Consider the following 72,089-nt stretch of genomic DNA (forward strand, 5'->3'; position numbering starts at 1 on the left):
CTACTGTGAGGATAGGTCATCAATATTCTCCCTTGAAAACACCTTTAATGGAACTTCATGAGAAACTGGAATAATTTTTTTTATGCATTTGCACCTAAAACCCATAGCAACTTGCTTTATCAACTTCTACTTGCTGCACAGTATCTCAGGTCGTATTACTGATAGAGCATAGATTTTTGGTGCTTTTTTTCTAAACCAAGTTTATTATCTCTAAACCAAGAACTAGAGATGAGCGAGCATACTCGCTAAGGGCAATTACTTGAGCGAGCATTGCCCTAAGGCCTTAGTCAGACGGGCGTTTTTAGCCGCGATTTGCGCATGCGCATGCGTCCGGCGATTTTATAAAACCATTGCTTTGCAATGGTATCGGACACATGAGCGCTTTTTATGCGCTCGTCCGATAAATTATAGAACAAAAAAAATCGCAGATCGCACCTATCTGCGATCTGCGATTCCTGTTCTCTTCTCTATATGCGCTCAATGGGGCCGGTGGCAGCAGCGCCGACCCCATTGAGAACATATAGAAGACAAATCATTCTTCTCTGCCACAGCTGTAACAGCTGTGGCAGAGAAGAACGATGTTTGCCCATTGAATTCAATGGAGCGGCAATACAGCCGCTCCATTGAAAGCAATGGGCTGCCGGCGTGAATTGTCGGGAAGGGGTTAAATATATAAACCCTTCCCCGCAATTCATCCTAAAATGTGTTAAAATAAAAAAAAATTGCAGCCGGAGTCTAGCCGCGGCCGCTGTCAGTTCTCCTGAACTGCTTCTTGGCACTATTCAGCCGGCGGGGCTTTAAAATCCCCGCCTGCTGAATGATCTGCCTCTGATTGGTCAGGGCCCTGACCAATCAGAGGCAGGTTTCACTCACACACCCATTCATGAATTCATGAGTGGGTGAGTGACTGCTGCCTCTCAGCGCTGAGCCAATCAGGGGCAGGTCTGACTCACATCCATTCATGAATTCATGAATGGGTGTGAGTGAGGCATGCCTCTGATTGGCTCAGTGCTGAGCCAATCAGGGGGCAGGTCTGACTCACACCCCCTCCACACCCACTGCAGGACGGCCGCGCGGAGCTCCGGCTGCCGGGAGAAGGTGAGTATACAATTTTTTTTTATTTTAACACATTTTAGGATGCATTGCAGGGAAGGGCTTATATATTTAAGCCCTTACCGACAATTCATCCCGGGCTCGCCTGCAGCGCATTGCTTTAAATGGAGTCGGCTCTATTGCCGTCTCCATTGAATGCAATGCGCTGGACAGCTCCGGCCCGTTTCTAATGAAACGCGGCTAGGAGCAGATTTGCGGGCGATTTGCGGGCGACTTGCGCGCACCGGTCACGCGATTTGCGGATGCGCATCCGTCATGCGATCCGCAAATCGCGCAAAAAAACGCCCGTCTGACTACGGCCTTAGTGAGTACCTGCACGCTCGAGAGAAGAGGTTCGGCTGCCGGCGCGGGTGACAGATGAGTTGCGGCAGTGAGCAGGGGGGAAAAAGAGGGAGAGAGAGATCTCCCCTCCGTTCCTCCCCACTCTCCCCCGCCGCCGGCGACCGAACCTTTTCTCTTGAGCGGGCCGGTACTCGCTAAGGGCAATGCTCGCTCGAGCAATTGCCCTTAGCGAGTATGCTCGCTCATCACTACCAAGAACACAATGAAAGCTATCTGTAATACAGCCTGAGACACTGTCTGTAGAACTACAGTTGAAAGTGGGGGCTACAGTGAGAGCTACAGGCATATGTAACTCCTACTTCAGCTATATCACAGGATGCATTGCTGATAAAACCAAGAGTCTTTTCTTTAAAACAAGAACACAACCAGGCTATATCTGCAATAGGTAATGGTGGACACATCTGGAAGGCTGTATTTACACAGGCATTACAAGTTTTGCCCTAGATTCTGGTGAACAACTTGCATTGCACAACACATGGATACTTGTCCCAATAGCTGAACGATGTGTCGGACACTGTACATTACATGTTCTATTCTCATACTTGTACAAAAACGGGACACGCAGTGATTTTTTCAAACGCGGACCATCAGTCTGATTGACAAAACACTCATGTACATGAACCCATTCACGTGAATTGTGATATGTATGGAATTAGCACAGCTAAAAAAACAATCAGATGGAACTCAAGAATATTTCATGTGCAAATATCCCTATGTGTGATAAAACTATCATAAAGGTCAGTAACAAAATTAAAAAGTCAATAACAAAACATGCCGTAAAATTAATTTATGGGTAAACTTCAGGCCCCTATTTCTATGGCTAATGGAGCTTTAACGACTGACTTAATCCTATGTAGGATCTGACAACCAGAACTTGTAAGAAAATAACTTTATTTTCATTAGAACAGGTGTATTGCTGACATACATTTCCATTAATACTTGTTCATGTCTTTGGATTGCAATACCGTAATTTGTAATAACAGAATAATACACAATTTAAAACATTTTTAAAATATTCAACTTCTAAAACTAGTACATGGGAAAAAATTGGCACAGTTGCCCAGAGCACCCAGATTTCTACTTACATTTTCAAAAGGGTGTCTTAAGAAATGGGAGCTGGACTGTGACATGGGCAACTGCACCACTTTGCACATGCTCTAGTTTCTATAAACCTAACCCAACATACTTAAAACTATGTTTTCGGGTGGCTTCACACAGGCGCATGCGTAGAAATGCTCGCAATAGCGTGACTTTTTGGGTTATAAAGGTCGTGCTGTTGCGTGGAGTTTAAAAAGTATGAACACGCTTGTGTGAAGCCGCCCTTAGGCTGAGTTCTGATATGGCAGTTTCACCACAGGGGTCAGATGTACAGTGTTCCTGAATGAGGGCCTTTCAATTCCCATACATGCTTAGCAGCAGTTGCCACATATTAATGCAATGTGGGATTTTATAGCCTTTCTCCCTGTAAAGCCTCCAACCCACTGGCCATGTGTCTCAGTTGCGTTTGAGAGGCTTGGGCACAACTTGCATCCGAAACCAATATCCAAACAGCCTGAATATAGATGTGTATTTGCACGTCCTAATTCTTGTCTATAGGACATGCAATGAGGTTTTTTTTGTCCATGTGACAAAAGCAGCAGTGTACATAGTCCTATAGGCTATAATGGGTTTGTGTGCTGTTCGTCAATTAACACAGACAGCACACAGAGCCAAACAGCAGACTTCAAATCTAAAGTATTCCATTGATTTCTTAAGGGAATCCCCACCATAGTCTATACAGTGGAGTCATAATCCATCCATTAAAGAGGAAATATCTTTACGATTACAATATGTATAAAAATGATTTTTCAAAAAAAGACATTAAATAACAGAACGACGCATATACAGGACCCAGGTTCACCAATGGGTAGAAGACATTGATGTTTACTTACACATCAGTATATAGCTATCATAAATGTGCCTGTCGCATGAATAATAGAGGCATCGCTGTGTATCCCAAAAGTTGTTATAATAGAATACACAACATATAAAATCACTGCACTAAAGCGATGCCAGAGTATGCTGCCCACAGACAGATCCATGTGAGCCCCACATAAATGCCGCATGCATGTAAGCTAGCACTATTAGATGTTAGGAAATAGCTAGAGGGGTGTTTGGTGCCGGAGTTCAGCTCACTAAATGGGTATGGTCATATTATGTAGTGCTATCTTCTTTATCCCATACATTTGTTTGTTCTGCAGGGATAATTGAACTACCTGTGTCTGTTGATGTGATTGAATTCTTTTAAGGCTAACTTCACCCGGCGAGTGCGATATCGCGCTCATCAACATGGTTTTCTCGCCTGTGTGCAGTTGGCATATGGGCAGTGTGTTATAATGCTGCTATTTTGTATATATTGGGTTAATTACTGCTAGTAGATAATATATATATATACTATGTGGGGTTTACTTGGACATGTTTGTGGGCATACACTTTTAGTTGCCACTGCAGCGTACTAATCTATATTCTATACATTGCCATGAGGTGGAAAGATAAAGGAAATAAATCCCTTTGAGCGGCCTGGCTGGATGCATGCGACAAGCATGTTTAGGATAGTTTTTTACTAATGTCTAATGCATTACATTCATGCGGTGGGATCTATTCATGTGCGACACACCGTTATACCTCTTTTATGCATGCGACAGACACATTTATGATAGCCATTGGTGAACTGGGGTACTATATATGTATCATTTTGTACTTTATTTGAATGTCTTTATTGGAAAATAATTTTTATACACTTTGTAATAAAGATACTTACTCTTTAATGGATGGCGTATGACTCCATTGTGTGTTCTGGTTTCTAGTTTGATGGGAGTTGCTACAATATGTACAAGAAGGAGGTTATTGATGCACCTAGCCATGTTGTACAATCTCATGTCCTTGAGTTGTTGGCAATCATTACTTAGTCTATACAGTGCAGATGTTTCAATTTACATCCTTGATTTAAAAAAAAAAAAAAAAGAAACCTCTTCTTTATACAGAATCTGCATGCAGATTTTTTCCCATTGACTGGGCTAAAACCAGGACCTGCAACAAATTAGAACCTGCAGCAACATTTTTGGACATGGCCAAACCGTGTCATTACTATTTTTACAAAAATACAAAGTAAACATTCAGGTAAAAACTGTTGGAGTATTAAAAGTTGAAAGAAGCCAGTCATTATATGATGTCCTTTGGTTTCTCGGCCAGGAACAGGCCCCAGCGCTGATCACCCAGGCTACAGCGATGAAGCTTTTCCTTCCAGCCTTCAATAATGTAGTTGTAATCCTCTTCAGAGAAACTCTACATGGAAGAGGAAGTGACAATTACTGGACATTACCGAGTGTTGTGTCAGGCACATTACACCGCCCAGGACTTTAGGCCATTACCTCTAGAAATTCCTGCTTTATCTCTCGTGTATGTGCAAGCTCCTTTTTCAGCACTTGTACAAATTGTTCTGTCCGATCCTGAACCTGAACTCTGACAAAACCAACTTTCTGCAAGAACTGAGGAGAGAAGTGAAAGGTTACAAGTAGACGGTCTACTATGGCACATCACTGCATGAATCCAACAAAGTGTTAGAATGAGCTTTATTAATCCAAGAACGTAAAAAGAACAAAGAATCAGAGTAGTGGAAGGATTCTGTACGGGAATGATAGATCCAAAGTATGCGGACAACATCAAGCTGGTGCAGATGATGTTCCATTAGGATGTCAAGGCTCTGGACAGAATGAGGGCAGCACGATGTCCTCATTGAGGGGATGAAGGGCTGACCTGGTCGTCTCGAAAGACGATTTAGCAAAGGATTCCAGTCGTCTATCGTGCTGTTCTTTAAAAGATGACGCATCTGCCAGGGACAGGGTAGTGCGTTTGGACAGTTGTGACGCTGGAGCATTCACCGGTGGTGAAGACCACCACCTTTTTAACTATGGGAGGGGTATAGCTGGTAGGAGGAGTCCACTCTTCCTTTGCTTAGTGTCCATATCCTAGTGGCAGGAGCTATACACAAGGTCTTCACTGTGTCCCCCAATGGCACAGCTAAGAAGTTAAATTTGTCTTATAATGTATGCCAATTTCTAGCATAAATTATAATAAATCTGTAAAGCTGTCAAGGCCCCACCTTCTGCAGGCCCCACACACTTTATGAATAGCGACAAGAGCAGTGTAAAATTAAAAAAGGTTCAAATTTTTGCACCATAAAGCTAGCATAAAGCCATTTATATATTGCCCCCCTCTAGCACAAATGTATTCCAGTTGCCTGCTTTTCAGTAAACTAAAAAGAAATGTGGTTCTTCAGATGGGAAAAGTCTTTTACCTTTGAAATACTAAGATCATAGCTACCATGTACTGAAAGATGAGCACCCATAGCAGCCCTACGTGTGTTCTCGAATTACCTTGCCATACTGCTCAGGTGTATATAGAACATAACCCCTCTTCTTCACATACTCCTCAAACACTGAAGACCACGGCCGTCCACCACAACAGTAATCTGTTATTAAGAGTTTCCCTCCTGGTTTCAGCCAAGACTGTAAAAGAATGAAAAGAAGAAAAAAAACATACCACATTTAAAGGGAACCTGTCACCGCTCTAATTCATCAATAACTAACTTATGGTGCTGTTAGGCAAGGTGACAGTGGCTGGATGGTGCATTTTTATACTCACCTGCTCCCTGCGGTGCCTGCCACTGAAGTCCACACTTTGCACAGAAATCTGAATCTTTTCAGATTGCGGTGCACATGCTCCTCCATAGACTTGTATGGGTGAGTGCATGCACAAGGCACTGAAAAAAGTCAGATTTTTGTGTACCGCACGCCTTCCGCGCTGGGCACCGTGGGAACAAGGAAGCAGGGGAGTACAAAAAATACATCATTCAGATCCCTGTCACCTCGCCTAACAGCATCATAAGTTACTTTATGGTGCTTCAGGCAGGCCACCTGAGAGAAAAGACAAAATTAAATGCAACAGTCCTTAATGGGGTTGTTCAGCATTAACTCCCCTACAGTTTAGAATGAGTGTTGTTCATTCTGCAGAAGAGAGATATTACAGTTTTGGACAAACGCAAGTCGTTCTACTTCAAAGGGCTGTAGCTCCGGCTCTATCAGTGCTTTTAGTGTTGTTTAAAGGCATCTAAAAGTTTATACAGAAAATTTTAAAAAGTTATTTTTCCCTTACGCAATGCTTTAAATATTGAAAAAATAAAGATCCACTTTTGGAAAAGCTATGCATAGATGGTAAAGATAACTGCATATACTGTATCTAATCACTACCACTTTTATCTGATAATACAGTAGGAAAACTGGGAAATGGGGGAGTGACATTTCTGCCCCCCCCCCCCCCCCAAGGTCACTTAAGTTTTCATTTGGTCTTACATAGAACTTCCTGAAAAGTGCTCCTTTGTCGTTGATGTGCAGAATGGTGTCTCGGCTGTACACCACATCAAATGATGCTTCAGGGAAGATCCTTCTTGTGGCATCTCCTATTTCAAACTGCACCTGCTAAAATAAGAAAAGGTTTTATAAAACCTTAGAAGGGCATCTTCACACATAGCAGAAATGCTGCAGAAAATCTCATAGCAAATCTGCATCATTTCCGCATCACAACCCCCATCAAAATCTATATCATTGGTACAATTTTGACTGGAAATCAGGTGCATGCCTGCAGCTGATTTCATCCTCGCCTGCTATCCTCTCATCTCAAAATACTGCGTGCTGCAGTACCCAGAACGCAGTGCATATGGGCAGCTGCTAATGAGTGCCACCATCACCAATCATGTGATACTGAAGTGGCATCACAGGACTGTCTTAACACATGAAAGCCAGTGGTGGCGCTCAGCAGCAATTGCCAGTGCATACTGTGCTCTGGGTACAGCAGCACACAGTATTAGGAAGTGAGAAGAGCGTAGCGCAGGCTGAGATCAGCTGCAGATCCACAGCTGATTTTGAGTTAAAATCTGCAGCAATGGTGCAGATTTTGACAGGGTTTTTGATGAGGAAATGCTGGTAGTTAGGTCTACCAGAACACATGGTTCTATCACTGATTAAAGAGTAACTGCGCTTTTTCAAACTTTTGACATGTCAGAGGAACATGTTAAAATTTTTGATAGTGGGGGTTCTGCTGCTGAGACACCAACTGGTTGCTAAAACGAGGGGGATGCAGAGCATTGTGTCCCTTCATCTGTCTGTGCTGCCTGTTGGTTCCTCTCAGCGGCTGAACACGGATGCTTAGAGGTCTATAGAAAATATTGTAGGAGTGCAGTGTACAGATGGCTTGGAGAGGGCGATAGACAGCGATTCTGATACCTGAGAGAAAGAGAACATCTGTGAGGGTGGCAGAAACTAGATAAAAAGATCAGCTCCTACCACACACAGGGGGAAAAAAGCTGGCTGCTAGCCAGATAGAGACAGTCTGTAGGAGCAGCCATCAGAAACTTGGAGCCTAAGGTGCAGTTTGGACCAGTATGGGCCTGTCACCCATCTGAAAGAGGAGGATGCCCTTTAGATGCCCCGGGTGGGAGGTTTGTGATGGGGACTCTGTGGGTTGTGAACCATGGATATTGTATGTACCACAAGTTTTGCTATGCTTTGATGTGAAATAAAACTGGCAGGTGCCAGATTTTTAAAAAGTTCCTGTCTCTGGAGTGTTTGTACATTAAGGCCTTAGTCAGACGGGCGTTTTTTCGCGCGATTTGCGCATGCGCATGCGTCCGGCGATTTTTTAAAACCATTGCTTTGCAATGGTATCGGACACATGAGCGCTTTTTATGCGCTCGTCCGATAAATTATAGAACAGAAATCGCAGATCGCGCCTATCTGCGATCTGCGATTCCTGTTCTCTTCTCTATATGCGCTCAATGGGGCCAGCGGCAGCAGCGCCGACCCCATTGAGAACATATAGAAGACAAATCATTCTTCTCTGCCACAGCTGTAACAGCTGTGGCAGAGAAGAACGATGTTTGCCCATTGAATTCATTGGAGCTAGCAATACAGCCGGCTCCATTGAAAGCAATGGGCTGCCGGCGTGCGCGGGATGAATTTTCGGGAAGGGCTTAAATATATAACCCCTTCCCTGCAATTCATCAAGAAAAATGTTAAAATAAAAAATATATATATACTCACCTGCTCCCGGCAGCCGGAGTTCCGCACGGCCGGCCTGCAGTGGGTGTGAAGGGGGTGTGAGTCAGACCTGCCTCTGACTGGCTCAGCGCTGAGCCAATCAGGTGGCAGGTCTGACTCACACCCCCTTCACACCCACTGGAGGCCGGCTGCGCGGAACTTCGTCTGCCAGGACAAGGTGAGTATATATATATTTTTTATTTTAACACTTTTCTGGATGAATTGCAGGGAAGGGCTTATATACCGTATTTTTCGCTCTATAAGACGCACCTGATGATTAGACGCACCTAGGTTTTAGAGAAGGAAAATGGGGAAAAAATGATTTTGAACTCCCCCAGACCAGGCAGTGAGGGAGGTATTACATTAGGAATAAAGAGCAGTAGTACTGCCTCGGAACGAAGTATATACCATCAGATCAACCTGCCATTAAGGATCCAGGAAAGCTGAGTGTAAATGTAATGGTTATCTTTCTACTTGTCACCTAGCTTTCCAGGAGCCCTGAATGCCATGTTTGACTAGTTATAGCAATGCATGTTGTATACTTGCTTGAATAACTCTGGAGTTGGCATTCAGGATCCTGGAAGAGCTGGGTGACAATGTAATGAGGATTCCATTAGTTGTCACCCAACTTTCCAGGAGCTCTGCATGGTATGTCTCATTATGGTTATGTATGGAGTAGATATCTGTGCATAAATAGGCCAAAATGTATACAACATACAAGCAGCTCTCTCCCCTTCCCCCCTGCTATGTAGCCGGCAGATGTGATAGCTGTCTTTAACTACAGCTGATAGATAAGTCAGAGGGGGGGGCAGCAGTTCCTCTTACTAATCAGCTGTTTTATGGGCGCTGGGCTCTGCTATGGCACGCTGTCTGTGGGCTTCATAGCAGGAGCCGCTGGCTGCCCGACCAACTGTCGAGCTCCCTGCTGCTCCCCGCCCCCACCAATCAGCTGTTTTATGAGCGCTGGGCTCTGCTATGGAGCGATCATTATCACACTATCTGTGAGCTTCATAGCAGGAGCCGTGGCCGCCCGTAAAACAGCTGAGCTCCCTGCTACTTCCCCGCCCCCACCAATCAGCTGTTGGGCCGGCCGCTCTGCTCTCCTGCTGTGTTGGCTTTGTACGCCGGCTGCACATTCGCTCTATAGGACGCACAGACTTTTTCTCCCCATTTTGGAGGGAAAAAAAGTGCGTCTTATAGAGCGAAAAATACGGTATTTAAGCCCTTCCCGACAATTCATCCCACACTCGCCCGCAGCGCATTGCTTTCAATGGAGCCAGCTGTATTGCCGGCTCCATTGAATGCAATGCGCTGGACAGCTCCGGCCCGTTTCTAATGAAACGCGGCTAGGAGCAGATTTTCGGGCGATTTTCGGGCATCGGTCACGCGATTTGTGGATGCGCATCCGTCATGCGATCCGCAAATCGCGCGAAAAAACGCCCGTCTGACTAAGGCCTAAGTGCCCATTCCCGACGGAGAGGTCGGCGATCTAGGATGCAAGTAACCCCAATCAGCCACATATGGAGGAGGATGCAGGCAAATGGGATGGTGCACAAAGCTGCAGAGTGCAAGCGACGTGTAAAATGGAAGTCCGCTACGAGCAGTGTTGCTAATTCTCCAACCTACCCAACAGGCTTAGTTACATAACTCACCTCAGGAGCATTCTCCTTCACAGCCCTCTCCATGGCAATTTCCACCATGTTAGATGACAGATCCATCCCTAGGACTTCAACCCCATACGTCTGTCAACAGTAAAAGAAAAAAACAAGCATATGTGGCCTAAGTGTTCAGAAAAGAGCTACTATTAATAAAGTGGAACTAACCCAGAGACAAAAAACGAGATTTCTTGCACTTACCATAAAATCTCTGTCTTATCTCATTCTTTGCAGTACACAGTTGAAGATCATGGGTATAGGTACTGCCACTAGGAAGCGGACACTAAACAGAAGAGTGTCAACTCCTCCTACCAAGCTTGTTAGGTTCTGCTGGAGTTTGCTGTTCTACAGGGTTCCAGAAGCACACCTGCACAGGTGAAGGTTAATTGAGCTGGCTGGGTGTGGTTGTACTGGTCAGCCAATCCCCTGTGTTTGGGGGTAGATATATACCCCAGCCCCCTGCAAGAGGAAGCTGTATTTCCTCAGTCTTTGTGCCTGTGTTTGTGTCATGTCAGCTTGTAGCTTGCTGTGTGTGTAGTGTCTGGTCAGCTTGCAGCTTGCTGAGTGCTTGGTGTCCTGTGCTGCCTGTTTTGTGTCATGCTAGAGCAGTGACTGCAAGACACAAGGAGCTTTGATCGCGGCCTTGCAGTTTAAGTTCATTGGCCAATGTGCAAACTAATCGCTCGTCTTTATATTCAGCTTTATCATCTGCTGTGGTAAGTGAGTTTGTGCATTTGTTTGGTCGTACTTGTCCTGGTTCCGTGTACCAGCAATTCTGGGAGAGCCAGGGCCGAGGTTCAAGCGTGGGGCCGCCTTTATTGGGACGATCGCTCTGCTTGTTAGGTAGAGTCTAGTCATCTTCCCTTTAGCACAGGGTCAGTTTCCCCTTCCGCGTTTTGTATGCCAGTACTGTCATTTTCCCCAGTCTGTTGCTTAGTGCTTAGGTGCCCACACTAACAAAGCTAATCGGTTTGTATGCAAGCAGTAGCAGAAGCAGAGTAGGATGAAAACAATGATACATTAAAACAATAAACAGTAGAACACCATGCGGGTCACCAAGAATAAACACTTCAACAAAGAGCCAATTGCGTAGGTGCTGTGTTCCCAAATGAACAAGGTGAGAAAGATTTTATGGCAGTGCAAACAGTCTCATCCATGTCATTAGGGGACACAGCTGAAGACCAAGGGGCTTTCTAGAGCAGTCTGCAGGGGTGGTAATTTTAGAGAGGAAATCATGCAATCAATTATATAGCCATCTGCAGCACACACCGAGGAAGAGAGGTGTCAGCTGATGAAATTTGTGAACTTTGTAAAACTTTTGAAAAGTGTATAGAGGTCCATGTGGCGGCCTTGCAAATTTGAAGAGCAGAAGCACCGTTGCGTTCCACCCTGGAGGCGCCCACAGCTCAGGTTGAATGTGAAATGACACCCTCGGTAGCCTCAAGGTCACGTCTCGTACCATTAGGAATCACAAAAAAAGGGTCAGGACACTTGAAGGTGGATGTCTGAGACAAGTAAATTCACAGAGTATGAACTAAATCCAACCTATGGAGAGCTTGTGCCTTCGATGAGTATGAAGGACAGAAAGAGGGTAGAATAAGGTCCTCATTATTGTGGAAAGACAACACCACCTTCAGCAGGAAGGAGGGCACAGGGTGGAGGACCAACTTTTCCTGATGCAATACAGTGAATGGGGACTTGACTGACATGGCTGCAAGTTCGGAGACTTGGCGAATGGATGTGACAGCCAGCAAAAACAATATCTTGCAGGCCAAGCAGCAAGCCAGAATGTTATGCAAAGACTTGAAGGGATGTGACTGCCAGGCATCTAGGACCAGATTAAAGTCTCAAGATGGAACTGAAGAATGGTAGAGAAGGGCGGCATGCGCGACTCCATGTATGAACGTGCGAGCAGTCAATTTTGACACCAAAGGACTCCGAAAAAGAATAGACAAGGCCGATACCTGACCTTTTAAGGAAATGAGGCACAAACCCATGTCAAGACGCTCTTGGAGAAATTACAGGAGGTGGGACAGACAAAAATGCATGAGATGTAAATGTCATTGCTCGAACCAGAGGAAGAAAGCCTTCCATGCACAGTGGTAAACACGAGCGGATGTGGGTTTTCTAGCATTCATCATAGTATGGATGACAGGTTCCGTGAAACCATGGGCTCCCAGGATCACAGCTTCAACCACCATGTCATTAAACAAAGAGTGGATAAACTCGGATGTAAGTGGGGTCCCTGTAAGGAGATCTTCTCAAAGATGTAGACGCAACAGAGTACCACGTGTGTCAAGCGTGTCCGGAGCCACAAGGATCACTGAAAGGCCTTCCAGTTTGATCTTTTTGAGACGCTAAGAGATGAGTGGGACAGACAAACGTGAAATTTGACACGAGCATTGGTTATGTCATAAATAGGAAAAGCTAATGGGTCCCAACTCGATTATTCAATTGTAAGTGCAAAACAATTAGCGTCAAAATTTTACGTACATAATCTAAATCTCTCACTTCCCAAAGTCATAGAAACATGTCGCCAGTCTTCAGTGTTTGTTATTTTCTCTGAATCTCAGAATATAGGGCTGGCATTAGACTTTCCCTGTTACCCTATGGAGGAGGCCGAACAATGTGGCGTTAACCATCCTTTTGCCTGTCCTACCCTCAGAAGAACAGGAGGCATGGTCGACCGCTAACTGGACCCTGACCCACCAGCCATAGTGTTCCTCTAGAACCAGAGAACTCCCTTCTCAAAGGCAGGTGAGCACTGGGGTGCACACTGCTGGACTCTCTACCCATCCCTTTCACTAGCAAATTTCATGCCCAAACTCTCCAGTGGACAATCCTCTCTAGGTGGAACAAATCTGCTCGCTTACTCAATAGAAAGATCCATCTACATTTGACACTGTGATGCTCCCTACAGTGATGCCTAGACTTCCCTCAGGCTCACCTGGGACAATCCTTTCGGGCACTTCAGTGGCTGGTCCTCACCATGGATGCCAGTCTTCTCAGATGGGGGGATATACAACACAATCTCACAGCACAAAAAGCGTGAAAAATGGCAACTACATCCCAATGTGTTTCAAGAACTTTGCCGAGGTTGGGGTTGCCGAGACGTCGACGTCATGGCATCCTGAGTCATTGTTCACACCTGAAGTCTGCTCACCTCACAGACAGAAGGAAACCCCACTCAGAAACACATGCATGCATAGCTAAAACAGGAATTAGTTCAAGTGTCCACACACCAAGAAATGGACTACAGAGTCAGACCCCAACCAGATGTAAAAGGAAACATGTTGTCAGATATCACCACCTGACATCATACAGGATATCAGATGTCTGGAGGCCGCACCTGATAAAAGGGAAGGGAGCAGGGGCCCATAGAACATGCAGACAGTGAGATCAGGTGTCCAGACCGTCTGCTAGGAAGGTGGGGAAAGCAACTCAAGATAGCAGCATACATGACACCAAGTACTGAAAAGATGATAATGGATTAATGACCAGCACCCTCTAGTAAGAGGGGCTAGTATTTATGTGCACAAACCGATGGCGATTGGCTTGCTGGAGAACTCCACACCGTCATTCAGCCAAATCAACCACATCTGCAACAGTGTGCTCCTGGAAACCAATAGAACTACATGTCCCAGGAGTACAATGTGACAGGTAGGTCTTGCAATTATGAATGAAACCTTTTGGAAGCCCAAGCCAATCTATTTAGAATACATTTTTCCCACAGAATATAAACAGTGTTATGTAGATAAATAACTATGACAATGTGGACCTACCTTGGCCATGTAGAAGTCTCCTCCACCAATGCCACAGCCCACATCAATGACTCGCTGACCAGGGACAAGGTTTAGCATGGCAATAAACTCCTACAAGTGAAAAATTGGCGTGTTTACAGAAAAGAGAATATTTCTTGCATCTTCTTAAGAAGAATATTACGTCCTACACCCCTAACTTTCTTCCCCTGAACATGTCTTACCTTAGTTGTTTCCAGCCCTCCGGTGCTCACAAAGCCATCCCCAAATATCTTCTCATATCTGAGTATTCCTTTCCGGGAATACTGCTGATTATCAAGGAACTGCTGGAATGTTGTATAACCCTGGTGACTATTAGTGCTCCGTGGGACCTTCTGCAGCATCCAGCAAACCTGGTTCTGATTTTTCTTTACCTGTAACACATAAATAATATGGTTATGATATGGAAGCAGAACAAAGGACGTCAAAGAAAGAACTAGTGTGATTACAGCGATATAAGAGGTATAACACAAAGGATAGAGAATAATAGGCTGCTCTGCTAAGAAAGAAGAAATTCCCGTATTGACATGTGGAGTGTATTCTGATATAGGGGAATACAATGCAAGTAAAATAATGCAAAAACATTTTAATTACGTGAGGATTTATTCTTCATTCATGCTATCCAGCATTGTGGAGCTTGAATGACAGCTAAATAGTTTGAGCTAAGATTCTGGGGTATGTTCACACATGGTGAAATATACTGTGTTTTTTTTTGCTATGGATTTGGATGCAGAAAATCTGCAGCATATTACAGTAAAGGCCACGTGGGGGAGATTTCAAGAAAAACAATCTGCAGTGTAAAGTGATATGCAGTGCAGATTTTATATCTGCGACATATCAATTTATGCTGTGGATTTTCACTGCAGATTTCACTCCCAGAAATAAGCGGGTTGAAATCTGTTGCAAATCTGCACCCATCATCCGTATTTGCATAAATTGCCCAGAGGAGCTTGCATGGCCATATAAGTCTCCTCACTCACCTCTCAGGTGCCTTCTCACACCTCTTCAGGGTGCTCTCCTTGGGAGAGACAATGACATCCCCCGACCCACTCACCCCGTAGGTGTCCCCACACACTTTTTGGGTGCTCTCCTTAAGGAGAGACAACACCCCTCTTGGCCCACATCACAGGCCTCTCAAAAGCCAAGCCAGAAACCTACTGCACACAGATGAGGGGCAAACATCCTGAAACAGCTATAAGTATATGGTTTTCTGGCTTGGTATCTAATTCCCAATTATTGTTATAAAGACCTGTAAAAAGGGTCTGACATTGATTTGAAGGAATGCTGCCATCAAGTAGGTGGCGCTGCAGAGGTATTGTTCCATCTTCCTTACTTCCACAAATTACCCAGAGGGGCTTGCATGGCCGTGTAAGTCTCCTCACTCACCTCTCAGGTGTCTTCTCACACCCCTACTGGGTACTCTGCTTGGGGAGAGATGATGACATCCACTGACCCACTCACCCCCTCGGTGTCTCCACATACTTTTGGGTGCTCTCCTTAAGGAGAGATGACACCCCTCTTGACACAAATCTGCACCAAAATCTGTGGCAAATCTGTATGCAACATATGTGGGCTTTACAACAAATTTACTGCAAATTTTGCCATGTATCCGTAACAAAGTCCAATAGCAGATTTTTATTTTTTAACCCCTTCCCGCCCCAGGACGTACCGGTACCTCCTGGGAGCCTGGTACTTCCCGCAACAGGACGTACCGGTACGTCCTGGGGATAGCGCAAGATCACATATGAATGAGTCAGTCACAGCCGGCGTCCCGCTGCAACAGCGGGGGGACATCGGAGATACGCCCCCCGCTGTTAACCCCTTCCCTGCCGCGATCTAAGTAGATCGCGGCAGGGAAAGAGTTCACAGAGGGAGCGCGCTCCCTTTGTGTCTCCGGCCGGCTCTCGCGATGTCATCGCGACAGCCCGGCCTGTCACCATGGCAACAGGATGCCAGACACTGGCGGCCTGTATTGCCAATGTCTATGATCGCTGTATAAGCGATAAGGCATGGCAGAAAAGTAGCTCTGCCATGCCTTATGACAGCGATCATAGGCATAGTGCTGCAAGTCCCTCAGAGGGACTCAAATTGTGTAAAAAAAAAGAAAAGAAAAATGTAAAAAAAGAAAAAATGTAAAAAAAAATGTAAAAAAACCCTTCTTTTATGCTTTTTCTAATATTAGCATAAAAGAAGGTAAAAAAAAATTAAAACCCCACATATTGGGTATTGACGCGTCCGTAACTACGTGTACAAAAAGTTGAACATGCTTTTTATTTTGTACGGCAAAAAGCGTAACAAAAACGCTAAAAAAACAGAGGCAAAATGCTAATTTTTAGCATTTTGCCTCCCAAAAAATGCAATAAAAGTGATCAAAAAAGCCGTACATTCCCCAAAATGGAATCAACAAAAACTACAGCTCGTCTCGCAAAAAATAAGCCCTTATAGAGCTCCGTACATAGAAAAATAAAAAAGTTACAGGACTTTGAATGCAGCTATAGAGAAAAAAAAAGATTTCCAAAAAAAGGGTTTTTATTGCAAAAAAGTGTAAAAACCTAAAAAAAAATATAAGAATTTTGGTATCGTTGTAACCGTACCGACCCGCAGAAAAATTTAGTGTGTCATTTATGCTGCACGATTAACGCTGTAAAAAAAAAATCTATGGCAGAATTGATGCGTATTCTCTCCCTGTTATCATAAAAAAAATAATAAAAGTTTTACGATATAGCCTATGTACCCAAAATTGGCACCGATAAAAACTACAGCTCGCCACGCAAAAAAACCCTCTTATATGGCCGCGTCGACATAAAAAAAAAAAAGGTATGGCTTTTGAAAAATGGAGATGGAAAAATACCAAAAATCGCTTGGTCCTCAACGCCAAAATAGTCCATGTCCTTAAGGGGTTAATCTTACAATGGACGGTCTCTTCTGTAATGGTTTTAGTAAGACACGGATAGGCGATTGTCTGTCCCAATCTATTAGCTGCCTAGCTTTTCACAGACCATTCACAGTAACCAACATGCTGTATAGTCATGGGGCTCTACTCTTTGTGAAGTTTTATATATGAAGTACAGAAACCTTCAGATGCAGTTAGGATGTTGGTTAAATTGATAACTGATCTATATACTGCCTGTGTGATTGCAAGAACAGGCAGATGTTGTCTCACCTTTATATATGTTTGCACTGACTTTGACATCACAATCTCAAAACCATTGTCTCCAGACTTCGAGTAAGCTGATGTAAGCAGGTGATTATACTGGGCAGGTGTACGGTAAACCGTGGGATTACAGGTCCTTTCACAGTCTCCTGAAAGCAAACAAACATATCCATTAATGTTTGACATTTTTTGAGGGGCTCGGGAAAGAATGATCAAAGTCCACTTGAAATGAAAATTGATTATTTTAATCTGAAAGTTTCTCAACTCGTCTAGCCTAAAGTATACAATGAGATGGATCTGTGAACACTGAATACATGCTGAAAACATGGCTGAAAGTTATGTAGCATACCTCAGCAGCATAAGAAATGAAAGCTGTGCTGTGATTGGTTGCTGTGGGCAATAAAGACTGATTATCTTTCAGACAGCTTTCATAAGAGTGAAGTGCAGGGCTACTTTTCCATGCCCACCCCGTATAAAGAAAATGTTTTTATCTTTACCCTAGGCCGGGAGCACACTACCGTATTTTGGCCACTGTTTTGCGTCCGTAATATAGAAGTGCATCTTGGCAAATGATCATAGTAATCATGGCATTCCACTAGCACAGATTATTTTAGAGCCTGCAGATCGGTGTTCTTCTAGCAACAGTATTTTCTTTGCACGGATCTGGAATGGACTTTGCATTTTCTTTGCATTTATCTGCCTTCACCAACAAATTTTACAATATTAATCTACAGAATAGAAGGTTCTGGTTAAAAACACAAAAACTTAGACTATCATTGTTCTTTTCCCAAGCCCTTCAATTGGTCTCTGGAATATCACATGGACTGGAATGGTAATTTTATATCGAATTGGATTCCTTAGCACAATCCTGAAATATCTGAATGAAAGATTAATTTTAAAGGCCCTTTAAGAATTTAGGAGAAGAGGGGTGGAGTGACTCCTATTAGGGATGTGATCCTAATATTCAGAATAGTTTTTGTAGAATAGTTATTAGGGTGCTGCCCGTCCAATAACAGTCACCATAGGTAACGGGGCATAGAAATACTTAATCGCAAAATGGAGAAATAATGGACCGTGGGTGCAACCCTTGTAATATAAAGCACATAAAAGCAAAGGGATTAACCCAAATTCTTCTTTATTAATGAAATTATAGCCAGCAAAATAACGCGTTTCAGGGACGCAGCCCCTTCTACAGAAATGGCCGGAATGAAATACTGATAAAACAAATGGAAAATAGAAAGTAGGAAGAACGAGAGACATCATGGTGCTCAGGATGTGAGCGCTAATGCCATGAGCTCGGAGTGTGATGCTGCGGTCTCTGATTGTCAGCAGCATCACCTGTCTTCTGGCAGTCGTCCGCAGACAGGGAAAGGATGGGGTAGCGGGAGCAGCACAGCTGGATACCAAGGGGGGAGGGCAAGTGAGTATACTGTCTTTTAGACTTACAGATTTTTCCTTATATCCATTTCCCTAAAGACTGTTCAAAAAAGTAGTTAAAGTACAGATTACAGCGGCCTTTATTTATTGTACTCTTCACAAAGTTATTTCCATGGCAATGAATAAATAAACATTGTCCTTCCTTGTTATTTTAGTTATGCAACAGAGAGTCATTGCTGAAATGAAACCATCACAGGTAGAAATGTCATTAAGGGCTAATGCCCATGGCCAGATTTCTGCCGCATTGTACGCGGCTGAATTACGCTGCGTTGCCCCGCAGCTTTTAAGGTCTATTGAACCTAATAGCTCAATGTTCAAGCTGCGGAATTCCGCAGCACGAAATAAACAGCTGTATGTTCTAAATACCGTGGGAATACGCGCAACCGGCTTCCATTGTAGTCAATCCAGGCTGGCCATCACACTATACTTCCGCTGTAGCACAGCGGAAGTATCGCGTGAATACTCAGCCCTGCCCACCGCGTCATCTGACACTGCTGGCGCTACATGCGCTGTACTGCACATGTGCGCCAGGCATCCATGCGGGTCGCGTACAGAGGATCCGGAGTGGTAGGTATGAGGGTTTTGGGAGGCAATATGGCAGACTCCGCTGCAATATTCTGCTGGTGGAATCCGTCATGGCCGTGGGCATGAGCCCTAAAAGGGGAAGAGGTAACTTGAAAACAAACAAACCAAATCAGTATTATTATTATTATTGAGAATATGATGACGTGTGAAATCCAGAGAGATAACTATTGTGGGTGCAGAAGATGTAGTCACACCCTAGAGCCTTAGAATGCCCATAAGGTCTCTCTTCCTAATATGAAGAGACTGTACTATGAAGGAAGCCTTGGGCTTATTAACACAGGTGAGTGCGATCTGTGGCTGAGAAGCACGGCCCAATATCACTCTTGTCGACATGCGTTTTTCACAGTGATGCAAGGCGTTTTTGATTAAAAAATGCATCATAACACTTATGTGAAATTCAGATTTTCACACATGTGAAAAAAAACCTAAAGTGTTTCACATTGGCTTTAACCCCTTAGTGACGAAGCCAAATTTTTGAAATCTGTCATGTGTCACTTTGCATATCCCAGAGATTCTGACATTGTTTTTTCGCCACATATTGTACTTCATTTAGGTGGTAAAAATAGACCTTTAGAATTTGTGTATATTTATTAAAAGTGCCAATATTGGGAAAATTTTGAAAAAATTGTCATTTTTTTTCACATTTTCAACTGTAATATCTCAAATATGTGCAAACATACTGTACAAATTTTTGCTAAGATATATATTTCCATCTGTTTACTTTATTATAAATGCAAGTTTGAAAAACTTTCGTTTTTTTTTTAATATTTAGGAGACGTACAAGTTTAACATTACTTTTCAGCATTTTGATGAACACTTTGTTTTCCTACACCAAGCCAAGTTTGCAAAGGCTCATAGGTGTCAGAATTATAGATACCCCTACAAATGACCCTATTTTAAAAATTACACCCCTTAATGTATTCACTGAGGGGGGTCATGAGTACTTTGAACCCACAGTTTTTTTTCAGGAATTAATGCAATTTAGAGGAGAAGAAATAAAATTTCATATTTTTGCAAATATGTCATTTTAAAGACATATTTGTTTTCTATAGTTTACATGAAAATGAGGATTTACACCCCAAAATGGATACTCCTGTTTGTTCTGTATTCGGAAATAAACCCATTGTGGCCCTAATCTTATGTCTCTATGCACAACGGGGCCCAAAATGAAAGGAGTAGTCAGTGTCCTTCAGAACAGAAATTTTGCTTGAAGGCCTTTTAGGCCCCATAGCTCACTTGTAGGACTCTTGAGTGGCCAAAACCATAGAAAACCCCTATAAATGACCCCATTTTGAAAACTAGACCCCTTAACGAATTTATCTAGGGGTTTACTGCCCATTTCAACCCCACAGTTTTTGAATGAATTCAAGAAAAGCAGAAGTAAAAAATTGTGATTTTCCTTTTTTTTGGCAATTCTGACTATTTAAAAAGTTTTTTTTTTAACAGCACACATATGAATGAAGACTTGCATCCCAAAATGGATACCCCTGTTTCTCCAGTGTTAAGAGACATACCCATTGTGACCTTAATCTTATGTCTGGAAGCACAAAGGGGCCCAAAATGAAAGGAGCAGTAGGTGGCTTTCAAAATAGAAATTTTGCCTGAAGGCCTTTTATGCCCCATATCACACTTGTAGAGCCCTTGAGTGTCCAAAACCACAGAGAACCCTGACAAATGACACAATTTTGAAGACTAGACCCTTTAATTAATTTATCTAGGGTTGTACTGTGTATTTTGACCCCACAGTTTTTGAAGGAATTTAAGCAAAGCAGAAGGAAAAGTTGTGTTTTTTAGGCAATTCTGTCATTTTAAAAACAGCTTTTTTTGTACAGCACACACATGAATAAGGACTTGCACCCCAAAATGGATACCCCTGTTTCCCCCGTGTTCAGAGACATAGCCATTGTGGCCCCTATCTTATGTCTGGATGCACAAAGAGGCCCAAACTGAACGGAGTACTTGGTGGCTTTCAGAACAGAAATTTTGCTTGAAGGTGATTTAGGCCCCATTGCCCACTTGTAGAGTTCTTGAGCGGCCAAAACCATAAAGAACCCCCACAAATGACCCCATTTTGAAAACTAGACCCCTTAATGAATTCATCTAGGGGTCTACTGAGAATTTTTACCCAACAATTTTTGAATAAATCTAAGCAAAGAAGTAGGAAAAAACTGCGAGTTTAATTTTGTTTGGCAATTGTGTCAATTTAAAAACTGTTTTCTTTATATAGCACACATATGAATGAAAATTTTTACCCCAAAATGGGTACCCCTGTGGGTGCCGTATTCAGAAACCTACCCATTGTGGGCCCAATCTGCTTACAGGACACATGGCTAGGCCTATAATGGAAGGAACACTTGTTGGATTTCAGGGTACAACTGAATTAATTCTAGGCCCCATTGCCCAATTGTAGAGCCATTGAGCAGCCAAAACGATAAAGAACGAGTTCATCTAGGGGATTACTGCATATTTTGACCCCACAGTATTTGAATGAATCTAAGGAAAGCAGAAGGAAAAAAAATTACGATTTTCATTTTTTGGGGGAATTGCGTCAATTTAAAAACAGGTTTTTTTTTGTATAGCGTACATAGGAATGAAGACGTTCACCCCAAAATGGATACCCCCCTTTGTTCCGTGTTCAGAAACATACCTTTTGTGGCCCTAATCTACTTACAGGACACATGACTAGGCCTATAATGGAGGGAACACTCGTTGGATTGCAGGGCACAACTGAATAAATTCCAGGCCCCATAGAACACTTGTGCGGAAAAAAAAATTGACTCCTTAAAAATAATTCCCCACACACACACCTCCGCGCCCTTTTTGGCCTTCCCCCAATCTTAGATAAAAGCAATAATGTAAACCGTGTGTTTTTTTTCGAAGACAGGGGTAATTACGGGGGCCTGGCTGGGATGGGTACATGGGGCAATAAAATCTGGTATTCCCCCTCCTCTTATCCTTTTTGGGGGGGTATTTCTTGACCCAGTGACAGGGACGGGGTGTAAAAAGTGGTGTTCTGTGAGTCTTCGTAATCTTGCGGAGGTGCGGCGGTCTCACACAGAAGGCGCTCAACAAGCTGCTCCTGGAACTGCAAAAAGGCGAGCGTTCCCGGGGCTTCTTGTAAATTAAGTATTACAGGCAGCGATCTGAATAACGCTGGGCTCACACGGCTGTATGTGGAATTCGCTTGCGGAGGCCCACTGCGGATCCCAGCTGTGAGCCTGGCCGTGGCGCGTAATGTACTGCGTATAACTGCCTACTCACGCAGGCAGTCATGTACAGTACACCTTTTTTTGTTTGTATTTCCCGCACCATCGCTTAGCGATGACACGGATCCCTGCAGTCCGTACACAACGTAGTTGCGTATGGGCTGCGGGTATATCTGTGGCCATGGAGCACAATAGGCTCTATGCTGCGGATATCCGCAGTAAAATAGAACATGCTGTGTTCTGTTTTCTGTGAGTGGAATACACAATTCCAACCCGCTAATGTGAGCGGAACTGTGTAATCCAATGCGATTGATTTGCATATTACCGCGGATCAGATGCATACGGGATCTGTAATTCCTATCCGATCATGGGAGACCGACCTAAGGTAGATTGCTTTTTTTTTATCACGTGACCGGGGACCACTCAGTGCTCCAGGCTCTGGTCGCCGGGAGGAAGGAGATGTTAAGTTTCCTAGGCTCCCCGCCTCCTGCACATGGGTCCAGCATTTTGCCAGCGGTCGCATGCGCAGAATTTCTGGAAGGTCAACGGAGGAGGAACACCTCAAATACGGAGGCTTCCAGTAAAAAGTTTCATCTCCTCTCACTGATCGCATCGGTGAAGGGAGATGAAACGTAAACTTTTTTTTTACTTTTACGTGATCGCCATTATCCATTGGATAACGGCGAACACGTGACCAGGAACCGCTCAACGCGGCCGCCCGTGAAAGCTCCAGGCTCTCGGCTAAATTTGTAGCCAAAAGCAGGAAGATTTTAAATTACCCTGGCAATCCATGGCTTTTGCGCATGCCGTTGTGGCGACGCAGAAGCTGTGGTAAGGTCCGCGGATAAATCCGGGGCCCTTAGGTACGTAATTTCATCCTCCCTCACAGATATAATCCGCAAGGGGAGATGAAACGTTAGCTTTTTAAACTTTTTTTTTACTTTTTCAAACTTTTTTTTTTTTTACACTTTTTTTAACTTTAAATAATCACTGTTATCCATTGGATAACAGTGATCATCTCTCTAGTGACATCTCTATGCTCCTGATTACACATAGCAGCCAGGAGCAGAGGGATTTCGAATTTCCCAGGGCCTAAGCCCCTCTGTGTGTGTGCCCGATGATTGACGTCGGGCGCGCATGCGCAGAAGGGGACTTCAGGTCCTGGGAGACCAGAACATCGCTGAGGACCTGGGGTGAGTATTTTCACCACCCCTCATGGATCCGATCCATGAGGGGAGGTAAAACTAACTTTTTAAAGACTTTTTAAAAACTTTTTCGCGATCGCCGCTATCCATTGGATAGCGGCGATCATGGACCCAGGCACTGCTCACCGCAGTCCCTGGTGACATCTCCTGGTTCCTGGCTACCCTCAGGAGTTGGAGCCAGGAGATTTTAAATTTACCGGGGCTCCCGTTCTTCTGCGCATGCGCGTGATGGCATTCGCCTGGCGCGCATGTGTAGAACAGCAGCTCCGGGACCCAGAGGACCCCTTCACTGTGGGACACCACAGGCAAAGCGGGTGAGTAATTTCAGCTGCCCTGATGGATCCGATCCATCAGGGCAGCTGAATCTTTAACTTTTTAAAAACTTTATTGCAATTGGCGCTATCCATTGGATAGTGCCGATCGCATTGCCAGGGGGTACTGTCTGCAGCCCAGGATGACAGGATGACAGCTCCATACTGTCGGCTACCTGCGGGCACCGACAGCATGGAGCTGTCACGTGCTCAGCAAAGAGGGCTTTAATCCAAAGAGAATGCATGTTTTTACGTACTCTAGGATTAAAGCCCACTTAGATAGGACGTAAAAAGGCAATGTGGCCGTCACTAAGGGGTTAATGCAAAACATCGCACTACACTCGCGGTGCACATCATACAGCATTCAAGTGCTTATGTATTTGAATTTTTTGCATGTATTTTTAATCAAATCTATCTGTACAATTCCCATTTAGAATGTGCTTCATGATCGACAGTACCATTCAGTATACATCAAATTTGCCAACGACACAAAGCCAGGAGGGATAGCTAACACTAGGGAAGAGAGGGAGAGTATTTAAAGAGATCTAGAAAAGCTTGCACAGTGGGTGGCGACTAACAGAATAGTATTGAACAAAAAGAAATGCAGAGTCCTACATCTGGGCAAGAAAAATGAAAAAAAGCACATACAGAATGGGAGGAATTGGGCTAAACAGCAACACATGTAAAAGAGACTTGGGTATACTAATACATCATAGACTGAACATGAGTCAACAATGTGATGCAGCAGCCAAAAAGGCACACACAATTCTGGGATGTATTAAGAGAAGTATAGAGTCTAGATCATGTGAGGTAATTATCCCCCTTTACTCTTCCTTAGTCAGACCTCAACTGGAATATTGTGTCCAGTTCTGGGCACCACACTTTAAAAAAGACAGACAAACTGGAGCAAGTTCTGAGAAGAGTTACCAAGATGGTGAGTGGTCTACAAATCATGTCCTATGAGGAACGGTTAAAGGATCTGGGAATGTTTAAACTTGCAAAAAAGAAGGCTGAGAGGAGACTTAATAGCTGTCTACAAATATCTGACGGGTTGTCACAGTGCAGATGGATCAGCCCTATTCTCATTTGCACAAGGAAAGACTAGATGCAATGGGATGAAACTGAAAGGGAGGAGACACAGATTAGATATTAGAAAAAACTTTCTGACACTGAGGGTGATCAATGAGTGGAACAGGTTACCACGGGAGGTGGTGAGTTCTCCTTCAATGGAAGTATTCAAACAAAGGCTGGACAAAGATCTGTCTGGCAGTGTACCAAAATCTGCTAGTGTTCTTCCCTGGCTCTCTCCCTGAACATTTCCTAAGGGCTTCTAGATCTTCCTTGCACAAACACTCACAATAATCACTCCACATGGTACAAACAGGAAATACATGATACCCACTGCGGATTCTGCACCAATAGCCGTCCATAGACATGCTGTGTTAAGGAATTCTCCCCTGTCCACGAGCGGAAATCACCTGCGGTTTTCCGCTCGCAGGGGAGAATCGTAGCATGTTCTATTTCGTGCGGAATGCTTCCATTGTAGTCCATGGAAGCCGTTCGTCCCGCAATACTTACACTGTGAGAACAGCTAAAGTATCGTGGAAATACGCGTCACCCCGCAATGCGGCGGATCCGGAGAGGTAAGTATGAGGTCTCTGGGGGGCACTGTGTCGGATTCCGCTACGATATTTCGCAGGTGATAAGGGTGGGCATGGAGGCTCTGGTACCCTGTTGGGTCGCCTCTAGCTTGGATGCAAGATATGATACGGGGGGGGGGGGCATGGAGGCTCTAGTACATTGTTGTACCGCCTCTAGCTTGGATACAAGATGTGATACGGGTGGGCATTGAGGCATACAGGTTCTGTTTGGTATCCTGCAGCATATTGCTCCACATTTGCTATATCTGAGCCTCTAGATCGTGTAAACTCGTAGGCTTTTGAAGTTAGCGTCTAAGATGGTCCCATACATGTTCTGTTGGTGATAAACCTGGTGACTGGGCAGCCACGGAAGTGTGACAATGTTGTGAGGACATTCCTGTGACCCCCGCTTGTGTGTGCGGCTGAGCATTATCCTGCTGCCTCTTGGAAGCCGCCATGAGTGGAAAACATGTGGCTACAGGATGTCCTGAACATATCGCTGAGCTGTCATTATCCCTCGTATCACCACTAGGGGTGACCAACTGTCGTATTCGATGGCCCCCCCAGACCATCACACCAGCAGGGAGCAGTGTGCCACTCCACAACAGAGGCAGGATTGAGGTGCTCCCCCCGAAGTCTACAGACATGAACACTGCTGTCGTAAGCGCCCAAATAAACCTGGATTCGTCGCTAAAGACAACCCAGTTCCACTCCGTAGTGTCCAGTTTCATCATTCAAAACACCACTGCTGACACTTTGGGAGCGGGCTAATGGCACGCCGACACTTGGGGGGCGGGTTAATGGCATGCCGACACTTGGGGGCAGGTTAATGGCACGCCGACACTTGGGGGCAGGTTAATGGCACGCCGACACTTGGAGGGCGGGTTAATGGCACGCCGACACTTGGGGGCGGGTTATATATATATATATATTAGCAGTATCAGACGGCTGTTGGAGCAACTGCGCTTAGCGCTACAGAGAAAAGTTACACCTGAACAAGGTTTTTCGTCGCCTGTTCAAACTTTGCACCAGAGAGCAGGCATTGGGAAAAATAAAAATGCATTCACTACGTGCGAGAAGGATAGGGAAGGTCCTATCTTTTCTCAGTCTAGTATTAATTGCAGAGAATACTGCTAGTGAAAACAAAACCACTGAAATCCTATTGAAATCAGTGGCTTCGTTTTGTCCTAATATACGGCCGTGATAATCATGACTACATAAGGGAAGAAAATTACATTTGCCTGAAACCGCCCATATACACACAAACACATAGATAGAGAGATACAGATAGGGATAAAGAGAGATCGATAGATGATACGATAAATGGATAGATAGATACAGATAGACAGATAGTTTTATAAATATATAGATACAGATAGATAGAGATATATAGATAGAGATATACAGATAAATAGATAGATGATACGATAAATGGATAGATAGATTTAAAAATATTTAGATACAGATAGATAGAGATATATAGAGATATACAGATAGATAGATACAGAGAGATACTAAGATATAGTTATAAATAGATAGATATAAATAGATACAGATAGATAGATAAAGATAGATAGATAGATAGATAAATAGGGGAAGATAGATACATACATACAGAGAAATAGATAGCTACAAAGAGAAAGATGCAGATAGATATAAGTAGATCGATAGATGTAGATAAATAGAGATATAAATAGACATGTATAAATAGATAAAGAGGAATAGATGTAGATAGATAAAGATAGATAGATGGATATAAATAGATAGATTATATAAATAGATGGGTAGATACAGAGAGATACAGAGGCATAAATAGATAGAGGTAAATAGATATATAAATAGATACAGAGGGATAGATAGATGTAGATAGATAGATAGATATAAAAAGATAGATTATATAAATAGATGGATAGATATAGATAGATACAGAGAGATAGATATAAATACATACAGAAGCATAGATAGATAGAAATAGATAGATATAGATATAAATAGATATAGAGGGATAGATGTAGATAGATAGAAGAAGATAGAGGTAGATAGAATATATAAATAGATATAGATGCAGAGAGATAGATATAAATAGATACAGAGGTATAGATAGATATGGATAGATACAGAGAGAGAGAGAGAGATAAATAGATAGATTATATAAATAGATGGGTAGATAGAAATAGATGCATAGAGATAGATATAAATAGATAAAGAGGCATAGATAGATAGATATGGATAGATACAGAGAGAGAGAGAGAGAGAGATAAATAGATGGGCAGATAGATTTAGATACATAGAGATAGATATAAATAGATACAGAGGCATAGATAGATATAGATAAAGATAGATAGATAGATATAAACAGATATATTATATAAATAGATGGGTAGATAGAGATAGATACAGAGAGATAGATAAATATAAATAGACAGATTATATAAATAGATGGGTAGGTAGTAGAGATGAGCGAACACGTTCGGCTCCGCCCCTTTTTCGCCCGAACACCGAACTTTGCGAACACTTCAGTGTTCGGGCGAAAAAGTTCGGGGGCCGCCGTGGCAGCGCGGGGGGGTGCGGCGGGGAGTGGGGGGGAGAGGGAGAGAGAGAGGGCTCCCCCCTGTTCCCCGCTACTGCCGCCGCGCATCTCCCCGCCCCCGGCGGCACCCGGACACTTACGCGCGAACACTGCAGTGTTCGGCAAAGCCGGTGTCCGGGTGCGGATGTGTCCGTAACGGACACGTTCGCTCATCCCTAGTAGGTAGTCATAGACACACAGAGATATACATATATATAGATAAATAGATAGCAGATATAGATAGATACAGAGAGATAAATAGAAAAAGACAAACAGATACAGGAGGGATAGAAAGATGTAGATAGATAGCTAGATAGATAGATAGATAGATAGATAGATATAAATAGATAGAGGTAGATAGATAGATCTAAATAGATTGATTATATAAATAGATACAAAAATAGAGAGATAGATAGATATAAATAGATAAAGAGGGATAGAGAGATAGATAGATATAAATAGATACGGAGGGATAGATATAGATAGATAAATATAAATAGATAGATATAGATAGACATAAATAGACAGATTATATAAATAGATGGGTAGATAGAGATAGATATAAATAGATGCAGAGGGATAGATAGGTAGATATAAATAAATAGATTATATAAATAGATGGGTAGACAAAGCTAGATACAGAGAGAGAGAGACACACAAAAAGATGCTGATGCATAGATAGATGTAGATAGCTATAGATAGATATATAGAGAAAAAGATGCAAAGAGAAAGATGTAGATAGATATAAATAGATACAGAGAGATAGATAAATAGATAAAAAATATATAGATAGAGAGATAGATATAAATAGATGTAGATATAGCTATAGGTAGATAGATAGATGGAAAAAGATAGATAGATAGAAAAATACAGGTTGATAGATAGATAGAAAAATAGATTACTAGATATAGATTTAGATAGATACAAAGAGAAATAGATGTAGATAGATATAGATAGATAAATAGATAGATCTAGCTACAGGTAGATAGATAGATGGAAAAAGATAGATAGATAGATAGAGGTTGATAGATAGATATAAATAGATAGAAAAATAGATTAATAGATACAAAGAGAAATAGATGTAGATAGATAGATATAAGTAGAAAAATATAGATAGATAAATTCAGAAAGATAGATAGATACAGATAGTTAGAAATAGTTAGACAATAGATAGATACAGATAGATAGATATAAATAGAAAGAAATATAGCTATAGAGAGATAGATAGAAATAGATAGATTATATAAATAGATGGGTAGGTAGCCAGAGATAGATGCTGAAAGATAGATATAAATAGATACAGAGGCTTACATAGATATAGATAAATAGAAAGCTAGATATGGATAGATACAGAGAGATAGATAGATAGATAGAGATAGATAGATAAATAGATACAGGAAGGATAGATAGATGTAGATAGATAAATAGATAGATATAAATAGATAGCTTATTTAAATAGATGGGTAGATGGAAAGAAATAGATACAGATAGATATAAATAGATATAGAGGCATAGATAGATAGAGATAGATTGAGAGATAGATATAAATAGACAGATATAAATAGATGCAGAGGGATAGATGTAGATATATAAATATAAATAGATAGATTATATAAATAGATGGGTAGATAGATACAGAGAGATAGATAGATATAAATAGATGCAGATAGATAGAGAGATAGATGGGTAAACCGATAGAGATAGATACAGAGAGAGAGAGAGAGAAAGAAAAAGATGCAGATGCATAGATAGATGTAGATAGATATTGATATATAGATAGATACAGAGAAATAGACGCAAAGAGAGAAAGATGTAGATATATATATATATAGAGAGAGAAAGATAGATATAAATAGATATAGAGAGATAGCTAGATACATTCAGAGAGATAGTTAGAAATAAATAGACATAGATAGATATAGATAGATGCACACACACACACATTATATAACATATATATATATATATATATATATATATACACATACACACACACATACACATTTGAGCAGGCATAACAATGTTCATATGTATATATATATATATATATACACGTGCGCACAAAAACACCGCCTATTAGAACCACTGGTTCCCTATGGTGTGTTCACATGTCCGTGCTTTACAGGCGTGCAAATACACGTACCTGCAAAACAGAGGACATGCGTGCATCATAAATCCGTGATGTGCGTCAATATACCACACCAATCAGTGATCAGTGCCAAGGGGACTCCCTGCGGGGAGTAAAGAATCCCCTGCTACAACTGTCACAGCTGTGGCAGAGGATTGCAATGTTCTTCCATTGCTTTCAATGGGATCGGCACGTCTGCAGTCCCATTGAAAGCAATGGGCTTCTGGCAAGCCCTGTAGGGATTTTCGGGGAAGGGCTTAAAATCATCCCTAGAATGTGTTAAAGATGAAAGAAAATTATACTCACCTCTCCTCAGCTGTCGGGGCTCAGGCGCGTCTAGCCTGTCTTCTCCCTGCACTGCTCTAAAGCTCTTTCAGCAGGCGGGGATTTAAAATCCCTGTCTGCTGAGAGGGCTGTATCTGATTGGCTAAAGCTCAGCCAATCACGAGCAGCTCTAAGCCATTCATTGAATGACAGCTGAGTGCTGCCTGTGATTGGTCACAGCACTCAGCCAATCACAAGAAGCACCTGGCCATTTATAGAATTCAAGAGAATTCTTTACTCCCCGCAGGGATAAAGAAATCTTCTGCCACAGTTGTCACAGCTCTGGCATGGGATTCTTTACTTCCCGCAAGGAGTCCCCTTGTCATTGAACACTGTGACATGGATAATTTTCAGGGAAGGGTTATATTTCAAGCTCTTCCCTGAAAAATCAATGCAAGGGTTGCCGGCATCCTATTGCTTTCAATGGTACCGCTGGCTGCAGCCGCGGCCCCATTGAAATCACTGCTGAACAGAGCAGCATTCACGCGTGTTTGTGCACGTACGTGGGTGCGCGGCTTTGTGCGCAGCTGTGTACGGCACACGCAAGATTTTTTTTTGTACACACATATTTTATATACGCACACACACACACACACACACATTTAGGCGGGTAGCAGGACAAGCTTTGTTTTGTCTATTGGCTAATAGAAATGTATTCTGCCTGACAACAATGTCAGGGATACATTTCTATTGGGCGCTGTGATGGCTAGATCTCGGTCTAGCCCGTGTGCGCTCCTGATGAACTCGCTCGTGCCAAAGTCTCGCACATGCGCGCTCGCTCTGAAGTCTCACGCATGCGCAATATTGCAGGCTGCTACTAGTGACAAAGCATACATTGACCAGCAGAAAGCAGAAGGTAGCACATGTATGCTACCTCACCGGATCAAGAAAAATCACGTGACCCAAGTGGGAAGAGGATCCAGAAGATCGGGTAGGAGAAGAGGAAGCAGGCTGCCTGGGGAGCCATATGGAGGGAAGTATACCATTTTTTATTTTTAATGACAGAAGCCCTTTAAAGGGGTTGTCCCGCGCCGAAACGGTTTTTTTTTTCAATAGCCCCCCCGTTCGGCGCGAAACAAACCCGTTGCATGTGTTGAAAAAAAAAACGGATAGTACTTACCCGAATCCCCGCGCTCCGGTGACTTCTTACTTACCTTGCGAAGATGGCCGCCGGGATCTTCACCCTCGGTGGACCGCAGGTCTTCTGTGCGGTCCATTGCCGATTCCAGCTTCCTGATTGGCTGGAATCGGCACACGTGACGGGGCGGAGCTACGAGGAGCAGCTGTCCAGCACGAGCAGCCCCATTCAACATGGAGAAGACCGGACTGCGCAAGCGCGTCTAATCGGGCGATTAGACGCTGAAAATTAGACGGCACCATGGAGACGAGGACGCTAGCAACGGAACAGGTAAGTGAATAACTTCTGTATGGCTCATAATTAATGCACAATGTACATTACAAAGTGCATTAATATGGCCATACAGAAGTGTATACCCCAACTTTGTTTCGCGGGACAACCCCTTTAAGGATCCGACAATTTTTTTCTATTTTCATCGCTGCATTCCTAAAACCGTAACTTTTTTTGCTTTTATTATGGCATAGCTTTGTGAATGTATTTTTTTGCAGGACAAGGTATATGTTTCAATGACACCATTTTGGGAAAATGAATGGGGAGCATATAGAAAAAACTGAAATTCTGACATTGTTGGCACTTGATCTTGCAATCTTCTGAATAGCTTCTATAATATGCTGTAATACCTCTGTATTGCACTGTATAGTATATCAGTGTTACACTGAGAGGCAGTCTACCGTATTAGGTTCTACTTTGGCAGGGCATATGAGACCTAGTGGCCATGGCAACTCACTAATAACTCATGATCAATATAGGAGTTGCTGATGAGATTACAGGGGAAGCTTGTTGCCTCTATAAAACCATTTAGGTGCCTCAGCCAATATTGACTACAGCATCTAAGAAGTTAAACAGCTGGCATTGTAGTTATTGCCGATCCTGACCATTAGAGCAGGGTGACATATATAATAAGGTTAACTCCAGCAAGTGATGGGGTGGTCATAGCTCTTTTGCCTGTACCATCACTGTGCCATAACGAGCCACTCACTAGGGTATATTACTGCTCAGAGCAAGAAGGGTTTAATTATCCCTGTTCTGTGACATCAATGTGTGTATTATCCTGGTATTAGGATGTTGTACTGAACAGCTCTGCGCAGTGACATCACTGCACACATTCATTAGCTGTGGCAGGGGGTTATTCGCCTGGCATCTCTCACTTGTGGATCGCCCACCTCTCAGACTAGAATGGGCACCACATATGTATAAAAGGCTCCAGGAGACTTCACTTTCTTTAAATCTGGCGCCTGCCCGTCTTTATTTCATAGCACAGCAATATAGGAGCACAGCATACAACACAGTTCAGATGTAATGTCCTGGGTACACAACCCACAGGGTCCCTGTCACTAACCCCCACCTGGGGCATCTAGAGGGTGCCCTCCTCTTTCAGACTGAGTGACAGGTCCCACACTGGTCCGCTCCTGACCTCAGGCTCTGAGTCCCTAACCCGGCTCTTCTGACCGCCTCTCTTCTGGCTAGCAGCCACCTTTCTTTCCCCTGGGTCTGGCGGGAACTGGCTCTTTTGTATTGCTTCCTGTCACACCCACAGCAGCCAGAATGCCTTACTAACACCCTCTGCAAGCCATTCTGATACTGCACTCCCACATATCACAATGTTTATTATGTGTATTAGACTTGACACTGGTTATTATCCATACTGTGACATGAATGTGTTTGTGACATCATCTTGTGTATTATCCTTGCCTGTTACAGACGTAGCATTGGGGCCAAGAAACTGCAAGCTATGTGCCTCTGATATTCTGGCAAATAAGCATCAAGAAAGTTGGGTAGAAATAGTTTGACTGTACTGCAGATAACTGGGAAATGATAACTTAAAATGCTAATTATAGTTTAGGAGATTAACAACCCTATCTAGTTGGCGATTTAAGTAATCACTTCCTTTCTGTAAGCATGGGCAGTCAAGGTCTGTATGACACCTAGTTATCTGTGGCTAGCTTGAAGCAGGATACAGGTGACAATAGTACTCAACAGTAACGAATCCTAAAACATTACTGTACTTACCTGATGGATAAAAGCAAGACTCTCTGAAGAAGAGATAGCTACCAGGTCTAAGCCATCCCAACATCTTTTGAGTCAAAGCTACTATTTCTTCATCAGTCAGGTACATGAAGAGCCAATTTGAGAAGATGAAGTCATAACTGAGGAGAATGAGAATAGGTTTATCACATGATTCTTGAATGTTCATCAGTTACATGATGCTGTGTTAGTCTCATGTCACAACTCACCGATCATTGGGTAGGTCCAGAAGAGTGACATCAGCTTGCAGAAAAGTAATGTTTCTTCGATAACCATTTTTTTCACGATTTTTGGCAATGAAGTTCTGCATGAAGTCCACCGCAGTAACTTGGCTTGCCAACTCGGCCAGGTGTCCTGTATAACGACTGGGCCAAATATTAGGGTAAATGAAAAGCTTTGCATAGGAAATTAATTTTCTCACCAGCCAATAATGGGAAATGGCAGCCATCACTCAGAACTAAAGAAAGGCTATCCTACATTCACTATTTAAATGACAGACACTAAAGGGGGCTACACGCATTAGATGAACATTGTCCAAACTCATTAATTTTGGCTGACCACAAATGGAGGCCTCCCAAATTTCTTGGAAGAAAGAAGAATTGCATGGCTGAATTTTAACATGCCTAATCCTTTCGTTCCCAAGACAGATAAGCTGTCACTAGAGGTGTTTGGCAGAGGTTAATTTCCCTCAATCCACTGAGCATACATGCACCCTTGAATATATATGTGTCCAAACAACTATGTATGTGTATGGCCAGACTAATAGTTCTTTTACATGGGACAAGCTGTCAGGCAAATGATGCCCAACAGCTCATCCAAGTGATGCTTGCTCCTGTGCTTTTACATAGGAGCAAGTATCGCTAGCATTGCTTAAAGCGCTGCCGGCATGGTGATGGAGTGGCCGGAGAGTGTTCTCTCCTCACCCGCCTCCATTCACAGTAAGCAGACAGTCATTGAATAGTCATTGAACAAGTGAACAACTGCTGTTTATACTGAACGACACGTTGTTCAGTTTTCTGTATGCAGATTCTCGTTCAGCCGCTGCATGCGTGTTAGGTTGTGCTGCTGGGACCTGTTATTTTACAGGTTTCCGGCAGCACAGCTTCACAGGTGTGGGATAATTGAGCTCGCTGAGTGTGGATTCTCCAGTCAGCCAATCCCCACTGGTCTGCTGTAATATATACCAGCCCCTCTGCTATAGGATGCCAGTTTTCCTACACCCTGGCGTTTGGCTTTCAGGCATGATGTGTTGGGTATGTCTGTGCGGGTGGCCGGACATGTGTGTGAACAGTCATGTATTCTATTGGGTCTGTGCTGGTGGCCAGATATGTCGTATGTCCAGAACAGTCTTGTTCTGTGTTGCATGCAATCCCTGGTGTGTGGGTGTGAACAGTGTCCCATCCTGCTTTGGATTGTTTACCATCAGTGGGCGAGTTAGGTCCCTAGATTCCAGCGAGGGGCCGTGCCTATTGGGACGATTGCCCCACTTGCAGGCAGGACTCCTGGGGAAAGTGGTCTTGTGAGTGTAGAGTTCCGGAAGACGAGGACCCTTGAAGTGGGCTCGTGGGCTTAAGCATCTTGGCCAAAATACAAACTAATACCTCGTACATGCTAAAGTTATTCCATCTGGCTATGTGTGCAAGTATGCTGGCGAGTGTTTTGAGCATTTGTCAGTCATGATTTACGTCTGTTTGCGAGTTCCGTTTGTAGTGCTTATAGTGCGTGGTTTGCATGAAGATTTTGGGTTCCAGGGTGTCCTGGTGGACGTAACAATGCATTTACATGGGATGATTATCATTTAGATTTCCATGGGAACGTGGGAATCTGAACGCTTCTCAAAGATCGTCCCATGTAAAAGGGCCATTACACTGAAAACGGTTTGTGCCTCTTACCCTATCCCAGCCCCAAGCTCCAAGACATTTAATCCATCCAAGCATGGCAGCAACAAGACAATCTCCTCTGTCTCTTCTTTGGATAGGAGATGAGCACCTGAGTCAAGCATCATCTCTTCTAGGCTTGCATTTCGTGAATGCTCTTCCCAAAACTTAGTCATTGTTTGCCTCATCTCTACAAGGAAAGAAGATGTGAAATGTTAGTGTGCTTTATATGACTGAAATGGGGCATCACAAACAGAAGCTGAGTGAGGATGGGGTGAATAGAATGTATCAGTCACCAAATACTCATATACCTGCACTGTACACATTAGATGGGAACTGCTCTCCAAAACACTGATATTCTTTAAGGCCTCATGTGCACTAGAAAAATACAATCCGCGCAGAATCTGCCGCAGATTTCTGCGGCGGATTCCACGCGGATTTGCTTTAAATGGTATTTTTTTGCATGCAGATATCCTCACACATTGCTATCAATGTGATAGCAATGTTGGCGATCCTCGGCAAAATGGATCATGCCGCGTTTTTTCTGCCGCGCGTGAAAAATGCAATTCTTTTAAAATGCCATCCGCGGGTGCAAAAATCAATTTAATGGACCGCGGATGGCCAATCATTCCTTATGGGCAAAATCCGCTGCGGATTCCGCAATTCCATTTAGCTAGTGGACATGAGGCCTAAGGGGTTCACCATGGTATGGTATAATAACTCATTTATTTTGAATAAACTCTCTGCTTACTTTACTATAAAAACTTTGCTGCAGCCATGGCTTGGCCCATGTATTTGTATAGCACAAGATCTATTGCACAAAGCTGCCAAATGCTCTGATATGCTCCATTCAAAGTTAGGGCAGAGGAGGGTTAAGAACAAGTATAGGCTGAGCCACCTATGTAAAGTGCACATGTGACCAAGGGGCGAGGCTGTAATAAAGTCAGACAATTTTTTAATAAAAATTAATCAGTTATTTTTTTAGAGATGAGCGAGCATACTCGCTAAGGACAAATACTCGAGCGAGTATTGTCCTTTTCGAGTACCTGCCCGCTCATGAGAAAAGATTTGGGTGCCGGCGGGGGAGAGCAGGGGGTAACGGGGGGAGATCTCTGTCTCACACCCCCCCTCCCCCGCGCTCTCTCCTGCTTACTCCGGCAACACACCGCTCACCCCCACCGGCAGCCGAATCTTTTCTCACGAACAGACAGGTACTTGAAAAGGACACTACTCGCTTGAGTATTTGTCCTTAGCGATTATGCTCACTCATCTCTAAAAAAAATAACTTATTGATTTTTATTAAAAAATTGTCTGACTTTATAACAGCTGAGACCTCACCCCCTGCTGACCATGGTCACATGTGCACTTTACATAGGTGGCTCAGCCCATACATGATCTCAACCTCCAATTTTTTTATTAAACTGGTTTTTAAATGACTGGGAATGTCTTCCACAGCAATGTGTTTGAAGGGTGAAGAACTGAACCAGATTTGTGCAACTTGTGCAACTTGTGCAAGACCTTGAGACAAGCAGGTTGCAGAATCTGATGACGAGTTAGACATCAGTTAAAAGGAGTCTATGGTTTCCTCACACTTTCCAAAAACATAGATTTACATTTTAGAGTCCAGTGTGGGATTCCGCATCAAATCCAGCCCATAGCATGCAATGTAAAAACGCAATTTCTTGCCCATGAGCGGAAATCGATTGAGAATTTCTGCTCGTGGAGAAGAAATCGCAGCATGCTGCAATTTTGTGCGGGCTACGCACTGATGGCTTCCATTGAAGTCAATGGAAGCTGTCCGTCCCCCAGCCATTCTGCAGTCATGATTGCAGAATGGTCGCAGGAGCAGTGTAATCGCCTAGCGACGGCGCAACATCCTCTGTACTGCGCATGTGTGCTGGAGCACAGGCGGGCACACCGGCATCACAGAGAAGACACTGGATGGCATCTTCTTCTCTGTGCTGTGAATGTACTTGCCTGCGCTCCGGCACGCATGCTATGGACAGGAGGTACGCATGGCTCACCGGGTCGAACTCGGGGTCCAACCCACCCGTGGACAGAAGCCCTTTGCGAGTCTGCATATTGGCAGACATCTGTACTAGTGCATTATGTCACCACCGGAAACAATGGGTGGACACATGGGCTGTCTGGGATGAGTGACAGGGAATGCCCACATAGCACCTCAGCTGTGATCAGCACTCCCTGGGCGCTATGGTGGGCGGCCCTCACAAGGACTGACAGCCTGTGTTTTGCCCCCTCACTTGGAAAGTTCCTTCCTGTGTCGCCAGATTGCTCTGCCCTTAGCGGCCTCTGGACCCCCATCACCGTCAGGGAGCATACATAAGCTTGCTCTGTGCACCCGGCGGAGAGCTCCATCAATGTTGGCCTGTGGGTCTTTGCGGCATAAGTGGGGTAAGAGTCATGCCAGAAAAGTTTTATGTGCAGCCGGCGGGGAGCTTCCTCCTCCCTGGAGGAGGAAGCGACATGCGGCATCAGTCAAGTTATCCGTGCAGCCGGTGCTAAAGTTTAATGTCCCCAGTTGTCAGTAAGATCCCCGCAGCTACATCTGCACATGTGCTGCTATTTCAGCATCCACTGATGGGGGAAAGTGGTCACTGTACTGTGTGTCTACCACAGGAGCTTATGGGGGTGTGCCCTGGGAGTTTCCCGTCACTGAGCCTGGCAAACCCATGTCTCCACCTATAGTTCCAGTGGAAACATATTGCACTAGTACCGACATCTGCTAATGTGACATTGTTGTGGCAGCAAACTCCCGCCACATCACATCTTAAGGGTGTCAATTGTTTGCAGCTTATTGCTCTAAACACGACCCTTCAGTAAACTCCACAAGAAGAAATCAAGTGGGTGTCAGGTCTGGCTATGTTGGCATCCACAGATTTTTAAAAGTTAATTGGTTACCAAAATAACTTTCAATTTTCCTCATTATTGCATTAGAGCTGCAGCACGTTGCACCATTTTGTTGAAAGTAACACTCCGTTAATTAGTGTCAAACTATTCCAACAACTGGTGAATAGGAGGACTTTGTCGGTACACTTCCTTCACCAAACTTATTCTGAAATACCCTTTGACATTGTTTAATATATTGATTGCCATACTAGAAAGAAAAAAAATTCTTGGGCCCACAGTGTTTTATTACAAAAATTGAGTAAGAACTTCAAAAACCAAATGATCCTTTCTAATTGAATGAAAAATTTGCTATTTTGTGTTCTGTTCATGAGTTCTATGCAACTCATGTGATACTAGCATACATTTTTACACTGCATGCCACGCGAGTTGTCTGCGACTCACGACATACTGAATTAGTTTCTGAGAATTGAGTATTTTGTCATTCTACAGGTATATAGTTGTGACTGGAGTGGGCCTTGGGTGTTCCTGGATGCCAACCTCTGAATCATAAGTGTGCAACAATGTCATGTTGCCACATACTATAGTATCGATTTTGTTCAAAGATCCGCAAGGCAAACATTCAAGGTGAGCAATTTATTGTAACCATAAGAACTTCAACAAGTACCAAATCAGGACCCAAACTACAGGGTAAGTGCACATAACATGTATGTTACAGCGTGGCAGCGTGAGGTGCCTGCATACCACATGACTCCCAAGGTAAAGAGATGTGGGCTCAAAACTGGCATGAGTTAAATCCAACTGTGAGTGAGGAGGGGTTACATCAAGAAGGTGAGTGAGGAGACGTATAAGGCCATCCATGGTCCTCTGGGTAATATACATGGCAGGTCATGTGTTAAATGAACCTCTTCACCAGTATTCACAAACAATAAACACATGCTGTTCAAGTGAGTACATGCTTGTGACACACTGCTTGTTGGCGGTTGCATGTCAAAATCACGGGTACAGTCTGCTTCGCTGATAGGTGTTAAAGTTCAATAGACATGGGGGGGAGATTTATGAAAGTGTCTAAAGCAAGAACTGTCTCTGTTGCCTATAGAAACAAATCCAAGTGTAGTCTTCATTCCTCAAAGTGCTCTTGAAAAATAAAAGCTGCTCTCTGATTGGTTGCTATGGGCAGCAAAGATAGGATTTCTTTCAGACAGTTTTCACAATTGTTCATAAAATCATCCAGATCTATTTTTGTAGAGAACCAGACAAAAATGACAAAGTTGTTGAGGAATGTTTGGGTTTCCTAGCGAGAGAATCATCCCTGTACAACCTTCTGATAGATGCCGCACTTTACCAGCTTAGAACCACAATGGCATAATTATTCCATCTAATTTGGCAGAGACCCGTATAATGAATTTACAGTCAGGACACAACACAACTGGCAGTAAAAAGAGGCACAGCTGCTGCCCGCCGCCAGCAAACATTCCAGGAACTCATGAGAGCGAAGATAAGAGCCCAAGATAACCAGAGACTGCATCGTAAGGACTTTTATTATCTCTCCTGAGTGTTGCCAAGGAAAAGAATGGCCACTCCAGCTTCCAGCCAGATGTTGGCTGGCACTGCCAGCAACCAGCAGACGTTTCCAGTGGTTTGCTTCAGCTGCAGGAACCTGGCATGAATGGCATGCCACAAACAAGTGAACTGATATAAGCACTTAAGACAAGTGGTCTGCACCTTGCACTTTTCCAGTTGTTGAGAAACTAGATATCCGTGTTTGCCCTGAAAAGAACTGCTGGGAGTTGTAGTTTTCAAACACTAAGGCTACATTCACACAAGCGAGCCTGCCCAATATCGTGCTTGCCAACATGCGTTTTACCCGTGGATGCGAGGCATTTTTAATGCTGCTGTGAAATTCCAATCCTCACAAGCGAAAGAGGATCCTAAGTGTTTACCATTGATTTCAAGGGGAAATATCACATCGCACTCACGTTATGAGAAAAGCGAAAAAATAGCACATGCAGCAGGTTTTTTTTCCATGCAGCATTGCAGACATCAGCGGTCACAGACTCTGCATTGCACCGCTGGAACAGAGCTGCAGGCGGGGTGAGTAGAATTCCTTTAAAGGAGTTTTCCAAGCAGTGCCCGCCAGGATACCCTAGGGTCTGAGCTGGGGTCCCACGATTTCAATGAGAGCTCCGCCTGCAATTACACGCGACGGCCACTACACGGGTCAAAGCAGTGCTTCTACTCCAAGCCTGGTGTATCCCGGCGGCCACTGCCTGGATAACCCCTTTAAGGTTCAATGTACAGCTTATGGGCCACATAAAATGAGGCAGCGGGCCACTTTTGTTTGACCTGAGTGCCCTAGAGAGAAGCCTATTGGAAAACATCAGAGAAAACTGCCATACCCAGAGCATAATGCGATTTTGAAAAATGTCACAGACCAAAAAAACACAACCAGCAGTTTAAAAAAATCACCATGAATAAAAAAAAAACTACACTGTTTGCAGTGTGGTTCATAAATCCCTACTGACCTACAGCTAACGTCTGGACGGGGCTTTTTTTTTGCCACAAAAATAAGCAGCATTAAAACCACAAAAACGTGTGGCTCCGGTCTGAGGTTTGCTGTGATATAGAATGATGTTAAGCTGCACAAGATCCGTGAACATACGCTAAAGTTATACGTCTGAAGAAAGCGTGGTGGTCACCTAGGTATTGAGGTCAAGGAATAACTACCCATCCCTGCACCTCTAGGGAATAAGTTCAGTACACAGCTGGGGGGCTGAGGACACCCTATTTTCTTACAGGATATAGACGCAGTATAGTATACATAGTATCTAAACCAAACTCAAAGCATGCCATAAGATGAAAGGATCACACTACGTCTTCATCACCACCCATCACCTCTTCTTAACAATACACATCGTAATCTTTATTAACACAAATCTTCCGACGCAACAAACCATGTAAATATAAACCTACTAAAAAATAACGCTTAATAGAAGGTAGGGGCAGAAGACAGGTGAAGGACAAAACTATCACAGCACATCCAGTAGGAGCCGATACTCAAAAAGCCGCCATTACAAATTCCGCTGGCCAGCAATATATAGTAATCGCCAATGTAAAAATAGAGTAAATGGTTTACTTACTGAGACTATGAGGGTCTTCAAACGGGCACATATTATTCATATACTCATGATATATCTCTTGATCTCTAAGAGAGTAATCCATACACTTGTCCAGTATAGGGTACATAGGCATGAGAGGTGTTAAGAGGAAGCTATCCTTACACGCAACCTAGACTTACCCTACCGGACAACAGATCGCCCTGGGAAGAGCATCCTTGTTTAACTGAGGGCTCTCCACTAGAGATGAGCGAGCATATACTCGTTAAGGGACAATACTCCAGTACCTGCCTGCTCATCAGAAAAGATTCGGGTGCCGGTGGCGGTGAGCGGTGGGTTGCGGGAGTAAGCAGGGGGGAGAGAGAGAGATGTCCCCGCCGTTCCCCCCTGCTGGCACCCGAGTCTTTTCTGACAAGCAGGCAGGTACTCGAAAAGGATGATACTTACTCGAGTATTGTCCCTTAACGAGTATTTGCTCGCTCATCTCTACTCTCCACTATAATGCCCTTATTCTAACAGCAGCATCCTCTAGTAGGAAGTAAAACAATCATATATATATATATATATATGTCCAAACGTGTTTCCCCCTAAAAAATAAAGAGCCCCACCCTATAGTCAATAATCCTGATAGAGATGTCCCAACCTTCTATGCACTCCCCAAGATACATAAGAGACTTCATCCTTTAAAGGGGAGACCCATTACATCTGGGGTGGATTCCAACATTCAAAAGCCTAGTGTTTATAATGATAACGTCTTACGGGAATTTGTATGGACATAACCCTCCTATGTGTGCGACTCCTTGGATCTTTTACAGAAACTAGGCGTCCCAGTTAGTGGAGTGTATTTAGGTCTTAGATTTATTAATATGTCTGCTCTTGTTGTGTCAGAAAACTTCCGTTAATGAAGATTAAGGCTGCCTGTCCACGGGTGATCTGTCACTGCGTTATCAGCGGCGATAATCCAGGCTGCGGGTAACGCTTTCCATAGGCTAACTATGGAAAGGGCAGCCCAACGTCCACGAGCAGAGAATCTCCGCGGTGAGCCTATCTATTAGATAGGCTCACCACGAAGACCAGTCAGTGCTCCCCCCTCCTCCCCCGCGGCGGAATATCGCTAGCAAAATTCTGTCAAAATTCTGTCAAAATGAAAAAAAAACGTAGCACTAACACAGCGTTAAAAAAACACACGTGTGTGAAAGCCCTAAAGGGAATCTGTAACCTGTTTCTAGCCCTATAAGCTAAGCTAATGAGCTAAAAGTAAGTGACCCATTGAGTCCGGGGATTTAAGTGTTAAACCTACCTCTCCTGAAGTTTTGCAAGTCAGGGATTGCCCAGTTTTGGGTAGCGCGTTCCAGAGCACTGGTGCTGTTCTGGAGAAGTCTTTGAGGCGGGAATGAGAGGTTCAACTTAAAGGGGCACTCAGTCTGATTTTGTTAATGGAGCAGAGGGCGTGGGCTGGATGATGGATTGAGATGAGGAAGGCAATGTAGGGCGGGGCGGTGCTATGGAGAGCTTTATGGATGATGGTAGTAAATTTAAATTGAGTTCTGTATTTAATGAGCAGGCAATGCAATGACCGGCACAGGGCAGAGGCGTCCGAGTAGCGGCTGGACAGGAAGATGAGCCTGGCTGCCGCATTCAGGATGGATTGGAGAGGGTAGAGTCTGGTGCAGGGGAGGCTGATCAGCAGCTAGTTGCAATAATCGATCCGGGAGTGGATGAGGGCAACAGTAAGCGTTTTTTAGCGTGTCCACAGTGAGAAAAGGTGGGTTCGTGCGATGTTCTTGAGATGCAGGTCGCATGTCCGGGCCAGAGATTAGATGTAGGGGGTAAAGGAGAGATCAGAGTCGAATATAACCCCATGGCAGCGGGCATGTTGTCTAGGAGTTATGGTGGTGCCACACACTGAGATGTCAGGATGAGGTCGGTTAGTAGAGGGTAGAAACGCCAGTAGGTCAGTTTTTGAGAGGATTAGTTTTAGGTAGAGAGAGGACATAGTGTTAGAGACAGCGGACAGACAGTTGGTGATGTTTTGGAGTAAAGGTGCAGAGATGTCACGGGAAGAGGTGTATAGCTGGATGTCGTCAGCGTAGAGATGGTATTGGAGGCCAAATATCCTAATGGTTTGGCCAGTAGGGGCTGTGTAGATTAAAGAAAGGAGGGGGCCGAGGACTGAGCCCTGGGGGACCCCAACAGCAAGGGGAAGAAGGGGGGGAGGTAGAGCCAGCAAAGGAGACGCTAAATGAGTGGTCAGATAGGTAGGAGAACCAGGAGAGAGCAGTGTCCTTTAAGCCGATGCAGCGAAGCATACTGAGGAGAAGTTTGTGGTTAACAGTGTCAAATGCTGCAGAGAGGTCGAGGAGGATCAGTAGGGAGTAATCGCCCCTCGATTTGGCCATCAGGAGGTCATTTGACACCTATGTAAGGGTTTCTGTCGAGCGTAGGGGCAGAAGCCGGACTGTAGGGGGTTGAGAAGAGAGTTTTCTGATAGATAGCTTATAAGGCGGGAGTAACCAAGGCGTTCTAGTAGTTTGGAGATGAAGGGGAGATTTGAGATGGGTCAGTAGTTGGCAGCAAAGGTCGAGTCAAGAGTAGGTTTCTTTAGCAGTGGGGATATGATGGCGTGTTTGAAAGAGGAAGTGAAGAATATACATAGTATATAGCAGTGTATAAATTCTAAATAGTATATGGACACAGTAGAGTATGGGCTCATGCCCACGGCCGTGACGGACTCCACCAGCGGAATATCGCAGCGGAGTCCATCACACCGTCCCCCCAAGGACCCCATACTCACCTCCCGGATCCACTGTGCGCGTCCCGCCTGACACACCGACCCGCATGCGTAGTACAGGGCATGACGCGGCCGGCAGTGGGGTCGCGTATTCACGTGATACTTCCGCTGTGCTGACAGCGGAAGTATAGCGTGATGGCCGGCTTCCATTGACTGAAGTGCTGAAACTTTTCTCTTCTATATAGCAATACAGTATGTAAAGAATACATAGTATACAGACATAGTATACCATAGTATAGAATATATGGCATATGGACCCACTATATTATATAGCAGTGTAGCAGGAAAAGTATATATAGTATATGGTCCCAGTAAAGTATATAGCAGTAGAGTATGTATAGCAGTAGTATATAGTGTGTGAATACACTGTAGTATATAGTAGGGCAATATGTATGGTGTATATAGAAGGATATGTAAAGTATATATTTTATATGGACACAGTATAGTATATAGCTGTATAGTATGTAAAGCATATAGCAGTGAAAAATGTACAGTGCATAGAGTATATAGAAGTATGCGTAAAGTATATATATTATATGGATACAGTATAGTTTTACATACATTGTATAGCGTATATATAGCAGTACGGTACGAATTGTATATAGAGTATAGAACTATACAGTTTACTTAGTATAGAGGAGTACAGTATATATAGACTATAGGAGAACAGTATGTATAGTATATACAGGTACAATATGTATAATTGTATAGCAGTACAGTATATATAGAGTATAGGAGTTGAGTATGTATACTACCATACATAGTTGTACAGTGTTGTATATAATAGTACAGCATGTATAGTATATAGCAGCACAGTATGTAGGCATATAGATAATATATAGTAGTATGGTATGTATAGTGTATACAGTATTGAGCATCACAGTATGCATAGTATATAGCAGTACAGTGTATATATAGAGCACAGTATGTATACTATATGGGTGTATAGCATATACATAGTATATAACAGTATGTATAGTGTATATATAGTATATAACAGTACATATAGTATATAGCAGTACAATATGTAAATTATATATATTTAATAGCTTACAGTATGTATATTGTATATATAGTATATAACAGTACATATATGTATACAGTATATAGCTGTACGGTGTATATATATATGTTATAGCAGGACTGTATATACAGTATATATAATCGTTGCCTACTAAACACTATTCTGTGGAGAGTTTATATCCCCTGCTACTCTTTTACACGGCAGTAGAACACTTTCCTTCTGCGATGACAGAAGTTTCTAGAACAACTTGTACATAGAAGGACGGAGTGCAGAAAGTCTTGTAACCATCATGGATTAGGCAGAGAGGAGCCGGACCCCATCCTGTACACAAACCCCACGGCCCCAGGACTCACCATTAGCCATGGCTGCAGCTAGAGTATGACGTCACAGGATAAGTCACAAATCACTGGTCCCTATAGCAGGCTATTGCGCCCCCTCTCCAGTAATGCAGCCTCTCTGAGTATTTATTAGCACTGTCTAGCTCCTTCTAGAAGCTCTCTATGACGTAATAAGAGTGCAGCTCCCTCTATCACTGTGCGTCTGGCCACTGTAGTGCAGCTGAAGCTCCTGCTGTATCTATTTACCCTGCAGCCGCCGGACCTCTTGAGTACAACTCCTAGAACACGGCTAATATTCGCTATTTGTAAGAGCGGCGCGCACCGCCTCTGGTGTGAGAGCGACATGCATTACGTCACGGCAGCTCATCGGCACGGAACGCCCATCCGAGCGCTGATTGGTTAACTGGCGCTAACAATCCAAAGAGTCAACGGCTGGGCGTGGCTATGTAGATGAGCCGCTACTGGAGGGTCATTCAGTTTAACGGGAGAGATGGCAGAGAGTTGTGTGGGGCGCTTCAGTGAGGGCAGTTAGATGGCTGAGCACTGTACTCCTGCCATTACTCTCAGCCTCTTGTGCTGGGGAGCAACTGGACACCACAAAGTAGAGGCCCTTCACAGATATGTGAAAACTGGTTGTTGCCCATAGCAACCAATCACAGTGCAGCTTTCATTTCTTATAGGGATCTTGAAAAATAAAAGCTGTTCTGTGGTTGGCTGTCGTGGACAGCAAAAGTTTACCTATTAGGCCAGCTATCCATCCCGAAGGGAGAAAGAGAAGTCAGATGGAACCTTAAACAGTCTACAAACATTTGCCCTTGTATGTCCCTCCGGCTGAACTGCAAAACTTGTACTGGGACACAAAAATGTACACAAAAAGTCCAACCTGCTTTTGTCTTGAGCCTTTGCTAGATTCATCACCTGGGGCGTAGGCATTTTTGATGAATTTGGCGCATGTTGAACAGAGGAAACATGTCGTTCGCATGGTGCATTAGTATTAGTAAGGCCAAGGCTACCCATTGGATGTGTCGCATGCAGCATCACATCAATGGTGCCCTGCTGCCCCCAAAGACAACTGCGACGCAAGGAAACCCAACTCCGTTCAATTTGGGTTACAAGTCGCATGTGGCTTTTCGAACCAAAGACATCAATGTAAGTCATGTGACTGCGAATGTCCTGCAGTTTGGCAGTTTCTAGGGCTACACGGTTCCGTTTCACGTGAAGTAACATGTCTGATCATTGTCAGTGATCGCCGATGACACGATAATGGCAGAAAATTCAACTCAGTTGGGTTTTGATCGCAGGCTGCCAGTTGCATGAGACTTTTCACCATAGAGATCAATGTATGCTGCGTGCGACTGCCACCTTCCTACAATTTTGTTGTGATTTGGCTGTTTTTTTAACAGTTCTGAGCGACGTCATGCAACAGCAAATCACAGGCAGGTCACACAACTATTTCTGTTGCTCAACTTTCATGCAACTTGCTATTGTGCAACGTGTCGTCTTGTAGCCTAAGGCCTCCATCACACAGGCGTTCAGCAAAGCGCCGCGATTTTACTTTAGCTTTCGGCCGCAGTGAGCTGCGGAGACAGCTGGGTTTAGCATACCTCATTACTGACGTAAAAATAGAACAGACTCCGCTCAAAACTCACGGCGCTGTGAAGTGCCGCAATCGAGCGACTGTCTGAGAGGCTCCATTGAAAACAATGGGAGCGGTATACTGCGATTAGCACGGTCCTGAAAACGCCATGTTAGTCACGTAAAAAAGCATGTGTGTGAGGGAGACCTAAGGCTAGCCATGATATCGCACTTTCCACTATGTGAAAGCCCTGTGGATGTGAGGCGTTTTTATGTGAAAACAGCCTTGCATCATCACTACAGGAATCCCTTCATCCCCGTAGGGAATCCCCTCATCCCTGCAGGGATTCCCCCAGCCACAGCTCAAGGGATTTCCCCAGCCACTGCTGTTACAGCTGCGGCAGAGGATTGAAAACAATGGGCGATATCAAAAAGATATAACATGCTGCCATTTTATTTCAACACAATTACGTGAGCGAAAACATCGCAGATTACGTGAGAAGGAAACCACTGGAAATCATTGTTTTATAATTCTGCGTTTTACTCACTTTTGCATCGGGTGAACCCACCCTAAACCTCTCCCATTCTGTAGTTTTCAGTATGCTTCATGATTTGTCATTGGAAACTGAGAAAAAATATCCTTTTATACCGATGCAAGAGCGGAGAAAATGGGAGAATACAGGCGAAAAATGGGGTGAAAACAGCCAAACAGAGTAAGGACACCGTTTATAACGTTTTTTATGTACACTAAGAACACTTTTTTTAACGTTTTGCTTTTGTGGCCGCATTCCAAGAGCCAAAGCATTTTTATTTTCCCAAAGACAGAGCTCTATGAGGCTTGTTTTATGTGGGATGAACTCTAGTCTTCATTTATCCAATTTTTGGGAAAATAACCTTTTGATTACTTTTACTAGAGGCAGAAGTAACAAAATCTGCAATTCTGGCACGTTTTTTATTTTTATTTTAACAGCATTGACAGTGCTGTATAAGGGCTTATTCACATGAGCGTATATTGGCCGCTGTTTTCTAGGCTGGCCGATATACGCTACCATCTGATGCATTGGATTCCAATGTATCAGATTACACAGGCGTATTACACAGGCGCTTATACATCTGGCAGGAAAGATAGTCCTGGAACTATCTTCCTGGCCCGACTACGGCTACTGCCATAGACTCCTATGGGAGTCAATTACAGTAGCGTAACTGCTAAACTTCGTCCCCCCCCTTCTTCTCTCCGCCCCTTGCCACTTTTTACAATGGGAGGGGGCGGGATGGGGCAGACCTAAACTCCGCCCCATCCCGCCCTCTCCCATTGCAAACAGCTCAGCACATTAGCTCCTGCCTCGCCTCCTCTCCTTGCAGAAAGCCAGTGAGGGGGAGGGAAGGGGAAGACAGCTCAGCACATCTAAGCTGTCTCCCCCTGCCCAAAGGCATATACGCCGAGCCTGTGCATCAGATGGTAGCATATATCGTCCGGCCGTGAAAACACTGTCTGATATACGCTCGTGTGAATAAGCCCTAAATAATATGTTAAATTGATTCTGCAGGCCAGTACGATTGCACCAATACCAAATTTATATAGGATTTGTGTTTTTTGCAACTTTTTCACCCTATTTAAAAATTTATATATTTTTTATTTCTGCATTTAAATGTCCCTAACATTTTTATTTTTTTTTGTCAATGGTGTTATGTGAAGTTTTTATTGGGGGGGGGGGGGTGAGTTGTACTTTTTGATGGTACCATTTGTTGATCTATGCAACATTTTGATCACTTTCTATTCTCTTTTTTGTAAGGCGAGATAGGCAAAATTAACTATGTTTGCCATGCTTTTTTGTATTTTTTTTTAATGCTGTGCGGTGGGCAGGTTATATAATGAGTAGAGATGAGCGAGCACCAAAATGCTCGGGTGCTCGTTACTCGAGACGAACTTTTCGCGATGCTCGAGGGTTCGTTTCGAGTAACGAACCCCATTGAAGTCAATGGGCGACCCGAGCATTTTTGTATATTGCCGATGCTCGCAAAGGTTTTCATTTGTGAAAATCTGGGCAATTCAAGAAAGTGATGGGAACGACACAGCAACGGATAGGGCAGGCGAGGGGCTACATGTTGGGCTGCATCTCAAGTTCCCAGGTCCCACTATTAAGCCACAATAGCGGCAAGAGTGGGCCCCCCCCCCCAACAACTTTTACTTCTGAAAAGCCCTCATTAGCAATGGATACCTTAGCTAAGCACCACACTACCTCCAACAAAGCACAATCACTGCCTGCATGACACTCCGCTGCCACTTCTCCTGGGTTACATGCTGCCCAACACACCCCCCCCCCCCCCCCGCACGACCCAGTGTCCACAGCGCACACCAAACTGTCCCTGCGCAGCCTTCAGCTGCCCTCATGCCACGCCACACTCATGTCTATTTATAAGTGCGTCTGCCACAGGAAAAGCAGGCACACACTGCAGAGGGTTGGCACGGCTAGGCAGCGACCCTCTTTAAAAGGGGCGGGGCGATAGTCCACAATGCTGTACAGAAGCAATGAGAAATCCAATCCTGTGCCACCTCCATCTGGAGCTGGACACGTGGGCATAGCAATGGGGAACCTATGTGCCACATACTATTCATTCTGTCAAGGTGTCTGCATGCCCCAGTCAGACCGCGTTTTTTTATAAATAGTAACAGGCAGGTACAACTGGGAATCCCCAACTCCACAATGGGAATTCCGTGTGCGCCCACAGCATGGGTGGCTCCCTGAAACCCACCGGCTGTACATACAGTAAATGTATCCCTTTGCAGTGCCCTGGACAGCAGAGCTAACGTCAGATGAAATGCAGGTGGGCTTCGGCCCACACTGCATGCCCCAGTCAGACTGGGGTTCTTTAGAAGTAGACACAGATGCATTTACAACTCCCTGTGGACCCACAGCATGGGTGGCTCCCTGGAACCCACCGGCGGTACATAAAAATATCCCATTGCAGTGCCCAACACAGCTGATGTAATGTCGTGCTTAATGCAGGTGGGCTTCGGCCCACACTGCATGCCCCAGTCAGACTGGGGTTCTTTAGAAGTGGACACAGATGCATTTACAACTCTGTGTGGACCCACAGCATGGGTGGGTGCCAGGAAGCCACCGGCGGTACATAAATATATCCCATTGCATTGCCCATCACAGCTGATGTTGCGTCAGCTGTAATGCAGGTGGGCAAAAAATTAATTGGATTACACTGTAGGCGAGGGCCCACAAAAATTGGTGTACCAACAGTACTAATGTACCTGAGAAAAATTGCCCATGCCCAACCGAGAGGGCAGGTGAAACCCATTAATCGCTTTGGTTAATGTGGCTTAATTGGTAACTAGGCCAGAAGGCAGCCCAGTTAAAATAAAAATTGGTTGAGGTGAAAGTTTCAACGCTTTAATGAGCATTGAAACGTATAAAAATTGTTTAGAAAAATTATATGACTGAGCCTTGTGGGCCTAAGAAAAATTGCCCGTTCGGCGTGATTACGTGAGGTTTCAGGAGGAGGAGCAGGAGGAGGAGGGGGAACATTATACACAGATTGATGAAGCAAAAAGGTCCCCGTTTTGGATGGTGATAGAGAACGATGCTTCCATCCGCGGGTGCAGCCTACGTATTGTTTATGTATCGCTGCTGTCCGCTGGTGGAGAAGAGAAGTCTGGGGAAATCCAGCCTTTGTTCATCTTGATGAGTGTTAGCCTGTCGCCAATGTCGGTTGACAGGCGGGTACGCTTATCCGTGATGATTCCCCCAGCCACACTAAACACACTCTCTGACAAGACGCTAGCCGCAGGACAAGCAAGCACCTCCAGGGCATACAGCGCTAGTTCAGGCCACGTGTCCAGCTTCAACACCCAGTAGTTGTAGGGGGCAGAGGCGTCACCGAGGACAGTCGTGCGATCGGCTACGCACTCCCTCACCATCCTTTTACAGTGCTCCCGCCAACTCAGCCTTGACTGGGGACCGGTGACACAGTCTTGCTGGGGAGCCATAAAGCTGTCAAAGGCCTTAGAGAGTGTTCCCCTGCCTGCGCTGTACATGCTGCCTGATCTCTGCGCCTCCCCTGCTACCTGGGCCGCGGAAATGCGCCTTCGGCCACTAGCGCTGTCGGATGGGAAGTTTACCATCAGTTTGTCCACCAGCGCCCTGTGGTATAGCATCATTCTCGAACCCCTTTCCTCTTCGGGAATGAGAGTGGAAAGGCTCTCCTTATACCGTGGGTCGAGCAGTGTGTACACCCAGTAATCCGTAGTGGCCAGAATGCGTGTAACGCGAGGGTCACGAGAAAGGCATCCTAACATGAAGTCAGCCATGTGTGCCGGGGTACCTGTACGCAACACATGGCTGTCCTCACTAGGAAGATCACTTTCAGGATCCTCCTCCTCCTCCTCCTCTGGCCATACACGCTGAAAGGATGACAGGCAAGCTGCATCTGTACCCTCAGCAGTGGGCCAAGCTGTCTCTTTCCCCTCCTCCTCATGCTCCTCCCCCTCCTCCTTCTCCTCCTCCTCCTCTGGCCATACACGCTGAAAAGATGACAGGCAAGCAGCATCTGTCCCCTCAGCAGTGGGCCAAGCTGTCTCTTCCCCCTCCTCCTCATGTTCCTCCCCCTCCTCCTCAACGCGCTGAGATATAGACATGAGGTTGCTCTGACTATCCAGCGACATACTGTCTTCCCCCGCCTCCGTTTCTGATTCCAAAGCGTCTGCCTTTATGCTTTGCAGGGAACTTCTCAAGAGGCATAGCAGAGGAATGGTGACGCTAATGATTGCAGCATCCCCGCTCACCATCTGGGTAGACTCCTCAAAGTTTCCAAGGACCTGGCAGATGGCTGCCAACCAGGCCCACTCTTCTGTAAAGAATTGAGGAGGCTGACTCCCACTGCGCCGCCCATGTTGGAGTTGGTATTCCACAATAGCTCTATGCTGCTCATAGAGTCTGGCCAACATGTGGAGCGTAGAGTTCCACTGTGTGGGCACGTCGCACAGCAGTCGGTGCACTGGCAGATTAAACCGATGTTGCAGTGTCCGCAGGGTGGCAGCGTGCGTGTGGGATTTGCGGAAATGTGCGCAGAGCTGGCGCACCTTTCCGAGCAGGTATTACAAGTGGGGGTAGCTTTTCAGAAAGCGCTGAACCACCAAATTAAAGACATGGGCCAGGCATGGCACGTGCGTGAGGCTGCCGAGCTGCAGAGCCGCCACCAGGTTACGGCCGTTGTCACACACGACCATGCCCGGTTGGAGGCTCAGCGGCGCAAGCCAGCGGTCGGTCTGCTCTGTCAGACCCTGCAGCAGTTCGTGGGCTGTGTGCCTCTTCTCTCCTAAGCTGAGTAGTTTCAGCACGGCCTGCTGATGCTTGCCCACCGCTGTGCTGCCACGCCGCGTGACACCGACTGCTGGCGACGTGCTGCTGCTGCTGACACATCTTGATTGCGAGACAGAGGTTGCGTAGGAGGAGGGTGGTTTAGTGGAGGAAGCATACACCCCCGCAGATACCACCACCGAGCTGGGGCACGCAATTCGGGGGGTGGGTAGGACGTGAGCAGTCCCAGGCTCTGACTCTGTCCCAGCCTCCACTAAATTCACCCAATGTGCCGTTAGGGAGATATAGTGGCCCTGCCCGCCTGTGCTTGTCCACGTGTCTGTTGTTAAGTGGACCTTGGCAGTAACCGCGTTGGTGAGGGCGCGTACAATGTTGCGGGAGACGTGGTCGTGCAGGCCTGAGACGGCACATCGGGAAAAGTAGTGGCGACTGGGAACCGAGTAGCGCGGGGCCGCCGCCGCCATCATGCTTTTGAAAGCCTCCGTTTCCACAAGCCTATACGGCAGCATCTCTAGGCTGATCAATTTTGCAATGTGCACGTTTAACGCTTAAGCGTGCGGGTGCGTGGCGTCGTACTTGCGCTTGCGCTCAAACAGTGGCGCTAGCGACGTCTGGACGCTACGCTGAGAGACATTGCTGGATGGGGCCGAGGACAGCGGAGGTGAGGGTGTGGGTGCAGGCCAGGAGACGGTACTGCCTGTGTCCTCAGAGGGGGGTTGGATCTCAGTGGCAGGTTGGGGCACAGGGGGAGAGGCAGTGGTGCAAACCGGAGGCGGTGAACGGGCATCGTCCCACCTTGTGGGGTGCTTGGCCATCATATGCCTGCGCATGCTGGTGGTGGTGCCTCCCCAGCTGATCTTGGCGCGACAAAGGTTGCACACCACTGTTCGTCGGTCGTCAGGCGTCTCTGTGAAAAACTGCCACACCGTAGAGCACCTTGACCTCTGCAGGGTGGCATGGCGCGAGGGGGCGCTTTGGGAACCAGTTGGTGGATTATTAGGTCTGGCCCTGCCTCTACCCCTGGCCACCGCACTGGCTCGGCCTGTGCCCACACCCTGACTTGGGCCTCCGCGTCCTCGCCCGCGTCCACGTCCTATAGGCCTACCCCTACCCCTCAGCATGGTGTATTACCAGTAGTGCAGAAACAGAACGCTGTAATTAAATGTGCCGCTTATTGGCCTGTGGTTGGAGGCTGACTTCGCTTACGGAACGCCAGGAAATAATTTGGCGCAAGCCTGCTGTAACACTTAGCTGGCTGCGTATGATTTTGTAGAACTACTACACCCAGCACACACAGACCCAGAACACTGAGCACAGTGACAGGCAGGCCAAATAGATTTTTTGCCCAATATTTTTTAGAAAAGGCACACTGCGTACATTCAATCAATAATATATGTCTTCTGTCCCTGCCTCCACACTTCTGTCCCTGGAGTGTGTCACAGAACTGCAGAGTGTTGCACTGTTATTAACTGCAACACAGCGGTGATTTCAGAGACAGGAAATAATTTGGCGCAAGCCTGCTGTAACACTTAGCTGGCTGCGTATGATTTTGTAGAACTTCTACACCCAGCACACACAGACCCAGAACACTGAGCACAGTGACAGGCAGGCCAAATAAATTTTTTTCCAATATTTTTTAGAAAAGGCCCACGGCCTATATTCAATCAATAATATATGTCTTCTGTCCCTGGAGTGTGTCACAGAACTGCAGTGTTGCACTGTTAACTGCAACACAGCGGTGATTTCAGAGCCCAGACAGAGCCAGGAAATAATTTGGCGCAAGCCTGCTGTAACACTTAGCTGGCTGCGTATGATTTTGTAGAACTACTACACCCAGCACACACAGACCCAGAACACTGAGCACAGTGACAGGCAGGCCAAATAGATTTTTTGCCCAATATTTTTTAGAAAAGGCCCACTGCGTATATTCAATCAATAATATATGTCTTCTGTCCCTGCCTCCACACTTCTGTCCCTGGAGTATTACTGCAGGGCGCAATGCTCTGCACGGCCGATATACCAAAAAAAAAAAAATGTGCAACACTGCAAAAAGCAGCCTCCACACTACTGCACACGGTTAGATGTGGCCCTAAGAAGGACCGTTGGGGTTCTTGAAGCCTACACTAACTCCTAACACTCTCCCTACAGCAGCTCCAACACGATACCACTGTCCCTCAGCTATGTCACAACGCATCTGAGGCGAGCCGCGGGAGGGGCCGATTTTTATACTCGGGTGACACCTGATCTCGCCAGCCACTCACTGCAGGGGGGTGGTATAGGGCTTGAACGTCGCAGGGGGAAGTTGTAATGCCTTCCCTGTCTTTCAATTGGCCAGAAAAGCGCGCTAACGTCTCAGAGATGAAAGTGAAAGTAACCCGAACATCGCGTGGTGCTCGTTACGAGTAACGAGCATCTCGAACACGCTAATACTCGAACGAGTATCAAGCTCGGACGAGTACATTCGCTCATCTCTAATAATGAGCTATTTTTTTCCCTGGGTCATTACGAAGGCAGCGATATCACATGTGTGATTTGTTTTATTTTTTTTTTACATAGTAAAGGTTTTCCCCTTTCCTGGTGGGGTTTTGACATATTTATTTCTATTAGTTTTTTAACTATTTTTTTAATCCTTTTTATTTTTGTACACTAGGGGACTTGAATGTCAACCTATTTTATCATTCTTCTAAGACACTACTATTCTTCCGTATAGTAGTGCATTAGAAAGCCTATAAGGTCAGCCAGAGGCTGGATTCACACGGCTGTACGCATTCTTAGATTCGCCCGCCGGCGACGTAAAAACGTGTAAATGGGAGCACAAATTTAACGTCTGTGTGCCCGTTCAGATGGCACGGGCCCGACACATATACGCCGAGGCCGCAATGCCTTCCCTCCCCCTCGCCGGCTCTCTGCCTCTCTCCTTCCCTCTGGCTGTTTGCAATGGGAGGGGGGGGGAGCTTAGTCCCTTGTCCACAGCCAGCAATGGGAGGGGGCGGCGCTAAGCTCCACTACGTTCCGCCCCTTCCCATTGAAAACAGCCAGAGCGGAGGAGAGAGGAGGAGAGAAAAGCAGCATGACTGCTAAACTCCCACCTAACCTTCTCCGGCCACTGTTATAGGCTCACATAGGAGTCTATGCAGCGGCCAACGTATTCTGATCGGGAAGATAGTTCCAGGACTCTTCCCTGTCCAGCGTGAAAGCTCCTGGTGCTGTCTTTGGGAATATACACATGGAATATGCTGGTGTAATCTGATGCATTGGAATCCAATGCATCAGATGGTAGTGTATATTGGCCGGCTGTGAAAATGGCTGCTGATATACGCTCGTGTGAATAAGCCCAAAGGCTGAGCATCATAGATCACTGTAGCTAGCAGACCCACAGGCTATATTGAAGCCTCCAAGTGCCATAGCAACCGATCAGGACCCCATGGCATGTAAAGGGTAAAAGAGTGACCCGGCACCCAGTCAAAACCGCGCACGTGCGGACCATCTCCCATCGGTTTCGACTGGGTGCCGGACACGGGTAAGGGCAAAGACCCTGATGAGCAATAGGTACGACCCCTTTTGTGACGTACATTTCTGACATCAGCGGCACACGTGCAGTACAGCTCTGTAGCCTCGTGAGGGCATGGGCGCAGCCCTCATTGGCTGATGACTCGCGTCTGCGCAGTGGGGTGGTTTGGACGCTGCAGACAGCAGTGTTTTGTGAAGGATATGAACTACCCCACCTTTCCTCGGGTGCTACTTTGTATATGCTCTTATCATTTTTATTAACATCAGCTGAGCTGCCTACTCCTGGCCCAATGGTTACCACTTGTGGGTGGGTACATTGTTGTGTCTATGTCTGCTATTGGCTATGTGTATTTTACTTGTGGGTATATATCACTGTGTTGTCTGTATCTTCACTTATGCTTGATAAAGATCCGATATAGGATCGAAACGTCGCAATGACTTTTTATTGAGGAATAAAGATGTATTTTTCTTAACCCCTTAGTGACCAAGCCTGTTTGCGCCTTAAAGGAGATGTCTCGAGGCAGGAGTGGATTTTTTTTTTTGCCCAGTCCCCCTAATTAAACATACATTACTAAGCCCCCTTGTAAATGACTTTTCTAGCTGGTTTGTACTTACCGTTCCAGCGTTTCAGCAACTTATAAAAATTTTCCCAAGATGGCCACCGGCTCTTTTCCCTTCGCTTGCTGCAGCCCGACGTGCGCGCTCCCGAGACGCTACCAGCTGTGTCTCCCTGACAACCAGACGCCCCGCAGCCGCCGACCGGACTCCTGGAGTGAACACGGCCGACCAGTCACTCACCGCCAGGCAGCAGGTAACCGGCGCAGCCCCCCCCCCCCCGGCACAGCGGCAGCCCCCCCGGCACAGTGACAGACAGCCCCCCCCGGCACAGCGGCAGCCCCCCCATCGCAGCGACAGCCCCCCCCCCGGCACAGCGACAGCCCCCCCCATCGCAGCAACAGCCCCCCCATCACAGCGGCAGCCCCCCCATCACAGCGGCAGCCCCCCCCGGCGCAGCGGCAGCCCCCCCGGCGCAGCCCGCCCCCGACGCAGCGGCAGCCCCCCCGGCCCATCACTTACCAGGACGGCGGGACAGCTGGACGGCGGGACAGCTGGGCGGCTTCTCCGGACAGCTCGGCAGCTCTGCACCTTCCTCTAACAGAGGATGGTACAGAATGGCCGCTCCAGCGCGCTCCCGAGCAGTGACAGCTCGTCTGCGCATGCGCAGAATAGCTGTAGCGGGGAGCACACTGAAGCGGCTCGTGCTGAAAGGAGAAGAACGGACTGCGCAAGCGCGTCTAAAAAAGCAAGCTGCCAGCGAATTTAGACGGAACCATGGAGACGAGGACGCTAGCAATGGAGCAGGTAAGTGAATAACTTCTGTATGGCTCATATTTAATGCACGATGTATATTACAAAGTGCATTAATATGGCCATACAGAAGTGTATACCCCCACTTGATTTCGCGAGACAACCCCTTTAATGACCAGGCCAAATTTTGCAAATCTGACACGTGTCACTTTAGCATGGAAAAACACCAGAAAGGTTTTGCATATCCAAGCGATTCTGACACTGTTTTTTCGCCACATGTTGTACTTCATTTAGGTGGAAAAAAAAGACAGATAGAATTTGTGTTTATTTATTAAAAGCGCCAAAATTGGGAAAAATTTTTAAAAATCATCATTTTTTCACATTTCCAACTGCAATATCTCAAATATGTGCAAACATAATATAGAAATTTTTGCTAACATATATATTTCCATCCATTTACTTTATTTTGGGTGCACATTGGAAAAACTTTCGTTTTTTTTTAACCATTTAGGAGACGTACAAATTTAACATTACTTTTCAGCATTTTAAGGAACACTTTGTTTTCCTACACCAATCCAAGATTGGAAAGGCTCATAGGAGTCAAAATGATAGATACCCCCACAAGTGACCGCATTTTAAAAACTACACCCTTTAACGTATTCACTGAGGGGTGTCATGAGTATTTTAACCCCACAGGTTTTTTTTCAGAAGTCAATGCAATTTAGAAGAGAAAAACTAAAATTTCATATTTTTGCAAATATGTCATTTTAAAGACAGGACTTTTTTCTATAGTACACATGAAAATTAGGATTTGCACCCCAGAATGGATACCCCTGTTTGTCCCGTGCTCAGAAACATACCCATTGTGGCCCTAATCTTACGTCTGGATGCACGATGGGGCCCAAAATGAAAGGAGCAACCGGTGGCTTTCGGAACAGAAATTTTGCTTGAAGGAGATTTAGGCCCTATTGCACACTTGTAGAGCCATTGAATGACTAAAACGATGGAGAACGCCCACAAGTGACCCCATTTTGAAAAGTAGACCCCTTAACGAATTTATCTAGGGGTACGATTACTTTTTTGACTTCACAGTTTTTAAATGAATCTAAGCCAAGCCGAAGGGAAAAAAATACGATTTTCATTTTTTTGGTAATTCTGTCATTTCAAAAGCAGTTTTTTTTGTACCGCACATATATGAATGAAGACTTGCACCCCACAATGGATACCCCTGTTTGTCCTGTGCTCAGAAACATACCCATTGTGGCCCTAGTATTACGTCTATATGCACAATGGGGCCCAAAATGAAAGGGGCAACCGGTGGCTTTCGGAACAGAAATTTTGCTTGATGGAGATTTAGTCCCCATTGCCCACTTGTAGAGCCATTGAGTGACCAAAACGATGGAGAACCCCCACAAGTGACCCCATTTTGAAAAGTAGACCCCCTAAGGAATTTATCTAGGGGTATGATGACTTTTTTGACTTCACAGTTTTTGAATGAATCTAAGCCAAGCAGAAGGAAAAAATTATGATTTTCATTTTTTTGGCAATTGTGTCAATTTAAAAACAGTTTTTTTTGTACAGTGTACATAGGAATGAAGACGTTCACCCCAAAATGGATCCCCCCATTTGTCCCGTGTTCAGAAACATACCCATTGTGGCCCTAATCTACTTACAGGACACATGGCTAGGCCCATAATGGAGGAAATGCCCGCTGGATTTCAGGGCGAACTGAATAAATTCCAGGCCCCATTGCCCACTTATACAGAAAAAAAATTGACTTCCTAAAAATAATCCCTCCCCCCTCCCCCCCCCCCCCCGCCATCCCCATTTTTTTGGCATTCCCTAAATATTAGATAAAGGTAATAATATAAACTGCGTTTTATGTCCGAAGACAGGGGTAATTACGGAGGCTATCCGGGTGTCCCCCCCCCCCCTCCTCTCATGTGTTTTGGGGGGTATTTCATAACCTCAGTGGCGGGTATAGGGTGTAGAAAGTGGCACTCTGTGAGGCTCTGTAATTTTGCTGAGGTGCGGCGGTCTCACAGAGAAGGCGCTCAACAAGCTGCTCCTGGAACTGCAGGAAGGCGAGCGTTCCCGGGGCTTCTTGTAAATTACGGATTACAGGTAGCGGTCTGAATAACGCCGGGCTCACGTAGCCAGAGGCGGAATCTGATTGCGGAGGCCCGCAGCGGATCCCAGCTGTAAGCCTGGCTGTGTCCCTGCATACGGCCGCATAATGTACTGCGCATAACTGTCTATTCACACAGGCGGTCATGTGCAGTATACCGTTGTTTGTTTTTATTTCCCGCGCCGTCGCTTAGAGATGACCCGGGTACCCGCAGCCCGTACACAATGTGTTTGCATATGGGCTGCCGGTATAGAGCACAATGGGCTCTAGGTTGCGGATATCCGCAGTAAAATATAACATGCCGTGTTCTGTTTCTGCGAGTGGATTACGTAATTCCGACCCGCTAATTGGTGGAAATTGTGTAATCCAATGCATGCGATTGATCCGTGGATTACCGCTGATCAAGCGCATGCAGAACCCGTAATTCCTCTCCGGTCATGCATGACCGGCCTAATGTTAGATCGCTACTTTATCACGTGACCGGGGACCGCTCAGCGAGGCCTCCGGTCACTGCTCCAAGTACTCAGCGACCGTTGGTCGCTGGGAGCAAGGAGATTTAACATTTCCTGGGCTCCCCGGTTCCTGCGAATGTGTCCGGCATTTTGCCGGCGGGCACATGTGCAGCAGCCGGAAGGGTCCATGGAGGATAATCGCATCTGGATTCAAATGCGGAAGCCTCCGAGAAGATGTTTCATCTCCCCCCACCGATCGCATCAGTGAGGGGAGATGAAACTGCCACTTTTTAAAGAACTTTTACGTGATCGCCATTATGCATTGGATAACGACGATCACGTAACCAGTAACCGCATACCGCGGCTCCCCGTGACATCTCCAGGCTCTTGGCTACCTTTGGTAGCCAGCAGCAGGGAGATTTTAAATTTCTTGGGCAATCTTTCACTTTTGCGCATGCGTCCGCCATCATGCTGACGGGCGCATGCGCCGAAGCTGGCTAAGGTCCACGGATCAACATCCCACCAGGGAACAAATCCGGGACCTTGGGTACGTAATTTCATCCCCCCTTATGGATATGATCCGTAAGGGGAGATGAAACTAACTTTTTTAACTTTTAACTTTTTTTTTTTTTTTTACTTTATACGATCACCGTTATCTGATGGATAACGGTTTATCATATGACTGGAAACCGCATACAGCGGTCCCCAGTCATATGTCCCTGCACTCGGCTATCTGTGACAGCCGGGTGCAGGGAGATTTTGAATTTGCCGGGCTCGCCGGCTTCTGCGCATGCGCGCCACATCGGTACATCGCAGAAGCCAGCGGGGGGTCCCGACACTGGCCGGAGGACATCGGCGGACCTGAGGTGAGTATTTTCACCTTCCCTCGTGGATCCGATCCATGAGGGGAGGTGAAACTTTTCTTTTTTTACACTCTTTTTCACTTTTCCGCGATCGTCGTTATCCATTGTATAACGGCGATCGCGGAAAAGCTCCCGGCTACCTACAGGAGCCGGGAGCCAGGAGATTTTAAATTTCCCGCGCCGCCGGGCCTTCTGCGCATGCGGCTGACGTAATGCCGCCTGGCGCGCAAACGCAGAAGGACGGCTACGGCGCCCGGAGCATCAGGACACCGGGGAGCCGTGCCGCGGACGTCGGTGAGTAATTTCAGCTGCTCCGATGGATCCGATCCATCGGAGCAGCTGAATCTTTAACTTTTATTGCAGTTTTATTTACTTTTTTGCGATCGGCGCTATCCATTGCATAGCGCCGATCGCAATGCCGGTGGGGGGTCTCTGCAGCCCGGGATGACAGCTCCATGCTGTCAGCTACCTGCGAACACCGACAGCATGGAGCTGTCACGTCCACAGCCCGAGGGGCTTTATTCTCTGCAGGACACATGTTTTTACGTCCTCGGAGAATAAAGCCCACTTCGGGAGGACGTAAAAACACTATGGGCTGGTCGTTAAGGGGTTAAGAAAACCCCGAAGTGCTGATCTGACTACACATTTATGGACTTCTCATTTCTTGATCCTTAGGTCCGGATCCTTTATTGGGATCGTGCACTGAAAGCCTGAGTGTGCTTTGTTAAAGTGCTTGGGCGTGCTGCTACTCACATATCTTTCCTCTGGTCGAAGGTCTCTTCAGTCCCCACTATTAGAGTAAATGTCCGGCTGCCGTCCGACAGCTGAGCACCCTCTCCCCCCAATACCACGCGCTGGACTTCTAATGTTGCGCCGTCTTTCGACTTTCTTATCTTTGGACTTTTTAAAGCCTCCCTCACACAGTCGTTTTTGTACAGCGTTTAGCGCCGCATTTTCAGCCCTGTGCTAAACTCTGTACAACGCTCTCATTCTTTTTAATGGGGCTGCTCACACAAGCGTCAAAACGCTGCGCTTTGACAGTGATGCATGTTCTATCTTTGGCCGTTTTCAGCCCTGCATCGCCCTTTGAATTGAATGGGCAGTGTTGGCAGCTCTGCTAAAAACACGGCACAGCTTGGTGCCGTGCTTTGGGCAGCACGAAACTCAGCGCTAGCTGCACTACCAAAATAAAAAAAGTTATACTCACCTAGCTGGCGCTGCCTGGTCCCTGCGGCTGCTTTCCGAGACTACAGGCACTTGTCAGAGAATGTTTGGCTAGTGATGGGGTTTGAAGACCCCACCTCCAGCAGGAGATTGCTGATTGGCTAATCCAGCACCAATCACAGCCAGCCCTGGATGCCCCAATCACAGCCATTCAGTGAATGAATGACTTGCGGCTCAGCCAATCAGAGCAATCTCTTGCTGGAGGCGTGGTCTTGAAACCCAGTTACCAGCAAGAGATGCTCTGCAGGCACAGACAAGTGCCTGGAAGCCTGCAGGGATGGCGCCTAATAGGTGAGTATTTGATTTTTTTTCAGATTTCTGGGTTGCGTTATCAGATGTGCTGAAATCGCAGTAAACACGCTGTTAAAAAAAAACGCTTTTACTGCAAACGCCTATGTGAGAGAGGCCTAAGGGTGGTTTCACATCTGCAGCAAGGATTCCGCTTTCCTGCTCTCTACGGATCTGCGACAGAACCTACATCGCAGACTCAGATGTGAAATCGGCCAAATTTAATTATTAAGGTTCATTTTGGCCTTTATTTAAAGTAGGAGGGTGGCAAATCTTGCATATATTGGTTACGGTGTATTCACCTGGGCGAATTCCGTCCGAATGCCATATGGACAGAACTCGCACTTAAAAATAACACATTGATTTCAATGTGTTTATTTACATGAGTGCTTTTTCTGTAGTGATATTGAAAAATCCCTGCATGTACTATTTTTGGGTGATTCCTTGCAAGGAATCGCTCATTATTTCCTATTGCATCTTTAACCCCTTAATGCTGCAGGACGTACAATTGCAACCTGCAGCTCCAAGGTATGTATGAAGGGGGATTGCGGGTCGATCTCTATTCTGACTCAATAACATGGCTGTAAGCGTATCGGCTGAAGTAACTTCTCTTGTAGTTATGAACCAGTACTCACAGAAGATATATGTTGTCACACAGCATCCAACTCGACTGCAGAGGCATGTGAGAAGATTCCAGGGTTTATTCAGGTAGAAATCTTGTATAATGCACATTCAGCAGTAGGTAAAAAGAGTGATGGTTAGCCAGAGCACAGAGTAGAGACCTAAGACATAGGCTATAGACAGGAAACTCCCTAGCAGGAGGAAAGGGAGGGGTTATGCAACACAGGGGGGTACAGAGAACCAGGAGGGACAAACTAAAGAAGGCAAGCACTTACAGATACAGTACAGGTTATACATGTCAATGAATAGAGTCAGGTAGATGAGACATGACACTCCCCGTCTGAAATCTTTAGATTTCACTGAATACTGTTTTGACGTAATGTCCTTCAAAGTCCAGAAATTCTTGTTTAACCTAAAAAACAAGTAAACGAATGCAACAGCAATAATAAATGAACAAATCAACTGTTGTGGCAAAGGTAATCCACAGGTGGACTTCTTCAGTTTCTCTCGGTTGCAGTCTGCGGTGATATGCTCCCCGCCATGAGCTGTGTAGGATAATCAAGCTTCCTTAGCTGACTTCCTTCCTTGGAAGAAGAAGTACTAGTTCACTGATTGGACGGAAGAAAACTCTTACAGTGCCTCCTTTTGTCACTTTGACTTCCACTTTTCGAATTTTCCCATCGTCGTTAGGGATGACCTTGGTGACGAGACCCATGGGCCATTCGTTCCGGTGAACCTCTTTGTCTTTCAGAAGAACAAGATCACCAACCTGGAGATTGGGTTTTGGAGTCTGCCACTTCTGACGACTATGAAGGGTGTGTAGATACTCCATCTTCCAACGGTGCCAGAACACATTGGAGAGATGTTGAACTTGTTTCCACTGACGTCTGTAAATGTCACTACAGTCAAAGTTGCCTGGAGGAATAGTAGCAGTCCCAATTTTCTGGGTGAGGAGCGTGGCTGGAGTAAGAATAAATGGAGAATCAGGGTCTGAAGATACCGGGACTAGTGGTCTTGCGTTGATGATAGCAGAAACCTCAGCAAAAAGGGTGACCAATGTTTCATGAGTGAGTATCGACGACTTGTGATCCATTAACATTGAATCAAGTATTCTTCTTGTAACGCCAATCATGCGCTCCCAAGCTCCTCCCATATGAGATGAATGCGGAGGGTTAAATACCCAGGTACATCCATTGTTGAGCAAGAAGTTGCCTAGTTGTAGTTCCTTGCAGGCTCCTACGAAGTTAGTCCCACAGTCGGACCTCAGCTGTTTGACTGGTCCACGAATGGAGAAGAATCTTCTAAGAGCATTGATGAAACAGGAAGAATCCATAGACTCAATCACTTCAATATGTACTGCACGAATGCTAAGACAGGTGAACAGCACAGCCCATCTTTTGCTATTTGCGGCGCCACCACGCGTCCTTCGTGTGACTACGGACCACGGACCAAAGACATCCACACCAACGTAAGTAAAAGGGGGATCGGTACTCAACCGATCTGCTCGTAGGTTCGCCATTTGCTGTTGTTGTTGTCTTCCCCTTAGCTTGTGACACTTGACACATTTATGGAGTACGGAGGAAATGCTTCTCTTCATTCCTACGATCCATAAACCGGCTGACCTGATGGCACCTTCAGTGAACTGTCTGCCTTGGTGATGCACTTGATCATGGTGGTGTCGGATTAGCAAGGTAGCGATATAATGTCCACCTGGTATGATGATGGGGTTCTGTTCTTTATTGCATAGATCGGATTTCTCTATCCGACCACCCACTCTGAGCAATTTGTGGTGGTCAACTACTGGGTTGAGTTTATAGAGTGCGCTGCTCTTGGGCGGACTGATGCCCTTCGAGATATTGTCTATCTCTGAGTGATACACCTCTTGCTGTGTACACTGGATGATGATTTGTTGGGCAAGTTCAAATTCTGTGACTGTAGGGTGTGCTTTACACATATGCCAACCACTACACTTTGACAATGCGTTCTTTGCAAAACACTGAGCAATGTGAATTAGTCTGCCAATAGCTTGCACGAGAGATCTCCATGTCGAGAAACGTTCAAAGCGATGTGACTTCAGCTTCACCTTAGAAGTTACAGAAGTGTAAAGTGTAGAACTTAGGGCTCTGATTTCCTTGTCAGACGCAGGGTCCACCAGATCATAGATGGCATTGGTAGGTAACAAACAAGGATCTTCGTATAGAAAACTTGGAGGTGAAGACCATATGTGGTCTAGCAGATCTGATGTTGGTGCGGCTCTTGTTCCCCGGTCGGCTGGATTAAGTTCTGTAGGGATGTAATGCCACTGGTTAGGGGTGGAGAAACTTCTGATCCTTTCTACTCGGTGTCCTACATACACGTAGAATTGTTTTGTTTGGTTGTGTATATAACCGAGAACAACCTTACTGTCTGTATAAAAGGTGAATGAATCAAATGCGACGTCCATTTCATCCCTTATCACTTCGGCGATCTCTACTGCTAGCACGGCTGCACAGAGTTCAAGTCTTGGTATGGAATGCGCAGGTTTTGGGGTTAGTTTGGCCTTACCTAGTACGAATCCACAGTGTAGCTCATTGTTGGCTCCTGAGATCTCCAGATAGGCCACTGCGGCTATGGCTTCCATTGATGCATCAGAGAAGATGTGTATTTCCCTTTTGACAGCAGCTGAAAGAGAACTGGGAGCATAACAACGCGGTACTTGGAGTTGTTCTAATACTTTCAAGGACCTTTTCCATTTTTCCCACCTTTGTTGTTTCTCAACAGGTAAGGGAGCATCCCAATCCATATTCTCAGTAGTAAGCTGTCTCAGAAGTATCTTGCCCTGAATAGTGATGGGGGCTATGAATCCGAGAGGATCATAAAAACTGTTCACGACCGATAAAACTCCACGCTTGGTGAAAGGTTTGTTGCAAGCTAATACTTGAAATATAAATGTATCTTGTTCGATATTCCAGAGCAATCCTAGGCTGCGTTGTATAGGAAGAACCTCAGAGCTGAGGTCCAGGTCCCGCAAGTTGATTGCATGATCGTCAGATGGAAAGGCCTTCATTACTTCCTTGCTGTTGGAGGTAATCTTGTGAAGCCTAAGGTTTGCGGCAGACAGCATTTCCTTGGTTCTGGTGAGGAGATCAATCACCTCTGCGCTTGTGGGTAAGGATTTAAGTCTGTCGTCTACGTAGAAGTTCTTCTCGACGAATTGCCGAGCATCCGATCCGTGCTCCTTCTCACCTTCTTGGGCTGTCCTCCTCAGTCCATAGATTGCTACAGCAGGTGATGGACTGTTGCCAAAGACATGTACCTTCATCCGGTAATCTATGACCTCTTTGCTGACATCATTGTCCTTGTGCCATAGGAACCTGAGATAGTTTCTGTCATCTTCCTTAACGATGAAGCAATGGAACATCTGCTGGATGTCAGCCATAACCGCAACGGGTTCTTGTCTGAAGCGAATTAGAACGCCCATGAGGCTGTTGTTTAGGTTAGGGCCTGTGAGGAGAAGGTTGTTGAGAGAGACACCTTCATGCTGAGCACTGGAATCAAACACAACTCTGATTTGTTCAGGCTTGCGGGGGTGATACACGCCAAAGGACGGAAGGTACCAGCATTCTTCTCCTTCCCTTACCGGTGGCGCAGGTTCTGCATGGTCTCTATCGAATACCTTCGGCATGAAGTCTACTAAATGTTTTTTCATTACTGGTTTTCTCTCAAGAGTGCGTTTCAGAGAGGAGAATCTAGTGGTAGCTTGCTGCCTATTGTTAGGTAGCTTTACTCTTGGAGAACGGAAGGGTAAGGGAGCTACCCAGCTATTGGAGTCATCTTGGGTGAATTCCCTTTCCATGACCTTGAGAAATTCAATGTCTTCTCTAGCAGGTGCCAACTTGTTATCGTCACTTGTTGTATTGAACACTGTTGATCCAAGACTGTCATCCCAGAGGAAAGTGTTTGTACTGTCTTGTTGGTCGTGGTGCCACTTACTGTTAGTCAGTTTCTCCTTCACCCGATAATGGTGTGGGCATGGATGAAAATAAGTACCGCGACCATTTGGCAAGATGTGTGTTTTAAATGAGGAAATCTTGGTTGGCTTTTTCATCTTGTCTATACAGACATTGCCTATGATGACCCATCCTAAGTCAAGGCGCTGGGCAAATGGTGCATCATGAGGTCCATTAATTTGCTGACGTATTTTGTGCACCCTAAGAATGTCTCTACCCAGCAGAAGTAGGATCTCTGCGCTCTTGTCAAGGGCTGGTATTTCGTTAGCTATAGCCCTTAGGTGGGGATGATGGAAAGCGGCCTCTGGTGTAGGGATCTCTCCCCTATTGGATGGTATCTGATTACATTCAACAAGTGTGGGCAAGGGTATCTCAAGGTTGCCCTTAAGAGAGGCTACTACAAGTCCGCTGGCTCTTCTCCCCGAGACCTCTGTCACTCCACTACATGTACCCAAGGTGTATGGGTAAACATCTCCCTTTATGTTAAACAAATCAAAGAGTTCTGACCTTGCAAGTGATCGGTTGCTCTGGTCATCGAGGATGGTGTACACCTTCATAGTCCTTTCTGGTTGACCCTGGGGGTACACATCGACTAGGCATATCCTTGCACAGGACTGGTCACAAATGCCTTCTCCACAGACTTCTGTGCATGAAGAAGATACAGCGGTAGGACTTTCTGCTTGATCTGTGTTCTCCCCGCCGTACGTTGGTGGGGTAGGGAAACTTGTAGCTGGTGCGGTTCTAGGTTGAGATGGGTGAAGAGCTTGTACATGATCTTCACGACCACACTCAATGCATTTGATGGCATTTTTACAGTCTTTAGCGATGTGTTCAGTAGAAGCGCAACATCTGAAACATACCCCAAACTTCTTTAGAAGCTCCTTGCGTTCCTGGAGTGGTTTCTTCCTGAAGCCGATGCACTTCTTGAGGGGATGAGGCTTCTTATGTAAGGGACACAGGCGGTTAGGGTTTTCAACCTTTTCATCTTGATTGCTCTTGTAACTGACTCCCTGTGAAGCTGACAAAGTAGAGGGAAAAATATCAGTCTTTTTTACTGACACTGGACCTCTGCGGCCTTTGTAGTCGATGCGTGGGTTGTCAGACTTGAATGGATGTGGACCGGGATTGGATTCCTCATAGGAGAAGCTTGGATCGTTCTTGGATTCTGCAATGTTTTTGATGAACTCACAGAAGTAGGAAAATGGAGGAAAGGAGACTTGATTTTCTCTCTTATATCTTGACCCCAGAGCAGTCCACTTCTCTTGAAGGTTGTATGGCAGCTTTGACACGATTGGGTTTACTCCACGAGCAGTGTCCAGGTAACTGAGGCCAGGTAGGTGAGTGTCTCCCTTGGCCAGCTGTAGCTCTAGCAGTAAGTCACAGAGCTCTTGGAATTTCTGATTGTCTTTACCAGATATCCTTGGAAAGGCTTGCAGACGTTTGAACAGAGCATTTTCTATTGCTTCAGGACTACCATAGGTTCTCTCCAGCCTCTCCCAAGCGGCTGCAAGGCCTGCTGCTGGATTTTCAATGTGGACAGATCTGAGTCTCTTTACTCGTTCTGTAGACTGTGGGCCAAGCCACCGGATCAGTAGATCTAGTTCTTCCGAAGCAGTAATGCCGAGATCGCGAGTTGCAGTTCTGAAGGCACATTTCCAGCCTCTGTAATTCTCAGGCTGGTCGTCGAACCTTATCAGTCCTGTCTTGGTGAGCTCACGACGTACCATGTATTTTGCAAACTCTGACATGTCGGTTTTCTCTGACTTCAGGTGTGAAATTGGTTGAGTGGTGCTAATCACATCGTTTGTGGTGTTTTGCATGAGAGACGTAGGTACATATGGGGCTGCCAGGGTATTCAGCCTGGGAGCTGGTTTGAAGTCCATAGGTTTGGTGACATGTGGATATGGAACCATGTAATTGCTAGAGGTTTGGAGAACCGCTGGTATTTTGAATTGTCCATGAATACCGGTATATTGAGCTTGCTGGGGTGCAGAGCCTTGGTGCTCCATATAGGATGGAAGGTTGGTGTGAGGAACGAGCGGAGTTCTGTGCTGACTTTGCATGCCTGGTGCTGTGGAAGGATGTGCGGCCTGCCGCTCTGGAGAGACGTCTGTTTTGTCTGGAATGTTTGCGGCAGGTGGGGAATTGAAGCATTGGCTTAGTACATAGTCTCTTGTACGCTTGAGAGGTTCCTCTGCATCCATTCCGCTGAAGTCAATGCTGTCTCTTTCGCTCTGACTCGTGGCTTGTTCTAAAACTCTTAACCTTGCTACGGCTGTAGCATGTTCGCATTGTTTCTCCAGAGCCTCTATTTCCGCCTTTCTATGTGCAGCTTCCACTTCTGCTTTTCTATGTGCAGCTTCCACTTCCGCTTCTGCTTCCTTATGCGCAGCTTCCACTTCCGCTTTCTTCTGCGCAAAGACGGCCTGTATCTTAGTCGCTTCCGCTTCTACGCGTGCTTTTAGAAGCTGCTCACTGAGGGTGGAATGCTTTGAAGATCGTGACCTAGATGTACGCTTGGAGTGCCTGGTAGAGTCAGAAATGTGAGATGACACCTTCTGAAGTTGCGCAATTCTCACTTCTGTCTTAGACTTAATGTCGCGTACTAAGCTGTCTCTTCCTACACTGAGATGTTGGAAGCTTTGCAATTCCTCTATGGAATCCTCTGTGTTTAATTTTCTCAAAGCATTTTCGTACTCCTGGACCTTTATATTATAATGTTCATACGTTGCACGAAGCTGTTGCAGGGCTCCCTCTAGTGGTGACACATGGAGTGAAGACAGACTTTGCTGAATGTTGGAGACATGACTTAGTAATGTTTCCCACAGTTTTAAAATGTTAGAGGAAAGTTCCTGCTTGAGACTTTCAAGGTTCTCTCTAACTTTCCAGGTTGGCTTAGTAGAGCGCCTGTCTCTCTCACTAGACTGCAGACTAGGGTCCATGCTAGCTTGTGCCTCAGAGTGTCCTTCAGCCATGATGCAGCACACCGGATGGAGGTAACACTGAGGAGAGTTATAGCTTGGTGGGAGGTTATGAGCTGCAGCTGTGGTTGTATGTGGAGCTGCTGGAGGAGTCTTTACTGCGGTGTCTGGCTGTATTTATACACTCTTTTTACTATTCTGACTCAATAACATGGCTGTAAGCGTATCGGCTGAAGTAACTTCTCTTGTAGTTATGAACCAGTACTCACAGAAGATATATGTTGTCACACAGCATCCAACTCGACTGCAGAGGCATGTGAGAAGATTCCAGGGTTTATTCAGGTAGAAATCTTGTATAATGCACATTCAGCAGTAGGTAAAAAGAGTGATGGTTAGCCAGAGCACAGAGTAGAGACCTAAGACATAGGCTATAGACAGGAAACTCCCTAGCAGGAGGAAAGGGAGGGGTTATGCAACACAGGGGGGTACAGAGAACCAGGAGGGACAAACTAAAGAAGGCAAGCACTTACAGATACAGTACAGGTTATACATGTCAATGAATAGAGTCAGGTAGATGAGACATGACAATCCCGCTCCATACAATGCGGGTGCTGGCTGTTTTTTACAGCTGACACCCTCCACAACAGCTCCGATAAGCCACGGTGCTTAGAGCTGTTAACCTTCAGTCAATTCTGAGAGCAGCATTTAAATGCCCCGAACGATGTTCAACCCACCCCCGTGATGAGATTGCAGGTTGCGGTGCAGTTTTCATGGCAGCCGGGGGCCTTCTGAAGTGCCCTAGGGCTGCCATTGCAGAGTGCCTATCAAGCCATGTCTGCGGCGTGGCTTGATAGATCACAGTTAGAGATGAGCGAACGTACTCGTCCGAGCTTGATACTCGTTCGAGTATTAGCGTGTTCGAGATGCTCGTTACTCGTGACGAGTACCACGCGATGTTCGAGTTACTTTCACTTTCATCTCTGAGACGTTAGCGTGCTTTTCTGGCCAATAGAAAGACAGGGAAGGCATTACAACTTCCCCCTGCGACGTTCAAGCCCTATACCACCCCCTGCAGTGAGTGGCTGGCGAGATCAGGTGTCACCCGAGTATAAAAATCGTCCCCTCCCGCGGCTCGCCACAGATGCATTCTGACATAGTTCAGGGAAAGTGCTGCTGGTGCCGGAGCTGCTATAGGGAGAGTGTTAGGAGTATTTTAGGCTTCAAGAACCCCTACGGTCCTTCTTAGGGCCACATCTAACTGTGTGCAGTAGTGTGGAGGCTGCTTTTTGCAGTGTTGCACTTTTTTTTTTTTTTTGTATATCGGCCGTGCAGAGCATTGTGCCCGGCAGTAATTATACATAGTCCAGGGCCAGTAGTGGTGGTGAGGCAGGGACAGAAGACATATTTATTGAATATAGGCAGTGGGCCTTTCCAAAAACATTTGTGAAAAAAAATCTATTTGGGCTGCCTGTGACTGTCCTCAGTGTACTGGGTCTGTGCTGGGGGTAGTTGTCCTCCTAATTCATACGCAGCCAGCTAAGTGTTACAGCAGGCTTGCGCAAAATTACTTCCTGGCTCTGTGTTGGCTGTTACATCACCGCTGTATTCCAGTCCACAGTGCAACAGTCTGCAGTTATTTTACATTCTCCAGGGCCAGTAGTGGTGATGCAGAGAGAGAAGACATATACAGTGTATATAGGCAGTGGGCCTTTCCAAAAACATTTGGGAAAAAAAATCTATTTGGGCTGCCTGTGACTGTCCTCAGTGTACTGGGTCTGTGCTGGGGGTAGTTGTCCTAATTCATACGCAGCCAGCTAAGTGTTACAGCAGGCTTGCGCAAAATTATTTCCTGGCTCTGTTGTGCGTTCCGTAAGCGAAGTCAGCCTCCAACCACAGGCAAATAAGTGGCACATTTAATTACAGCGTTGTGTTTCTGCACTACTGGTAATACAGCATGCTGAGGGGTAGAGGTAGGCCTAGAGGACGTGGACGCGGGCGAGGACGCGGAGGCCCAAGTCAGGGTGTGGGCACAGGCCGAGCCAGTGCGGTGGCCAGGGGTAGAGGCAGGGCCAGATCGAATAATCCACCAACTGTTTCCCAAAGCGCC

General features: G+C 45.5%; 1 protein-coding gene across 3 annotated transcripts; it reads right to left on the bottom strand.

Annotated features, from left to right (window-relative positions):
* Positions 1-2,170: 2,170 nt before the first annotated feature.
* LOC136581636 (uncharacterized) lies at positions 2,171-46,090 on the bottom strand. Of its 3 annotated transcripts, none has more exons than XM_066582255.1 (12): positions 46,020-46,090; positions 35,655-35,829; positions 33,972-34,127; positions 33,748-33,884; positions 17,204-17,343; positions 14,226-14,414; positions 14,026-14,115; positions 10,241-10,330; positions 6,846-6,971; positions 5,871-6,002; positions 4,866-4,982; positions 2,171-4,779 (listed from the first exon to the last, which is right to left on the bottom strand). In XM_066582255.1, the coding sequence occupies exons 2-12, from the start codon at positions 35,825-35,827 to the stop codon at positions 4,657-4,659; spliced, it is 1,473 nt and encodes a 490-aa protein (XP_066438352.1). In that variant the 5' UTR covers positions 35,828-35,829; positions 46,020-46,090; the 3' UTR covers positions 2,171-4,656. The 3 variants fall into 3 exon arrangements, with proteins under 3 accessions (XP_066438352.1, XP_066438351.1, XP_066438350.1); XM_066582254.1 differs by lacking the exon at positions 46,020-46,090 and adding an exon at positions 45,789-46,009 and having other exon boundaries at positions 6,846-6,968; XM_066582253.1 differs by lacking the exon at positions 46,020-46,090 and adding an exon at positions 45,789-46,009.
* Between the last annotated feature and the right edge of the window lie 25,999 nt (positions 46,091-72,089).

The sequence above is a fragment of the Eleutherodactylus coqui genome, chromosome 11 (genome assembly GCF_035609145.1).
Source record: "Eleutherodactylus coqui strain aEleCoq1 chromosome 11, aEleCoq1.hap1, whole genome shotgun sequence".
NCBI classification, from domain to species: domain Eukaryota; kingdom Metazoa; phylum Chordata; class Amphibia; order Anura; family Eleutherodactylidae; genus Eleutherodactylus; species Eleutherodactylus coqui.

Excerpts from the sequence above, each read along its gene's own strand:
- LOC136581636 (XM_066582253.1), bottom strand. Across the intron at positions 4,983-5,870 it reads CACCTGAGCAGTATGGCAAG|TTCTTGCAGAAAGTTGGTTT; the intron begins GTAATTCGAGAA and ends TTCTCTCCTCAG. Across the intron at positions 4,780-4,865 it reads TAAAGCAGGAATTTCTAGAG|AGTTTCTCTGAAGAGGATTA; the intron begins GTAATGGCCTAA and ends TCTTCCATGTAG.